A 72,089-nucleotide genomic window follows, 5' to 3' on the forward strand; every position below is an offset into this window, starting at 1 on the left:
GTTTGGCCATCAGTCTGGGGATGATAGGCCGTGCTGAGAGTAATCTTGGTCCCCATAGCCTTTTGGAAACCTTTCAAGAATTTTGATACAAATCTTGGATCTCTGTCAGACAGTATACTTGTCGGAACTCCATGTAGTCTTACTATATTGTCCATATACAGAGTGGCTAATTTATCCAAATTATAATTCATCTGCACTGGCAAGAAATGGGCAGGCTTGGTCAATCTGTCAATGATTGCCCAGATCCCATCGTGACCCTTTCTTGATTTTGGTAGCCCGACTACAAAGTCCATGGAGATGTTATCCCACTTCCACTCCGATATCTCCAATGGTTGTAACAGTCCTCCAGGCCTTTGATTTTCTGCCTTAACTTGTTGACAGGTTAAGCATTTGGAAACAAAGACATCCACGTCTTTCTTCATTCTGTTCCACCAGTAATTATATTTTATGTCCCTATACATTTTGGTACTCCTTGGATGCACCGAAAATCTTGATTTATGCGCCTCGGCCATTACCTTCTCTCGAATTCCATCGATATTCGGCACATACAATCGTCTTTTCATCCAGAGTATCCCATTATCATCTATTTGAAATTCTGGAATTTTTCCTTCTCGGATTTGTTTTATAATTTTAAGGATGGAGGTGTCTTGACTCTGCTTTAATTTGATGGTTTCCTGTAGTCCTGGTCGAGCTGATAGTGAAGATAAGCTTACTTTTCCAAAATTTCTTCGGCTCAATGCATCAGCCACCTTATTCGCCTTTCCTGGATGATAATTGATTACCTAATCATAATCCTTTAGAAATTCCATCCACCTTCGTTGCCTCATGTTTAATTCTTTCTGGGTGAAAATGTACTTGAGGATCTGGTGATCGGTAAACACCTCACATTTTACTCCATAAAGGTAGTGCCTCCAGATTTTAAGTGCAAACACAACAGCAGCTAACTCAAGGTCATGAGTGGAGTAATTCTACTCATACGGTTTCAATTGTCGTGAGGCATACGCAATTACCTGACCCTCTTGCATAAGCACACACCCTAATCCTTCCTTGGAAGCGTCACTGTACACAGTGAAATTCTTACCATCCTCGGGAAGAACTAGTATTGGTGTGGATGCGAGTTTCGTCTTCAGGGTTTCAAAACTTCCTTCACAAGCTTCATTCCAAATGAACTTCGAGTTTTTCTGAGTAAGTTTGGTGAGTGGAATGGCTATCGAAGAAAATCCTTCCACAAATTTTCTATAATAGCCAGCTAATCCAAGAATACTTCTCACCTCGGTTACAGTTTTCGGTTGAGGCCAATCCTTAATTGCCTCTAATTTCTTAGGATCTACCGACACTCCAAATTCTGAGATTATATGACCTAAGAACGCCACACTCTTTAACAAGAATTCACACTTCTTGAATTTGGCATATAGTTTCTTTTCTCGCAGCGTTTGCAACGTGGGACGCAAATGTTCCTTGTATTCTTCCTCACTTGATGAATATACCAAGATATCATCTATAAAAACGACCACGAACTTGTCGAGATATGGTTTGAATACTCGGTTCATAAAGTCCATGAATGCTGCAGGAGCATTTGTTAGACCAAATGGCATTACCGTGAATTCTTAATGTCCATATCTTTTCCTTAAAGCAGTCTTAGGTATATCCTCAGTTTTGACCTTCAATTGATGATAACCAGATCTCAGATCGAGCTTTGAGAAAACCTTGGCTCCTTTTACCTGGTCAAAAAGATCATCTATTCTCGGAAGTGGGTACTTATTCTTTATGGTTATCTTGTTCAACTCCCGGTAATCAATACATATCCTCATGCTCCCGTCCTTTTTCTTTACGAATAGCACTGGAGCTCCCCACGGGGATACACTTGGGCGAATCTGCTTCTTGTCTAATAATTCCTGGAGTTGTTCCTTTAACTCCTTTAATTCTGCTGGAGCCATTCGGTATGGTGCCTTTGAGATTGGTGCAGCACCAGTGACCAAATTGATTTCAAATTCTACTTCCATATCGGGTATCTTCCCCTGTAATTCCTCAGGGAAAACATCTGGAAATTCTTGAACAATTGGAATATCGTCTAACTTTAGGATTTCTCCCACGTTGACCTCATTGATTACTTCTAGATAAATCTCTTCACCTCCTTTCATAGCCTTCCAGGCTTGTGAGGCAGATAGTAGAGATTTTCGTTCTTTGAATTTTTCGTGGTATATGACTTTTTCTTTGTTCGAAGTCTGAAGTCTAATATCTTTCCTTTGATAGTCTACCATGGCATGGTTGTTAGCCAACCAGTCCATTCAAAGAATGATGTCAAACTCAACCATATTGAGTTGAATCAATTCCGCTTTGAAAGTTTGATTGCTGATACAAATTTTACAGTTTCGATACACTTTGTGTGATTCATTCAATTACTTTACTCGTTGGTGTTGCCACTCTTAAGGGTTCACTAAGAGTATCATGTTTAAGTTTAAGCTTTTTAGCAAATCTTTTAGACACAAATGAATGTGTGGCACCACAATCAAACAACGCATATGCAGGCATTTCATTGAGTAAAATGGTATCTGCCACCACTTCATTAGTGTTATCAGCTTCCTCTTGGGTGATTGCCTAAACCCGAGCATTAGTCTTGTTTTCATGTTGTTTGCTGGGCCCCACCCCTTTTTCCTTGTTGTCCGGACAATCCTTAATTCTATGACCCACCTTTTCGCACTTAAAACAAGCACCTGTCTTCCGATAGCATTCTCCAACATGTTTCTGTCGACATGTATCGCACCACTTTTCTTCGGTGTGGCCAGCACTGTTAAAATTTCCTCTTGGAGGTCCACTTGAATGATTAGGTTTCTTAAACTTGAGACCATTTTGAGTAGTTTGGTTGACCAACGGCCTCTTACTCCTGTTTTCTTCCTCACGGCGTTTGATATCTGTTTCTGCACTCATTGCAGCGCCCATCAAATCCGCAGAGCTGTTTGGCTTGAATACTGCCAATGCCGACTGAATTCGACTGTTGAGTCCCTTCTTGAAACGATGTATTTTTAACGTTTCATCCGACTTGATCGTTGGGACATAGGTTCCCAGATCGTTGAATCGTGAAGTGTACTCCATTACTGACATGTCTGGAGCCTGTTTGAAGCTTTCAAATTCACCCAACTTCTGTAGTCTAAATTCAGCTGGATAGTATTGTTTCAAAAACTCTCTTTTAAAAATCTGCCATGTGATCTCTTCCACTTCTGTCAAAGATGGCGACACAGTTTCCCACCATTTCCTAGCTCGGTCTTCCAAAAACGGTGTTACAACCTCCACTCTCAGTTCTTCAGGTATCTCCAGTAAATGCAATTGTGTTTCGACATTCTTGAGCCAGTTGTGACTGACTTCCGGGTCTGGGTTTCCATCGAAGGTTGGAACTCGATTCCTTCTTAGAGATTCATAATGATATTTAATTCCACGCGGTTGTGGTTCTTGAGGTGGTTGGATGGCGTTAGCTAATGGGTTCACGAATCCTTGCAACGTCGCAGTTACGATAGTGGCTATTGCCATCATATCTTCTTGGCTGAGGTTTACTCTCTGAGGTAGTGGTGGATTTTCATTTTGGTTGGCGCCACGAGGGTTACGGTTGTTTCGGGGTGGTCTGCCTGCCATATCCTATAAACATGTATTTTATTAATTTGTTTGCCACAAAGTGTAATTAAAATAATTTCATTATATTTTTGAAATTCATACAAGCCAAAGTTTCGAAACAAATGGTAAATCAAATAATTCTTAATACAATCAATGCCTAGTCTAGAGTTCTCTCTCTACTCGTCTATAACCTCTCCATCGCTACTGCCTCGTTAATTTCTTCTTCCATCAGGTTTTCTTCTAGTTGCTCTACGAGTTCTTCCATGTTGACCACTTCATATTGCAGGTGCTCAATGTAATTCTGCAGTTGTGTGTTGTGATGATCAAGGTTGTTTACTTTATCTTGTAGCTCCTGTATTGTTGATTGGCTTACTTTCTCATTGATTTCTTGATCTGCGATTTGTTCCTCCAGACGGCGTTGTGTTTTGAGAAGGCTATCGTCCCGGATTTTGAGGGTAAAAATCCTATCGTGAGCTTTGTTTAACTTTTTCTTGGTGATTTCGTGTCGACGTTCTGACTCTAGATGATAAGCGGCATAACGTCTTACGTCCTCGCGTATTTTCTTCTCTTCCTCTCTGGCCTCACGAAGATCCTCCGTCATGCATACATTATTCCCGTCTAACTGGAAATTATCTCTTTCGAGTTTCTCATTTTTTTTCTTTCAGTGTTTTAATTTCTGACTCCTTTTCCTGAAGTTGATTTTGAAGTTCATTTATAATGCGTTGAAGATCCATGTTGTTTTCCTATAAAAATAAAACCAATTTTATATATAAGATACTCATCAAAATTTTAAATATGCAATAGAAGGATAATAGAAAGTTTCAAAATAATTTGGTACACATAGTATTTTCTTAGTTACAAATTTTATTACAACCCAGATATTATAATGCTAATCTAATCGAACATCTCTTCGCCATCGCTGTCACTGGCGCTGTCATCTCCGGCCACCTCCATCTATGCTACCTCATCTTCCTCCATGTTCTCTATCACCAAATGCAGGTAATTATTCTGATCTTGAAGTCTGTACATAGTGCCATGGAGTTTCGAAATGTACCGATCCTGTCTGGCGTTGTACTCCTCCTGGAGCTGACGAGCCTGAGCAGGACGTCCTCGCTCTATTTCCACTCTATCCAATAAATCCCTGTTAAGTGCAGCTAAGCGCGTGATGCGAGAGGAATCAGTCGGCATCTGCAGTAGCTGGCTCTCTTCCAAGTCCAGATGATGAGTCAATCATTGTACATCAGTCTCCAGTATGAGTCTACTCTCAATAATCTCATGTTTCTCCAACTTTTCTCAAGCCAGTTGCGCCTTCAGGGTCGCAATTTCTCTAGTCTGATTGCCAATCGTGAGCGGGCGCATGCGAAGGGCAGCCTGAGCACGGGTACGTGGAGCAGCCATTTCCTAGGATAAAATCGAAGGCAAAGCATCAGAATCGTATAAGGGATAGAAAGGCACAAATAATAGAAATAAAGTGGTTGTGGAAAAATTTTGATACTAAGAATTGCGAAGCGATTGAAGGGATAAATTTCTGGAGTCTATTCGAAATTTAAGAATCAGATGAAAGTTGGATTTCAAGAACAGATGAAAGTTGGACTCAAATTGGAATGCACTAGGCTTTTGCCAAAATTTGGCTTCGCCAAATTTTGTGTATCAAAATCCCAGCGGGATTATGAACCCGGCGGCTCTGATACCACTTAAATGTCACGCCCCGTATCCGAAGCGTCGGTGACATCCGGCATTGTTTAACAATTATCTTGAAAACAATAAAGCCTCGTATCAAATCAAATCAGTCTTTTTCATAAATAAAGTATTGTCTTACAATGACAATGAAATAAAATACATCAAAGTTGCGAAATGCGGAAAACTAAACAAAAGGGGATAACTTGACTCTTGTTCTTGATCATCAATCACCAACCCCAGAAAGCTTCCTGCTCCTCCTCATTTATTTGCTCTTCATTTTTATCTGAAATTGTAAGGGGTGAGTGTTTTGGGAAACACTCAGCAAGTGGGGGTCGATCGATTCCAAAGATACATATAGACCTTAGTTTTTCTTAAAACGTCCTTTTAATAGGCTTTCAAAACTTAATATTCTTAACTTATCAAGACAGAAGCGAATCGAATAAATGACAGAATTTATCAGATGATTCATAGCAATTCAGAAAAAGATCAAATCAATTCAGAACAGAACAGAACAGATCGGACAGAACACTGTTACTCATCTCATTTCCATGGTCAAATTGTCCCCAATATGTTAGTCCTCTAAGGTTTGAGGCCAGAACATGGTTTTATACCCACCAATGGGGGCCAGAAAAGAACATGATTTTATATCCACCAATGGGGGCCAGACAGAACATGGTTTTATACCCACCAATGAGGGCCAGACAGAATTACAATTCTCGTCCCATTACAAATTCGAATCGTAACAGTGCAACAGAATTCAGAAGTCACAGACAGAACTTTTCAGATGTTCAGATTTCAGAGTGTTCATACAGACACAGCGGAACCAAGAAATTCGAAGCATAGAAGATAACACATAATCGATCGAAATTTTAAACGTAGTGCACAGTAATTTTCGAAAATAGTGACATAAATTAGTATGTCATGATATTTTTATACAAAGATCAAATTACAACGAAATACTTAACAAAAGCCCACTTACAGTATATCGAAGGTAGAATCGAAAATTCAAACTTTGGCACGAACTTGACTCTCGAAATTTTGACAGCACTTTGACTTAATTTTGACAAATGAGGTCTTCGATCCGGCATTACTTCGACGCAAAGTTTCAGCACTGGGCCGTACAAATTTTCCTCCTTTCTTCATTGCTTGCTTGGCCGAAAATTTGGGAGAGTGAGGAGAAGGGAAAACCGAAATTTGAGAGGTGTTGGTGTGTTCTTTCTCAACCTATTGAGTAGTATTTATAGGCAACAAAAAGAACTTCCACCTAGCCTACCTTGGTCGACCACTTGGGCTCCAAGAAAGGGTTTTAATGTGGTTCAAAATCTCATGCACTCTTTAAATGTCACCTTGATTTTCTAAAGAGTCATTTCCTGCATCATTAATATGTTCTAGCCTTTAGCTCCTTCATAAGTTAACGCAAAGGTTATTTCCTGCATATTCAATTTGTCCAAACTCTTGGCTCCACTTATAGCTCCCTTTTTGTTCTTGTTAGGACAAGCTTGGTTGAGCTTCTTCGAGCTGAAGGATCGAGTCCTTGAGCTGGGGTTTTATTCCTCCCGTGACAGTACTTCGATGGATGCAGTTACTTTCAGCTTGACTTCATTTTGAGTTGATCTCCGAGCTTTGAAGTTATTCTCTCGAGTTAAATTTACTGAAATCTAACTTAATATTCAAGTTATCTAGTTGGAACGAAAATTTTAGGGTTTAGTTTGAGTTAAACTTGAAGTTCGTATTACTTATTTGATTCACCTTGGATAGAAAAATCTCGGGTTCTCACAGCTCTTATCGCTGAGATTCGATACGGAAAGGTCCAAAGTCCGTGAATATGAATGTACCACCACCCCGATTGGAGAGTAGGTGGGTGTATGTTCTTATTCAGACCGGGATCCCTAGATTAGGACGAGTCGAGTTAGAGTCCAAGAGTCACGGAATGTGATTCAGAGTTTGCATTGATTTATGTGAGTCTAAGAGTCACTGAGTGTAATTCAGAGTCTGTGTTGATTCATGTGTCTGATTTGATACATTTTATGATTATCTGTTCACGCTTTTATACTTGTTTATAAGAAATGCATGTATACATGATTTATACTGGGAATGTAATTCTCACCGGAGTTATCCGGCTGTTGTCTTGTTTGTATGTGTGCATGACAACAGGTGGGACATGATCAGGATCAGGAAGAGGATGAGAGATGATAGTTAGTGTGGAGATCCGGTCCCAGAAGCAGAATAGGATTCAGCACTTGATGTATAACTGTTGAACCTAGTTGAGATAGAGACATGTAGTACATGATTTATACTTTTATATGACATGTATATTAGATAGAATATATTATGTTTCCACATTTATAATTAAAAAAAAAATTTAGTCCCACTTGTCCTAATTGTTATATTTGACTTTAATAATGATTAAGACATGAATTAGCGTCCGGGTCCCCACATATAAAATTATCAGTACTCAACTGATGTGTAATTTCTTAGCACAACTGATCTTCTACGAGATCGAATAATATAACAATGAGTTTTTGTGCTTTAAGCTCAAGGTATAGCTTGAAAGCTATGAATGTGTATAATAAGCGTGAGCTTTTGGAGCTTTTAAACTTGAAAGAATAAATGCAGAGTTCTTGACTATATTGCTTGATGACTTCGTAACTCTGTAACACTAAGTTGCAAAACTTGTAATCCGGTAACTCAGCTTCAGCTGATCTTCACGGCTATTTATAGGATTTTCTTTCAACGTAACAATGAATGCATTTTGAATTTTTATATCCATTGTATAGCGACGTCAACATTCTTCTGACAATCATACACTGTAGCTTTTCTGAAAGACGACGTTCCCACTACACATTGCAGTCTGCTCTTGTACAATTGTCGGTCGATAGCTATATTCCTTAACTGATGACGTGTCAAGCTGATTTATCAGTTGACATAGCCAATAGGATTAACTGATTGCTGTGTAACTGATCATTGTGCAAGGGTTATTCCTTTTGTTAATCTCAATATATTGAGAAAGTGATTCATAAATTTAGTTATTTAGGTACTAAAGAAGCTAATGTTGGATCTCGGTTTCTACACGCCCAAACGCAGCGGAAGTTTTAAAATTTTTATTTTATTTTGACAATCAAAATATATTTGATTGGGCGTTCGTGTGGTTTTCAAAATCAAAACATTCATAGGATGTTAGAATTTATGCCTTCAGTGAAAATTTCACGAGGCTCCAACTATTCCGGGGTTAGCGGAGATAGCTCTTGATAAATTCTCTACGAACTTTCTTCGAGTCTCCTTCTATCAAGTCCATGACCAGAAGATTTGTTCCTCTTTCAAATAGCACTAGAATATTTGAAAGAAGTTTTTACGTTGAGACCAAAAATTTGAGAGATGACTCAAATCTCTTTTTCTTGAAAAGTGGCCAAAATATTTTGGAGGAATTGGAGATACGTTTCTCGTGAATCACACTTGAGAAATTGTGGAGGCTAGGTTTTTTTTTTTTCAAAATTATGAGTGTTGATTAATTAACCCCAAACCTAATACACATATATATAAGCTTAGGGTCAATTAATTAAATCAAACACTTGATAGGCTTAATAAATTAATTAATCTAGTCCAACTATTTTAATTAATTAATTAATATTTTAAAATCCAATTAAGAACCTTAATAATTTGTATGTTGGTCTTGTACTCCTACAAGCTCATAATACATACACTCATTACATTTAATTTAAATCCAATATAAATTCAACATTTGAATTTAATATTTAAATTATAAATTCAACTCTTTGAATTTATTACCTCCAAAATTTAATATTTAATAAACTCAACTTTTGAGTTTAATAAATTAAATTATCAAATTTTATAAATTCAACTCCTTGAATTTATTCTCTCCAAATTTCATAAATTCAACTTCTTGAATTTACTATCTCATAAATTCAACTCCTTGAATTTATTTTTCAAAATTTAATTATCATAAATTCAACTTCTTGAATTTACTAGATCATAATATAAATTCAACTTCTTGAATTTATTCTCTCAACGGGAACAAACGATCCGGTGCTTGTGTGACCCTCAATGGTTCAGGGATACAGCTAGCCTTGGGTTCACAACTCTTTGTGATTCAGAATAACATTTATTTTTATTCGGGCTTACCCTAGTTAACCCCATTCTTTTCATCAACACCTTGATCAACAATGTCAAAACTCATTTCTGATTGCACCCATCGGATCATGGTAAGAGCGTCTAGTAGCATCGCCCCATGATCCCCTAGGTATCTTTGATAGTCCCTACAAGAACCAGTCAATTATGATTAACGTACAGTACGGTCCCTTCATCTCATATATCCCGATCGAATCTGCAACCATTCGTTCATCGAGGGTTGCATATTAATTCGATAACTATGTGACACATATAATAGTGGCATCGCGTGTACTATTTGGAAAACTTCTTATTCAACGTACATCTCATACACTGACAGAAGATTCCATGCACTATGATTACTTCAGATCACATAGGATATCCACACCCGCAGGTGAGCGGTGAATCCCCGACTACAATGCACTGGCTCCTATATGTGTCGCAAATGTACCCAACCTCGCCACCTGATGACTCTCCTGGAGCCGGTAAATGAGCCAAAGCACAGCCCTAGCATATAGAGCCTCAGTGTTGTCCCGGGTCGTAAGGACTAATGGTGTGCAATCATAACCACGGAATTATCCTTTCGATGAATGATAACCACTTTAAAAGTCCGAGGGAGGGTTGTTCGGTATATTCATCATATGACTACCCATCTGTATGTTTGGACATCTCGATGCCCTTACCAAGAAACGCAGTACACAACATCACAGATGCTAGTCTCGAGCTCAAGCGACCTTTATCCCTGTTTTAGGCGGTTGAATCGACTAGGAACGAATTTAGAATATGCAGTGTTTACAAATGAGTTTCAACATCAAATTACGATTCATTTGTATTAAAGAATAATCAAGGACTTTATCTATGCTGCTTGCATGGGTATACAGATAAAGTATAACGAAAATATTAAAAAAGGTAAATTATATTAAAATAAAGATTGTTTATTACACTTGAGTCAATAAATCCCCAGCCAATAGTTGGCTTACAGGGCATCTACTCTAACAATCTCCCACTTGCCCTAGATCCAACTACCCATAAACTTTAATCCCATTGCTTTGCGATACTTTTCAAACAATGGTCTTGGCAAGGGCTTTGTAAGTGGATCAGCAACATTATCTGTAGAGGGGACTCTTTCAACTGATATATCTCATCTTCCCACAATCTCCCGGATGATGTGGAACTTCCTCAGTATATGTTTGGCTTTTTGATGAGACCTTGGTTCCTTTGCTTGCGCAACGGCACCAGTGTTGTCGCAGTACACCGGAACTGGATCAACTCCATTAAGAAAGACGCCCAACTCTTGGACAAAATTCTTCATCCAAACTGCCTCTTTGGCTGTAGCTGATGCAGCAACATATTCAGCTTCAGTGGTGGAATCCGCAAAGGTGTCTTGCTTGGAACTCTTCCAAAAGACAGCCGCACCATTAAGCATGAATACCAAACCATATGTCGATTTTGAATCATCTATGTCACATTGGAAGATAGAATCAGTGTAGCCCTCCAATTTCAATTCTCCACCTCCATAGACCATGAACAAGTTCTTAGTTCTTCTCAAGTACTTAAGAATATCTTTCACGGCCTTCCAATGCATTGGACCAGGGTTCGCCTGATATCTGCTTGTAACACTCAGAGCGTAAGCAACATCAGGACATGTCGATATCATACCATACATGATACTACTAATGGCTGACGCATATGGAATACATGTCATTGTCTCTATCTCTTCATCAGTTTTGGGACACATGGCTTTAGATAGAGTAACACCATGACACATTGGTAAGTATACTCTTTTGGACTCTTCCATAGAGAATCGCTTCAGAACTGTATCGATATAAGTGGCTTGGGTGAGTCCCAACATCCTCTTTGATCTATCTCTATAGATTTATATTCCCAATACAAAGGATGCTTCACCCATGTCTTTCATGGAGAATTTACTTGCTAACAATACTTTAGTTGATTGCAGTAATCCTACATCATTCTCAATGAGTAGTATGTCATCAACATAAAGTATTAGGAGTGTCACTGCACTCCCACTAACTTTCTTGTACACGCATGGTTCCTTAGGATTTTTGGCAATGCCAAATTCCTTGATAGTGCTATCAAATCTGAGGTTCCAACTCCTCGACGCCTGCTCGAGACCATATATTGATCTCTGAAGTTTGCATACCTTATGCTCACTTCCCACTGTTGTGTATCCCTCAGGTTGAGACATATAAATTTCTTCTTTGATGTCTCCATTGAGGAATGCAGTCTTTACATCCATTTGTCATATATCATAGTTATACCATGCTGCTATGGCTAGCAGTATTCTAATGGACTTAAACATAGCTATCGGTGAAAAAGTTTCCTCATAGTCAATTCCTTGCCTTTGAGTATAACCTTTTGCAACCAGTCTTGCTTTAAAGGTCACTACCTTCCCATCCGCCCCAAGCTTTCTTTTGTAGATCCATTTGCATCCAATGGGAACGATTCCCTCAGGTAGATCCACTAATGTCCAGACTTGGTTTGAATACATAGAGTTCATTTCAGACTGCAAGGCTTCAAGCCATTTGGTTGAATCAGTATCAGATATTGCTTCTTTGAAGTTCGTTGGATCACATCCAACACAATGCTCATCACGGCTTTGTTCATGAAGAAGCGTATATCTTGGAAGTGGTCTAATAATCCTATCAGACCTTCTAGGAGCTTGTACGTCAACTACTGGTTCTTGGGAAATGGGTTCAACTTCTATAGTTGAGGGAGTATCTTGAATTTCTTCAAGTTCTATCATCTTGCCTTTTCTATCTAATAGAAATTCTTTTTTCAAAAAGGTGGCATTTCTTGAAACAAACACTTTTGCTTCATTAGGATGATAGAAATAATATCTAACAGAATTCTTTGGATATCCTACAAAGTAGCACAAAGTGGATCTACTATCCAACTTGTCTCCCACTGTCTGCTTCACGTAAGCAGGACATCCCCATATTCTCATGTAAGAATACTTGGGAGTTTTTCCCATCCATATCTCATATGGTGTTTTATCCACTGCTTTGGTATGAACATTATTCAAAAACATTGCCGCAGTTTCAAGCACAAAGCCCCAAAACGATGTAGGCAATTCAGTGAATCCCATCATGGATTGAACCATGTCCATCAGGGTTCGATTTCGACGTCCAGAAACACCATTCAATTGTGGTGTTGCTGGTGGAGTCCACTGTGAGAGAATCCCATTCTCTTTTAGATAACCCAAAAAATCAGCACTTAAAGTATTCTCCACCTCGATCAGATCGAAGTGCCTTAATACTTCTTTCGAGCTGATTTTCTACTTCTGATCTGAATTCTTTGAACTTTTCAAATGTTTCAGATTTGTGTTTCATCAAATAAACGTACCCATACCTCGAATGGTCATCAGTAAAGGTAATGAAGTAGGAATGCCCAAATTTTGTGCCAACACTTAACGGGCCACAAACGTCTGTGTGGATCAAATCCAGTATACCATGTGCACGTTCCACACTTCCATTGAAAGGAGGTTGTCATCTTTCCTTTTAGATGGGACTCACAAGTAGGTAGAGAATTTGTGTCTGACAAGTCAAACATGTCTTCTCCCACTAGTTTGTGAATCCTTCTTTGAGAAATATGACCTAGTCTAGAATGCCATATTTGTGCAGGTTTGGATTTTCTATTTTCCTTTTGTTTGTTGTTGTTTTCGTATGCGCTTGGACATTGTTTAATGGAATCTCCTTTAATTTTAAGTTATAGAGATCATTTGTTAATTCTCCAGTTTCAATCAAACATTCATTCTTGTATAAATTTCAAACACCTTTAGCAAAAACACAAAAATAACCATCCCTATCAAGCATAGAAATAGAAATAATGTTATTAACTAATTCAGGAACAAATAAAAACATCTCTCAAAAACAACTTAAAATTATTGTCCAAAATTAAAGTAATGTCTCCAATGGCAGTAGCAGCAACCCTTGCTCCATTTCCTAATCTTAGAAAGGTCTCACCATCTCTAAGCCTCTTGCTTCTTTCTATCACTTGCAAATCATTGCATAGATGAAAACCACATCCGGTATCCAATACCCAAGAAGAGGAATTAATAGAAACATAACTTCAATATAAAACATACCATGGCCAGAACGCTTCTGGGCAAGATACTCCGAGCAATTACGCCTCCAGTGTCCAGGCTTGTTGCAGTGGAAACAGATTTGTTCTGACTTGTCAGGCTTTGTGGGTCTCGGGGTAGGTTTCTTTTATAGCTTCTTGTTGGGCTTGTTCTTCTTTGGAGGGGCAGAACGCTTCTTGCCTTTATATGAGGCCCCCTTTTTCGTGCCGGACGAAGAACCCACTAGAAAAACAGGTTTATCCTTTTTGATTGTGGCCTCATAACTAGTAATCATATTGACCAACTCTTCAAGGGTGGCCTCAAGCTTATTCATATTAAAATTAATCACAAATCCATCGAACGAGGCAGGTAAAGACAACAAGAGAATATCAGTCGAGAGCTCACTAGGGGATAACCAAGTCGAGTCTTACCAACTTCTCGATGAGCCCAATCATCTTAACACCATGCTCATGGACCGAAGCCCCCTCTCGCAAGCGTGTAGTCATGAGTTCTTTAACAACAGCATGTATTTCTGAACGAGTTTGTACAGCAAACAATTCTTTCAGTTGCAGGTGAATGTCAGCAGCATTCGCAGCCTCCTCGAACCTCCTCTGCAGTTCATTCGACATAGAAGCCTACATGTAGCTCTTAGCTTAAATATCATGGTCCCACCATTTTTCAAGCTTAGCCAATTCAGTCGGACTGACTTTCGAAGGTGCTTCCTTCGGTGGCTTCTTATCAAGCACATACGCAATCTTTTCTGAGTTCAGAACAATCTTTAAATTTCGAAACCAGTCATGATAGTTAGGGCCAGTCAATTTGTTTTGTTCGAGAATGATTGAAAGTGGATTGCGTGACGACATTGCAAATATACCGAAAAGAAAAACAGATAACTGTTACTGACTATTTTAAAATAATTTTAAGATATAAAATATGGATTTTTATTTTATAAATTCCCTCCCACTATTTTGACATTTCCATCACCCTCTGATGAAAAAGGGCAATCATATTTCCTTAGTGGGCACGTAGAGTCCAATTAGCCAATTATAATCCCGAATAATATCAGCCAATTTTAATTTCTAAAAGATAGAATCCAATTGCATCTCTATTCAACCTCCGTGTGTTTTGCCTCACGTTTAATAAGGACCCAATAATATGACGCCGTTTATTTTCGCGTGTCAAACTGACCCATCAATATTGAATTGTAGTGGACGGGCGCCATGAGTTCTCCCAATAATATGAGCCGAAGTCATGGAAGTTCCACTCAATTTACATCATATGTCCGGTGGAAGTCACAACTTTCCGGCGTCCAGGCCTCCCCAATAATATGAGCCAGACACTGTCCGCGGGTAGCGATCAACATGCAACTATGATTGATGGAAGGCAATGAAAAATTAAACTCTTTTAATTTTTACTTTTACGGTTTGATATAAATTTTGAATCATATTCAAAATGAGGGATTTTAATTTTAAAATTGTCTCATCATTTTTAATTTTAAAAACGCGTGCCACGAGTTTGTATGTTTTCCGGATTCATGCAACTATATTATTTAATAATATACATACATGCATATTACTATATATCGCATATATCATAATATAAAATTCAACAATAAATAAATAAGGATGATCGATCGCCAACACTATTAGATCTATGTGAGCCAAACATGGATCCAGGTCCAAAACCTAGGTGAATGCAGAGATGCAGATGCAACTATTACAAAAAGCTTCCAATATTTTACATGTCTTTATCTTGTGCATCGGGTCCACCATCTTCCAGTCTTGATCTCCCACTATTTCTAATGATTACATTTAAATAGCCATGGCACATAAAGGATACATCTCATGGGGGTGGGAACGGGACATAAACCAGGCCCACTTTAAAATTATCAAATATTAACAAAACGAATAAAACAATAAAATATCCTAACATACACCAAACACATTGGTCAAGGCTTTCGATCGTCCTTCATGCAATTAATATCAAATATTAACATTAATTTAATTAAACAATTTTAATTAATTGATAAACCAAATATCTAAAAATTTTATTACTAACCAGCACAATTATTAAAGAATTTAATAAATTAAATAAACACCTTTATTTAATTTCCAATTAAATCAAAAATAATTGATTTCATGTAAAAACTCATTTTTACTATCAATAATTAAAATCATATTCTAATTATTTATTTTACAAGAAATTATTAATTTTCTAAAATTTAATTTTCCAACAGGAAAATTGAAGTAATTTTCAAAAATATCAATTTTGCCCAAAAATTTGAAAAATCAGAAAATTGTACCCTAGGCCCAAACAATTAAAGCCAATCATCCAGCACGCTTCCCCAGCCAACAGTTTACTTACGGGGTATCTACTCTAACAGCTAACACACCTTTGATGTTTCTTGCAAACTATTTGAATATTCGGGAATATCTGAGTCAGATTGAGTATACAAATGCAATTTGTATTTTGATGTATGCAATGCATTGCTGTAGATCTAACATACTTTCACAGTTTGCAAGCTTTCCAGATATACATGTAATCCTAGTTTAGAACATTGAAAATCTATTGCTAGGGTGTTGGGTTATCTCAAAAGGAATAAATATTTTGGTTTTTTCTATAATAATTTTCCGGTAGTTCTTGAAGGTTACACTAATGCAAGTTGGATAATCAGTGTAAGTGATAATAAAACAACTTCTGGATGCATATTTACTTTAGATCGAGAAGCCATCTCACGGACTTCTAAGAAAACAAATTTGTATAACTCATTCAACAATGAAATCAGAATTTATAGCATTAGCATATGCGGTAAAGAAGCCTAATGGCTCAAAAATTTATTGTTGGATATAGAGTTATGGCAAAAACCTATGCCAGCTATTTTACTGCATTGTGACAACTAGTCCAATATGTCTAAAGAATTTAGTAAAATATATAATGGAAAATCTAGACATATTGGCCTAGGCCCGATTCACTAAAGCACTTTCGATGGATATGATTAAAAATACTTCAATAGGATGGGTCTAAAACCACTTTAATGTATCACTTGTAATAGGAACCCAAACTTTCCTATTATTCCTACAGTATTAAAAGTTTAATGGGTAATAATAACAAGTTGCTGATAAGTGGCTATATATATCTCCTCCTTAATACCAAACACTAAAATCATCCTTAGTGCTATATAAATATATAATTATACATTGTGAGGACTCAGATTTTCGAAACAAATCACACAAGAAATAAATTTGGGACTTTTAGCTCGAGTTTGTCAAACTAAAAGCTCAACAATTGGACTTAAAATTTCAGTTCAAGATGTGAAAATCCAACATAATGGAGCTCGAGATATCGCAAAACCGCAAGGACCGAAGTGTAGCCACTAGGTGAAGCAAACCCCCAGCTAATGGATCCTAATTTCTAGCTCAAAGAAGCTCATCCATATTGTCATAAAATTACAATAAAATGCAGTCAATGGATTAGGAGTTGGAAATCTTTATGGTGTAAAAGATGACCATTTAGTAAATCAAAGTGACATTTGAAGTGGTTGATCAAATTAACCACCCATGGCCTAGACAATTCATACTACAAAAAAAGTGTCCACAAATCACCAAAAAATCGACCCTTTCGTGCGAGAAAGTTGCTGTTGCGCCCTTGAATTTTGGACAGCAAGTAAATATTATCTTAATGTGTTGATCTATCCAAATAATCAATTATAGTCAAACCAAGAAGTTCCCTAAGGAGTTAAGAGACAATAAATTCGAAATCAAGCCTCATTTGAGCCAACATTTTAAGGCATTATTTTGCCGTGTCTCACTTCCAAGTCTTGCTCATAATGCTGTCCAATCCACGTTCAATCTCTGCCCAAGTTCGGCCAAGATTACGTTCAAATATCAATCAAGTTCGAAACTGCACCTTTGAATTACAGTAGCTGGGGACATATGTTTTAAAGGCTTATATATGTGTTAAAATTTGATCATATATTGTATGTTTTGCTATAAATAGTTTGGTTCCCATTTGCATCTTTTGCTAAGTTCTATTCCGATCCGATTCATTCCGTCCATTTCGTTTTGATTGATCCGTCTGTTTCATCCAAATGGGATAAGTTTGTTTTATATGATTCGAATTATGACGCATCGGGAAATTCTGTGAGAGAAAAGGCCCCAGAGGGAGCTTATCCATGAGAAAAAGCCCCATAAAGAGCTTGAATGCGGGCAGGAGAAGGCCCCAGAAGGAGCCCAAGATCAAGAATAGCCCTTGATATTTATTATAATATATGTATTCAGTAAGTAATTCAGATTTTATAAGATTTTTTTCTGTTAAAATTATGTTCTATTTGAAATGATATGATCGTCTGATATGATATAAGTTCTGAATTCTGTCTGTTTCATTTTCGTCTTCTCCTTTGAAAAATGATCACTTTAAATATATGTATATGTATAACTTGTTATTCTGGAATTCGATCGGCTCCATTTGCTGAGTGTTTCCAAAAACGCTTACCCCCTTACGTCCCTCCTTAGATAATAATGAAGAACATGTGGAAGAGACGAAACAATATCAATTTCGAGGTTGGTGAAGAAATCCAGAGTTATGAAAAACAAGTCCCTGATTTCATGATTATATATTATTTGCTTCTGCATTTCATACTTTTCTTTGTATGAACAGCTTACATATTTTTCTTATTTCACATATATAAAGACAATGTGTTTTTATGAATTAGACTGGTTTTTTGGCTATTTGCTACGAGGCTTATTGTTTTCAATGAAATTGTTAAACAATGCTGGATGTCATCTACGTCTCAAAATCGGAGCGTGTCATTTAAATGGTATCAGAGTCTTCAAGTTCATAATATGATTGGGATTTTGATAGAAAAAATTTGACACAACTTGTGGCAAAATCCCAGCGTCTCCTTATCCAAATCGTTTCGACACATCAAACTTATTTTCCTTAATTTAAATTTCAAATTTCGAGCTATTTCCATTTGTGGGTATATTCGAATGACTTATATCATTGCATAAAAATCTCAACACTCGATTCCATCCACGATTCCATATTTCAATCTATGCCAAAATTGTTGAACTTTCCCATTTTAGAAAATCCCACGAAAAATTTTGTTCGATCCAAATACCTTGCTTGTCTGATAATGTAACTTTGATTCTAATCCCTTTGCATTCGATTGGTTTAGGAGATGACCGCCCCACGAACTTGTGCTCAAGATGTCCTTTGCATGTGTCAGCTTACCATTAACAATCAAACCCGAGAGATTGCAACCCTAAAGGTTCAACTCGCTAGAGAGAAACAAGAGAAACAAAAACTCATTGAAATTAAGGACCTGTTTCAAACTGATATACAACGTCTCACCCATCACCTTGATCAAGCAGAGAGCCAACTCACCTTAATCCCACGTAACTTATCTCACGTGGTACGACTAGTTTCCCTTAAGAGAGAGTTGATAGAAAAGATTGAAACTGAGAAGGACCTTGCTAATCGCTCTCGTCATCAGCACGAAGTCCTTTCTACCAAGCAAGAACGTTACATCGTCAAGCTTCATGCTATACTTTGGATAGACTACAAGAAAAAAATAACTATCTGCACCTTATCGTGGAAATCATGGAAGAAGAAGAAGAAGAAGAAGAAGAAGAAGAAGAAGCACCAATGGATGAAGTGGAAGAAGACAATGATGATGGAGAGATGATAGACTAGGTTAGACTAATATTATGCTTATAATAAAAATATACTATGAAAAGAAAGAAGTGTAACCATCTTTAAAAAAAAAAATTGTATTAACTTATATTTTTGAGAATGTGCATATCAGAGATAAGTTGAATTATATTTTTGGGAATGTGCATATCAGAGACAAGTTGAATTATATTTTTGAGAATATAATTATCAGATATAAGTTGACTTAAATTTTTGAGAATGTACCTATCTAAAATAAGCTTCCGACTTAAGATGAAATATTTGACTCGAGGATAATAAATTCTTTATGAAAATCTGAGATAAAAATTATATAAGTTTTGATATTCAGATATAGAAGTTGATTTTTTGTGTCAATAATTAACGGTATGAACACTAAATTTGGGATGTTAAGTGCTAAATTTAAATATGTAGATTTTGGAATATCGTATGAATGTAAGAAACAATAAGAAATTTATATTATTTTGGAAAAAAAATTTCATTACCTTATGTAAATAAAGTAATATATCAGATACTGGTGGGCATCGAGGAAAGTGTAGCATACATAATAAGTTATCACTCTTCTTATAGTACAAAAAAAGGTACGATTAGAGGAGAAAGGCATCCAATGAAGCTCGTTTCTTTTAGAGCTTGCTAGGCTCATAGTCTTGATTAATAAAGATTTAGTAAAAGAAGAACTATTTGAGGAATTAATTTTTTCGTACAAGGTTGAAAGAAATTTTATTAACAACTAGGTTATAATTCTCGGGACTTAAACCAATAGGCTAATAAGGAGTTATGTTCCAAGATTCTATATTGTTTTTAAGTTTTGAGATAGTGATCGTGATAATTATAAAAAAGAATAAAATAAGTATGAATATGCATATATTCGGTGTCGATTTTATTCAGCATACTGTGGTGAATTTCAACGTCATTTTGGAAATTGGTTGGCTAGACAAGAACCATGAACCAAGAATAAATCGTATTTCATGGCAAGCCAAGGAACAAAAATCCTTATTTTCTGCTTCTCAGACTTAGAAGCCTTGTGTGAGGACTCGGATTTTCGAAGCAAATCACCTCAAAAAGCCCGAGAAGTAGCTCACTAAAGAAATCCTCAGCTCAAGGAAGCTTATTAAAGAAACCCTCAGCTCAAGGAAGCACATTGAAGAAACCCTTAGCTCCTAAGCTAAAACATTCAGCTCACAAGCTAAAACCCTCAGCTCAAGGAAGCTCATTCATCCTTGGGAGAAAACCCCTAGCTTATGAACTTAATCCCTCAGCTCAAGGAAGCTCATTGATATTTTTCCTAAAAGAGACAAAAATATAGCCATAAAAAGAGCTAAAAGTTGGACATAATCAATGAGTAAGAAGTGACCATTGAGTACACCAAAGTGACCTTTGATTTTGGATAAACTTTGACCATTTGGAAGCCACTTGGACCATCATCCTTGGGCATTTGGAAGGCCATATTTCGGCTGATGTAATGGTAGGGGAAGAGTCACTTTTTCACCTATAAATACCACATGTGTTGTAGAAAACAACACACTCAAAATTCCTCTCAATTCCCTCCAAACTTTCGGCCAAGGCAAGGGAGAAAAGAAAGCTTTGTGCGGTCATTTTGAGGTACAACAAAATACGTCAAAGTGCTGCTGAAATAACCACAAACTCTTCTCCAAGAAATCGAGGAAGTGCTGCCCAAGCTTCGGCCAAGACTTCGTCCGATTAGCAAGCAAGTTCGAATCCTATCTTTCGAACCAAGGGTAAGTGGGTTTATATGTTTTAAAGTTATGTATGTTTTAAAATTCGATCATCTAATGTATATTATGTATAAGTATGAATTTATAAAATCACTAAGTTGCTTCAAGTGTTTCATTCTGTTTGTTCGTTCGTTTGTGCTCTTCCATTCCGTTCGTGTCCTTCTATCCGAATTGATCCAGTTCCGAATGATAAGTTATAAATTTGAATCTGATAATGATGCATCAGAAAAACCTGTGAGGGAAAAGGTCCTAGAGGAAGCTTGTCTATGGGAGAAGGCCCCAGAGGAAGCTCGGATGCGAGAAAAGGCCCCAAAGAGAGCCCATTTACAGGAGAAGGCCCCAAAGGGAGCCCAAGATCAAGGATAGCTTATGATCATTATAATCTGATAAGTTTTGTTATGAAATGTTCTGATTTGAAGTTCTGATTTGCTCTGTGTCTGATTTCTGTTCATCCAACTCTGAAGCTTTGATTCGTTCAATGTTTGACTTCTGTTCATTCAATTTTGATTTACTATGCTATGTAAAAAAAAGAATGTTTTAAAAGTATTATGTATCAAAAGTTTTCTGGTATGCGGTCGGCTCCACTTGCTGAGTGTTTCCCAAAACGCTCATCCCCCTTACGTCCCTCTCCAGATGAGAATGAAGAACATGTAGAAGAAAAAGAGCAGGAGCAGTTTTGGGGCTGGTAAACAATGAAAAGGAAGGAATTCAAGTTCTGGATGTTCAAGCCCATTAGTGTTCCTTTGTCTTTCTTCGTAAATGTTTGTACTTTCCGCTTCCGCAACTCTGTACTTTTCTTTCATGTAAAGACAATGAAATTTTATGAAATAGACTGGTATTTGGTTAATTTCTACGAGGCTTACTGTTGTTTGATTAACAATGCCAGATGTCACCGACTTCTCGGTCTCGGGGCTTGACATTTAAGTGATATCAGAGCCGTCAGGTTCATAATCCGGCTGGGAGTTTGATAGACAAAATTTGGCGAAGTCAAATTTTGACAAAATCCCATGTCTTTCTATCCAAGTCATTCTGATACATCATACACATCTTCGTTTTTTAAATCCTCAAATTCCAGCTGTCGCCATAGTTGGATGGCTTATTCTTCCGCATAGAATCTCGAAACTCAATCTTGTCACTGCTTTCAATCAATGCGAAACTAACACTTCTTTCCACTTGGGAAAAATCCAACGAAAAATTTTGTTCGAACCAATTATTTTACTTGTCCGATGTTGTACTTTTGATTTTTTTTCATCTCCTTGATTCTAAACCTTTTTCATTCGACTTCTATAGGAAATGACAGGAAGACCACCAAGAAACAATTGTAACCCACGAAGAGCCAATCAGGATGAAGAAAAAGACCTACTTCCGCCGCCTAGAGTTAACCTTTGTCAAGAAGACTTGATGGCAATTGCCACCATTGTGGCCGCGACGCGAAAAGGGATTCTGAACCCAAACGCCAACAATGCTATCCAACCACCACGAAAACCCCAACCATGTGGTATTAAGTCACTATGAATCCCTCCGAAGAAACCGAGTCCCCACCTATGACGGGAACCCCGACATAGAATTTGGTCACAACTGGCTCAAAAATGTAGAAAGCCAACTTCATCTGCTGGAAGTGCCCGAAGAACTCAAGGTAGAAGTGGTGATACCATTTCTTGAAGATAGAGCCGCAAATGGTGGGAGACCATCTTACCAGCCATAGATGAAAATGGACCAATTACGTAGCAAATATTCAGAAGGGAATTTTTGAAGTAGTATTATCCGGCGAAATTCCGTTTACAAAAGCTGAGTGAATTTGAAAGCTTTGTGAAAACTTCAGACATGACGGTGATTGAGTACACCTCAAAATTCAATGATCTCGGAACGTACGTTCCAACCATAATGGCAGATGAAACCCTAAAAATGCATCGTTTCAAGAAAGGGCTAAACAGTCAAATACAGTCAGCCTTAGCTGTATTCAAACCCACAAATTTTGCTGACTTAATGGGAACTGTCATGAGCGCTGAGACTGACATCAAGCGCAGAGAAGAAGAGGGTAAGCACAAACGACCCTTTTCTAGTTAGTCGTCCCAGGGAGGACAGAACTTTAAAAGATCCAACCATGCAAGTGGACCATCAAGAGGAGCTTTCACCAACCCTAACAACAGAGAAATCCGACCTTGCCCTAACTGCAACATGCGACACTTGAGGGAATGTTACAAGCAAACTGGTGCCTGTTTCACGTGTGAAAAGTTAGGTCACCAGAATGCTGACTGTTCTGAGAACAAGGACAAAGGAGTAAAAACAAACTCAGAAAACCAAAAGCTGAAGGAGGTCAAACCCAATGCTCGAGTCTTCGCGATAACGCAAGAAGAAGCTGATAACACAAATGATATGGTAGCAGGTACCCTTCTAATCAATAAAATGCCTGCTTATGTGTTGTTTGATTGTGGTGCTACCCATTCGTTTGTATCCAAAAGGTTTGCTAAGAAAATGAAACTAGAAGGAGAAACTCTTAGTGAACCATTAAGTGTTGTAACGCCTGTTAGTAAAACGATTGAAACCCATAAAGTATGTAGAAATTGCAAAATTTGTATCAGTAATCAAATCTTCAAGGCAAAACTGATCCAACTAAATATGGCCGAGTTCGACGCAATCCTAGGAATGGATTGGTTGGCTAAGAATCATGCCTTGGTGGATTTCCAGAAGAAGAGTGTCAAACTGCAGACTTCAAACCATGAGGAAATCATATACCATGGTAGATCTAAGGAGTAAAAATCTCTTCTATCGGCATCACAAACTTGGAAAGCCATGAAAAGTGATGAAGAAATTTTACAAGCAATGATCAGCGAGGTAAAGGATGAAGTTACTCTGAAGATAGAGGATATTCAACTTTTTCAGGAATTTTCGGACGTCTTCCCTGAAGAATTGCCTGGCACAATTCCCAACCGTGAAGTGGAGTTTGAGATCAACTTGATTTCCGTGGCTACACCGATCTCAAAAGCACCATACAAAATGGTCCCAGCAGAGTTAAAGGAACTCAAGGATCAACTTCAAGAGTTAATGGATAAATAGCATATCCGACCCAGTGCATCTTCGTGGGGAGCCTCTGTACAGTATGTGAAAAAAAAGACGGGAGTATGAGGTTATGTATAGACTATAGAGAGTTGAACAAGATTTCGATTAAGATTAAATATCCACTCCCGAGAATAGATGATCTTTTCGACCAATTGAAAGGAGCCAAGGTCTTTTCAAAACTCGATTTGAGATCAGGATACCATCAATTGATGGTCAAAGCGGAAGATATTCCTAAACCAGCCTTCAGGACAAGATACCACCATTACGAGTTTACAGTAATGCCCTTTGGACTGACCAATGCTCCAGCATCATTCATGGACTTCATGAATAGAGTCTTCAAGCCATACCTCGGTAGGTTCATGGTTGTATTCATAGACGAAATCCTAGTATACTCACCAAGTAAGGAGGATCATGATAAACATCTTCGTCTCACTCTACAGACACTCAGGGTAAAAGAACTACATGCCAAATTTAAGAAATGTGAATTTTGACTAACAAGCGTCGCCTTTTTGGGTCGCATAATCTCTGAGATAGGTGTTTCAGTAGACCCCAAAAAAGTAGAGGCAATTGTGGACTGGCTTCGACCAAAATTAGTAACTGAGATTCGAAGCTTTCTGGGTTTAGCTTGATATTATAGGAAACTCGTTGAAGGATTTTCTTCAATGGCCATACCCCTCACCATACTCACACAGAAGAACTCTATATTCATTTGGAACGAAGAAAGCGAGAAGAGTTTTTAGATTCTTAAAAGAAAACTTGCATCTACACCAGTGCTAGTACTTCTTGAAGATGGCAAGAACTTCACAATATATAGTGATGCATCGAAGGGAGGATTAGGATGTGTGCTTATGCAGGAAGGTCAGATAATTGCCTACGTATCAAGGCAGTTAAAACCTTATGAGCAAAATTACCCAACCCATGATCTCAAGTTAGTTGCAATTGTATTTGCGCTAAAGATCTGGAGTCATTACCTTCACGGAGTCAAATGCGAAATATTCACTGATCACCAGAGCCTCAAATGCATATTCACCCAAAAAGAATTAAACATGAGGCGAAGAAGGTGGATTGAACTCTTGAAGGATTACGACTTAACAATCAACTATCATCCAGGTAAAGCCAACAAGGTAGAAGATGTCTTGAGCCAAAGAGATATAGGAAGAGTAAATTTATCGGCTCTTTCAGCTCAACCATGCCTTCAAGAAACCATAAAGCTCAAACAAAATCACGATCCTTCCACAACAAAAATTAAGAAGAAAATTCAAGAAGAAAAAGCCCAAGAATTTCAAGCTAAGAGAAAGATGTCCTATGGATGAAAGGACGTTTTTGGGTACCGAACCTCAATGAGATTCGACGAGAAGTGATGTCTGAGGCACACAAATCAAAATTCTCAATTCATCCTGGAAGTACCAAAATGTAACGGGACTTGAAAAATAATTACTGGTGGAATTGAATGAAGAAGGATGTAGCTAATTTTGTCGCTAAATGCCAAATCTGTCAACAGGTCAAAGCTGAACATCAATGACCTGGAGGACTCCTACAACCGCTAGAGATCCCAACATGGAAGTGGGAACACATTTCCATGGACTTTGTAGTAAGATTACCAAAGTTAAAACAACAACCTGATGGGATCTGAGTTGTCATCGACCGACTAACCAAATTGGCACACTTTTTTACCTGTGCAAATGAAATACAACCTTGATAAACTAGCCACCCTGTACATGGACAACATAGAAAGATTACATGGAGTTCCAGCAAGTATACTATCCGACAGGGATCCAATAATTGGGTCCAGATTCTGGAAAAGTTTCCAAGAAGCCATGGGGACAAAAGTCACCCTCAACCTGGCCTATCACCCTCAAACAGACGGCCAAATGAAAGGATGATCCAAACCTTAGAGGATATGTTAAGAGCGTGTGCTCTAGATTTCAAAGAAAATTGGAGTGAGCATCTACCCCTAATGGAGTTCACTTACAATAACAGCTGCCACAGTAGCATAGAAATGGCCCCTTATGAAGCGCTCTACGATCGAAAATGTAGATCCCCGCTGTATTGGGATGAAATCGGGGAGAAAGCCATCACCGGACTGGAATTGGTATAGTTCACTGTTGAAAAGGTAGCCATTATCAGAGAGAAACTCAAAGCGGCACAGGATCGACAAAAGAGCTAGGCTGACTTGAAGAGAAAACCGTTGGAGTTTGAAGTCGGAGAAAAGGCTTATGTCAAGGTTTCACCTATGAAAGGAGTGGTCCGCTTCAGCGAATCGAGAAAATTGAACCCAAGATACATCGGACCCTTCGAGATTCTTGAAAGAGTTCGAACCTTAGCTTACCGACTAGCCTTGCCGCGGGACATGTCAAGACTCCACAATGTTTTCCACGTTTCGCAGCTGAGAAGATACATTCCCGACTAGAGTCATATTCTTGAGGTCGCACCTCTACTACATGACGACAACCTGAATGAAGAACTGAGATACAAAGAAGTCACTATCCGTATAGTGGACACCAAGGAACAAGTGTTACGACACCGGACCATCCCGTACGTAAAAATACAATGTTCTAACCATACTGAACGGGAATCAACATGGGAGTTAGAAGAAAAGATGTGCACCATTTATCCCTACCTTTTCGAAGAATAAGCAAGCTCAAGTTTCGAGGACGCAACTTCCAATAAGGAGGGTGGCATGTGAGGACCCGAATTTTCGAAGCAAATCACATCGAAATGCTCGGAAAGTAGATCACTAAAGAAATCCTCAGCTCAAGGAAGCTTACTAAAGAAACCTTCAGCTCAAGGAAGCTCATTGAAGAAACCCTCAGCTCACAAGCTGAAACCCTCAGCTCAAGGAAGCTCATTCATCCTTGGGAGAAAACCCCCAACTCATGAACTTAATCCCTCAGCTCAATGAAACTCATTGATGTTTGTCCTGAAAGAGACAAAATTATGGCCATAAAAGGAGCTAAAAGTTGGACATAATCAATGTGTAAGAAGTTGCCATTGAGTACACCAAAGTGACCTTTGATTTTGGATAAACTTTGACCATTTGGAAGCCACTTGGACCATCATCCTTGGGAATTTAGAAGGCCATATTTTGGCTGATGTAATGGTAGGGGAAGAGTCACTTTTTCACCTATAAATACCCCATGTTTTATAGCAAACAACACACTCAAAATTCCTCTCAATTCCCTCCAAAATTTCGACCAAGGCAAGGGAGAAAAGAAAACTTCATGCCGTGATTTTGAGCCACAACAAAATACATCAAAGTGCTGCTGAAATAACCACAAACTCTTCTCCAAGAAATCGAGGAAGTGCTGCCCAAGCTTCGGCCAAGACTTCGTCCGATTAGAAAGCAAGTTCGAATCCTATCTTTCGAACCAAGGGTAAGTTGGTTTATATGTTTTAAAGTTATGTATGTTTTAAAATTTGATCGTCTACTGTATATTATGTATAAGTATGGATTTCAAAAATCACTAAGTTTCTTCAAGTGTTTCATTCTGTTTGTTCGTTCGTTTGTGCTCTTCCGTTTCGTTTGTGTCCTTCCTTCTGAATTGATCATGCTCCGAATGATAAGTTTTAAGTTTGAATCTGATAATGATGCATCGAGAAAACCTGTGAGGGAAAAGGCCCCAGAGGGAGCCTGTCTATGGGAGAAGGCCTCAGAGGGAGCCCGGATGCGGGAAAAGGCCCCAGAGGGAGCCCATTTACAGGAGAAGGCCCCAGAGGGAGCCCAAGATCAAGGATAGCCCATGATCATTATAATCTGATCAGTTCTGTTTTGAAATGTTCTGATTCAAAGTTCTGATTTGCTCTATGTCTGATTTCTGTTCATCCAACTCGGAAGCTTTGATTCGTTCAAATTTTGACTTCTGCTCATTCAACTCTGATTTACTATGTTATGTAAAAAGAAGAATGTTTTAAAAGTATTATGTATCAAATATTTTCTGGTATGCGATCGGCCCCACTTGCTGAGTGTTTCCCAAAACGCTCACCCCCTAATGTCTCTCTCCAGATGAGAATGAAAAACATGTAAAAGAAAAAGAACAGGAGCAGTTCTGGGGCTGGTAAAGAATGAGAAGGAAGGAATTCAAGTTCTGGATGTTCAAGCCCATTAGTGTTCCTTTGTCTTTCTTCGTACATATTTGTACTCTCCGCTTCCTTAACTCTGTACTTTTCTTTCATGTGAAGACAATGGAATTTTATGAAATAGATTGATATTTGGCTAATTGCTACGAGGCTTATTGTTATTTGATTAACAATACTGGATGTCACCGACGCCTCATTCTCGAGGCGTGACACCTTGAAATATGGTAAGGAAATCTATCTAGCAATAATGAGAGTAGTAAAATAAGGAATCAAACTCAAGCTATAAAATATTCCAGTGGTGCGAGAGTTTTGAGAAGCGTTACCTAGAATTATTTTGGAACACAAAGTAGAGTTTGAAATTAAATCGATAGCTAGTGCTTCACTAATATATAAGACACCCTACCGAATGGCTTCATCTGAACTCAAAGAGCTAAAAGAGCAACTCCATGATTTGTTAAACAATAAATAAATTAGACCAATTATCTCTGCATGGAGAGCTTCGGTCTTATTTGTAACAAAGAAGGGCGAAAGTACAAGATTGTGTATCGATCTACAAAGAACTCAATATGTTCATAACCAAGAACAAATCATCTTTCAAGAATAAATGACCTTTTTGATAAGTTAAAAGGAGCTAAGATCTTTTCAAAAATCGATCTAAGGTCAGGCTACCACAACTGAAGGTTAAAGCAGAGAATATTCCTAAAACAACTTTCAAAACTAGGTACGAATACTATGAGTTCATGATAATGCCTTTTGATATGACCAATGTTCCAACAAATTCATAGACCTCATGAACAGAGTGTTCAAGAATTTCTTCGACAAGTTTGTCATAGTATTTATTGATGACATTCTTGCATATTCAACAAGCGAGGAAGACCGCAAGGAACATTTTCACCTTACTCTACAGATGCTCGAAGAAAAATAACTATACACTAAATTCAAGAAGTGTGAATTTTGGTTAAAAAGATTCACATTCTTGGGTCATATAATATCTGAAATGGGCATATAAGTGGATCACAAAAAGGTAGAGGCAATCATGTACTGGTCTTGACCGAAAACTAGAATAGAAATTCGAAGCTTTTCTGGGATTAGTCGGCTGTTATAGAAAATGTGTTGAAGGATTTTTTTCCGCTCACCGAGCTCACTTAGAAGAACCCTAAATTCAATTATACAGAAGAATGTGAGAAGAATTTTTAGATCGTGAAAAAAAAAACTCATTTCTACGCCAGTATTATCACTTCCGGAAGAAGGCAGGAATTTCATCATTTACAATTATGCATCAAAGGAGGATTGTGATGTTTTTTCATTGAAGAGGGGCGAGTAATTGCTTATGTATCGAGGTAATTAAAACCATGTGAGAAAAATTACCCAACACATGATATTGAATTAGCTGCAATTGTATTTGTTCTAAAGATCCGAAGGATCAACTTCTTTGGTGCCAAATGTGAGATATTTACTGATCACCAAAACCTCAAATACCTTTCACAAAAATAAATTAAACATGAGGCATAAACGGTGGATCAAACTAATGAAAGAGTATGTTCAAACAATAAACTACCATCCAGGTAAAGATAACAAGATAGGTGATGCGCTAAGCCAAAAGGACATAGGAAAAGTAATCCTAGCCTCACTGTCAGTGCAATCATGCCTGTAAGAATTAGTGAAATTGAATCAAGACCAAGATCTCTCCTTGAAAAAAATTTAGGAACAAATCAAAGAAGGGAAAGCTCAAGAATTATAGACTGATGAAAAGGGAATTCCGTGGATGAAATGACGTTTATGAAATTGAAAATTATTTAACAATATGTGATGTCTGAAGCATACAAGTCATAAATTTTGGAAACCTTGGTAGTACCAAGATGTGCCGAGATTTAAAAAAAATTATGGTGGAATAAAATGAGGAAAGATTTGGCTGTTAGGTGCCAAATTTTTCGAAAGGTCAAAGAAAACCAAAAGCCTAGATGACCTTTTAAACCATTAGAAATACCGAAGTAGAGACGATAGCATATTTCCATGACCTTGTGGTAGTATTACAAAAAAAATAATAAGACAAAATCATAATGAAATTTGGATAATGGATGTGATACTTTTCTCCCACATCTTAAAAATTAAAGATTTAAAATGAGTTTATAATGGCTTACAATAGACTTCTATAGCAACTTGGGTTAATAATTTTCGTAAAACGAGGACGATACGAAATAGTTGCTATAGGACCCATTGTGCAGTCACGCAGGCGCGACTCGGGCACGGGCTCGGGCTCGAGGTGTGACAGAATGGTATCAGATCCAGTCACCGTGTAGAGCCCAAAATGAGTACACATAAATTCCATGCATTTATTTAATTGTTAAATTATTTATTCAAATTTAAATGGATTTTTTTAGCGATGCATGATTTATTCAAATGCATTATTTTAAATTATTTATGTTTATTTGATGCACGTTAAATTGTTTCTCGAGTTTCATGTTTCAGGCGATTATTCGATGCGGGATAGAGGAAAAGAGACCGATGACGATTTTGGCAATTTTAAAACGTGGTATTTTATTTTAAGTTAAGGATGAGGCATTTTAAATAATTTATTTAGTTTTTGGTATTTTAAAGCCTAATTTAATTATTTAGTGATTTTAAGATTTTTTTAAAACAAAACTTTTAAGATTTATCAATTGTATATTTTAAATTTTTAAAGTGAGTTAGCATTTTTATTAGCCTTTAAACTAGCATTTTTAGTAACAACTTAATTAGTATTTTATTAGCACCCCTAATTGTGTGATTAAACATTTTTATCCCCAATTAATCTCACAAACTCACGCACACACCCACATTTACACACACTTATACACGTTAGTTACACACACGACACTCCATTCCATTTCATATTATTTTTTAGAGAAGTAAACCTAGGGTGCTTCTAGCAAGAGCAGCTGCCCCTCCCCTTCAGTTTTCCAGAACTTTTTCGTTGAGTTTTCTTCAAGAAAATCGTGCCACGTTCGTCCCGGATCAACCTCGCATCTTTCCCCGCTTCAGAGTCGTCGGTTAGGTAAATTTAAATATCAAAAGGCATGTATATTATCTCATTTTCGCATCGATCTCTTAATATTAATAATTTTGATGTTTATTGTATGATAACCATGTGTATGTTATGTAGAAGTTTGAGCAAATATGGTTGGATCACTTTTGAAACTGTTTTTGGATCTCAAAACACGAATTTGCTGTATTTTTAATTTCTTCGATTTTTCAGTCGGTTTTCTGGAAATACTTTCAACATATGAAACGTAGAAATTTTTGATACCTTCGATTTGATATAAAATTTGAAACATTTAGATAAGAAATGAGTGAGTTATGGTTGTTTTTGTGGGACTGCTCAAACTGCGTTTTCTGAAAAATGTGTTCTTGGAGTTTTATTGTTGCAAGCTTCGATGGGGATCGACAGGTGATCGCTGCTGCATTTAGGATATTAATAATGATGTTGAAATGGTGATTGGTGTTTCGTTTCGTGTCGTTAGGCACTGGAGTTGGTTAGTAGTCGTAAAAAAAAATGGTTTGTTGTCAAATGTCGTATCCATAGACTTGGGTTGTGTTGTTTATGATGTGTAGTTGCTTTGGGACGTTGTATAGGCTCGAGTCAGTGCCATAGCATCCTAGGACGGATCTCGAGGTGTCGGTTCTCGGTCGATATGATCAAGTTAGGAGGAATAAGCCATTAGTATAAGAATTACCGTTGGTTTACGTTTACAGTGGGTACACGGACCCGTAGCCAGACCCTGACACGGGGTCCGTGTCCTTGTTTCCTTCGAAGTGTCAACATACAGAGCCTACACAGACCATTAGACGGACCCAGGCACGGGGTCCGTGTCCTTACTTCTTTTTTGGTATACTTTTACAGAACCTACACGAACCCGTAGCCGGACCTGGGCACGGGGTCCGTGTACTCCAGTTTTGGGTAAAATCATATTGATTGCTTTGGGGTTTTACGTCATGGTTTAATACGATGATTAAACGAGGTCAAGTCCCGAGTGATCTAGAATGTCATAAGCTATTTATTTAATTCGATGGCGAGCACGAATACCTACGTCTAAGCTATGAAAGATAAGTGGTTGAACTCATGTTAGTATGAGCAGCAGTGGCCCCAAGCGAAATCCAACTAATCCCTCAACGCCAAGTAAGTATGTTCGACGTGCCAAAGAAAATACTTTCAAGTTTTTGAGGTATGCTAAATGTCTTGTGACCAAATTATGTATGGGATTGGAAAGCGGTAAAACATGACCAGAGACCAATCCACCCCGGTAAAGCATGACCGGGTTTAGATCAGGATTGAAAAACGGTAAAGCATGACCAGGGACCAATCTACCCGTTAAAGCATGAACGGGGATCTCATGTATGTGGCTGTAGATCTTCCCTATCAGCCCAGTACTGTGGTTTAGTCTGATCAGACGCATTTATGTATGAGTCAATTGCTTTGAAACATGCCTCTACGCAAAATTATGTCATGTATGTTCAAGTATGTATGTTGCAAGCATGTTTAAGAAAAGTTTCACGTTTATGTCACGTCTATGGTATGTATATATGTTCAAGCTTTTATATGCATGTTCAAGTTTAAAGTATGTACGCTCTATTTTAAAAGTTGCATGTGGTTTTATTACGTATTACTTGTTATATCAAGTTTATTCATGTTGAGTCTTTAGACTCACTAGACTTGATCGATGCAGGTGAGGATGAATTTGAGGAGACGATAGGTGGGGACCAGTGAGCCGGCTCGGACTGAGCGGGAGGCTAAACCCGAGGACCGCCCATGTTTTAAGTTTTTATGCCATGTTTCAACTACTCTGATTTCACGTTTTGTTTGCGATGTTTAAACAAGTATTGTTCTTTAGCAAATTTTATTGGTGATATCTTTTAATGCGAATATTTTTGGATGAACAATTGATTTATGAACGAAAATTGAAAGTTTATTTTGTATTTAAGAAAAATTTTATTTTTCCGCAAATTTTAAAGTAGTTAAAAATACGGTACGTTACACACCGGCATGGAACACCGGGAAATAAGTGCTATGTAGGACAAAGTGCTACGTGCATGAGAGCCACCTCTTGATCCTGCGGGGCAAAGTGTTACATGACTGTAGTCACCTCTAGATTCTCGACAATGGTGGATCGAGGGGTCAGGGCACGACGAGGACGTCGCGTTCTGAAGGAAGAGTAATTGTGATACCCTTGTCCCACGTCTTAAAAAATAAATATTTAAAATGAGTTTATAATGAGCTTATAATGGACTTCTATAGCAACTTGGGTTAATCATTTTCGCAAAGAAAGGACGAATACGAAATATTTGATATAGAGGCCACTGTGCAGTCACGCAGGCGCAGGCCTGGGCTCGGGCTCGGGGCGTGACAATGGATAAATTAACAAATCTGCACATGTCCTACATATTCATATGAATTATAATTTGGACACGATGACCACCCTATATATGGACAATATAGTAAGACTACACAGTGTTCCGGTAATAATTTTTTCCAATAGGGACCCAAGGTTCTTTCCGATTTTGGAAACGTTTTAAGAAGCCATGGGTACCAAGATCACTCTCGGCATGAGTTGTCAATCCCAAACTAAGAAGAAAAATACAGACTCTTGAAGATATTATTAGGCATGTGCCATAGGCTTCAGAGAAATTGAATTAAACACCCCCTTGATTAAATTTGTCGATAACAATAATTATCATAGAAGTATTGAAATAGCTCCTTAAAAGGCCATGTATGGATGAAAGTGTAGGTCACTCTATATTGGGATGAAGTTGGAGGGGAAGCTGTCATGGTAACTGAACTGTTCAATAACTGTTATAAAATAGTTATAACCTAGGATAAACTCAAGGTAACACAAGATTGACAAAAGAGTTGGGCTGACTTGAAAAGAAGACGGTTAGATTTTGAAGAAAGGAAAAAGCCTATGTGAAAGTCTCACCTACGAAGGGAGTAGCCTGATTTAACAAATTCAGAAAGTTGAATTCAAGATACGTCGGATCCTTTGAAATTCTAGGAAAAGTCGGAACCTTAGCTTATAAAATATCTTACAGACATGTTAAGAGTCCATAACGTCTTCCACATTTCACAGCCAAGAAGATACATCCTTGACCTGAATCACATTCTTGAAGTCACACCATTGCTAATAGAATGGAACCTGAATGAGGAACTAAAATACGAAGAAGTGCCTATCCATTTAATGGACACCAAAAATGAGGTACTCAGACACGAAACCATTCCATATGTCAAACTATAATGGTAAAATCGTACTGAGCGAGAATCAATATGGGATTATAAGAGAAGATGTGCACCCAGTGCCTCTACATCAAGCAAACTCAAGTTTCGAGAATGAAACTTCCAATAAGGAGGGTGGGATGTGAGGACTCGGATTTTCAAAGAAAATCACGCAAGAAATAAATTCAAAACTTTTAGGTCAAGTTTGTCAAAAATCTCAACAATTGGAGTTAAAATTTCAGTTCAAGATTGCAGAATCTTGCATAATATAGCTCGAGACATCGTAAAACCACAAGGACAAAGGTGTAGTAACTTGGTGACTCAGACCCTAGCTCATGGATACTAATATCTAGCTCAAAGAAGTTCATCCATATTGTCCTAAAATGACAATAAAAACTCTGATCTCCTATCAAAATAATTCCCAATTCGCCCTTTGCAACCAAGGGATGAGCTAGGAGTTGGACATCTTTATGGTGTAAAAGATGACCTTTTAGTAAACCAAAGTGACATTTGAAGTAGTTGAGCAAATTGACCATCATGGATGTTATTTGGGCTCCAAGATTTCGGCCATATGGACCTTGATATTCCATTTTCAGCTTATAAATAACACCCATGGCCTAGACAATTCATACTCCAAAAAAAAAGCCTCCACAATCTCACCAAAAATTCGGCCTTTTCGTGCGAGAAAATTGTTGTTGTGCCCTTAAATTTTGGGCAGCAAGTAGTCATTATCTTAAGGTGTTAATCTGTCCAAATAATAAATTATAGTCAAGCCAAGAAGTTCCCAAAGGAGTTAAGCAGCAATAAAAGTGAAATCGAGCCTAATTCGAATCGTCATAATTTCCCCTCCTCAAGCAAGTAACTGCGAGATCACGAGCTTCCATTCAAGTTTCTACAATGTCTAGCCAACATGTTAAGCATTATTTTTCTTTTGTATCAAGTCCAAGTCTTGCTCGTAATGCTGTCCAATTCACGTTCAAGCTCTACACAGGTTTGGTCAAGGTTACGTTCAAGTATGGATCAAATTTGAAACCACACCTTTGAATTACAGTAAATGGGATTATATATATTTTACAGGCTTATGTAAGAGTTAAAATTTGATCGTATACTCTATGTTTTGCTATAAATCGTTTTCTTAAAATTTGCATCTTTTGCTAAATTCTGTTCCGATCCGACTCATTCTGTGGAGCCCTTAACTCCTAATCGTTATTACAATGTAATTTGATTAAGATAAATTATTACAGCGGAAAATGAATAAAATTTTTCTTTACAATGAGCCCAAAATGTGTCAACTATAATTATAATACTAAAAGTAGTATATAATAAAGTCTCGTCTAAACACATCACATCATAAAATAAGCCCACACATGACTTAAATCAACTACATACAAATAACTCATATCCTCGGGACATGCCTCGGTATATAGATACATATATACACTAGGATAGACCACTCAACCTCAACATAGATGTGACTACCTCCAGAAATACCATCTCCGGTCTCCTGATAACCTGGAGTACCGACCTCAATCAAGTATAAGGTAATATCAGTATGATAGAGTCAGCAAAACGCTATCAAATCTCAAATCTCAATCAATCAATCATAGGGACCACATATGACTATGTTTTGAAGGGCCAAATAATGTCAAACATAGTATAATACTCACAAACCCCAGAATCAAAATCCAATGATATAAAGGTATCCGAGGATCAAGCTCAACGTGCATGTCATGTATCGATGTATGAATAAAATGATGTGTGTTAACAAAATATTTATTTTAGACATCGATTTACCAACATGAATGTCATGTATGCCACATCAACGCAACAAATAAGGCATATAGACACATAATTTAAGTCAAATCAATCAAACATATATCATATGACACAGATACCTGTCATATATTACTCGGTCGCAACATAGCTTAATTCTTCGTTTACCTTAATTCTTCGTTTCCAGTTCAATGTAGCTTTAGGATTTCAGTATAAAAAATTTATCTACATAATCAAAATATTTATCTCAATCAATTAATTTATTCAAATGCAATACTAATAGCGTATTTGAATGTATCAAGTCGTTCAACGCTATTTTGTTTAACATTTTCATTATTAGGATAATTATATAGCATTATAAATCCTAATAATTCATAATTATACAATCATTATTATACATTCATTCATTTACAATCAAAATTCAAGTTTCAAAAATATTTTGAAACTTTGAAAATTCATATAAAATTGAAATTATAACATAATTCAATTCCGACTTTGAAAGTTAGTTTCTCGTCGGTTATTCTATCGCATATATTGATATCAAATTCAAACACATGCTATTCCAGCGATTCAATAAATAAAATTTCTGAATCTAGAAGAAAATTACCTCAAAAGAACTCTCTCAACACGAGGATTCCGAATATATAATTTTTTTTGAGTTTCGACAGTGTTTTGAGGTAGAATCGAACGATAGAACTTAAATTCCAATTTTTCTTTCAAAAGTTCAAAGGAAATGAGGAGAAATTTATCGGTAAACGCATTCTTATCAACATTAAATGTTGTGCAGCCAAGGTGTGTGCGCTGGGGCGCAAAAGAAGTGGCGCAGTAGCGTTCCTAGTTCAGCCCAGAACGTGTTATTCATAGTCGCGCGCGCTGGTGCGTGGGTTTTTGCGCGGTTGCGCGCCTTGTTCTGTATGAAACGCTATTTAAGTTTCGAATTAGCAAAAGTGGTTGACATGATAGTTGTAGATCTATATTTTTGATTTCCTTTGCCACTAACCTCACTCAATTTGGATATCGGACGCAAGGGTTATGCTCATTCTACCAAAATATGTCAGAGCAAGAACTTCAATGCACACGATACACTTCGGTATGATTTTACCCCTATTTCCAAATGGATTTGGACAAAACTCAAAACATGAAAGTTTTAGTAATATGTATTAGCTTTCTAATGAAATTTGTTTCATTTCATTTGAACTAATACTCATATAATCATGCTAAAAACCGTAACATGTGTCACTTATCTATTGCGGTTCAGCATATCTTTCAAACACAAATCAATTATTACTACAATCTTTCATTATCAAAACATATTTTCTCAATTTCATTGTCAATTATATACTTCATATACTTAATAATAAGACAATTTCATGAATTATCGAGAATCAAAATATGATTTACGATAATACGATACGAGTTCCTTACATTTCTCCCCCGCTTAAAAGATTTCGTCCTCGAAATATTAAGTATCTATATATACATAACATTGGAAATCATATAATACTTCACCAATTATAGTACATATCAAAATTAAAATGAGTAAATGGATCATCATACATTGAATACAATGGAACAGACGGAATAGAATCAAACAAGTACGGATATGACTCTCGCATCTTGCTTTCCAATTCCCACGTTGACTCTTCCACATCATGTCGTGTCCATTGTACTCGAACAAGTGGAATTGATTTGTTATGCTATATTTTTTTCCTTCCGATCCATAATGCAAACAGGTTGTTCAATATAGGAAAGAGAAGGATCGAGCTCAACCTCATCAGGTCGAAGCACATGTGATGGATCTGGTTCATACTTTCTCAACATAGAAACATCAAACACATCGTGAATGGCAGATAAAGCTGATGGCAATGCCAACCGATAAGCAAGATCCCCAACTCGATTAAAGATCTCGTATGGACCAACATATCGAGGAGATAATTTTCCTCGCATGCCAAATTGAACAGTGTCTTTGAAAGGAGATATTTTCAAAAACACTTTATCACCTTTTCGGAATTTGAAGGGTCGTCTTCGTTTGTTAGCATAAATCGTTTGGTGATCCTGAGCCGCTTTCATTCGCCGTCGAATCAATTCAACCTTGTCATTCATTTCCTGTATCATTTCAGGTACAATCATTTTTCTTTCCCCAATTTCATCCAAAAATAACGGTGACCTACATCGTCTCTCATATAAGGCTTCAAACGGTGCCATGTCCATACTAGTTTGAAAGCTATTATTATAAGAGAATTCTACCAATGATAAGGCATCTTGCCATCCAATTTTAAAATCCATAACAATAGCACGTAACATGTCTTCTAACGTTTGAATTGTACGCTCAGTTTGTCCATCAGTTTAAGGATGATAAGCAGTACTCATAGCCTAATGCGTACCCATAGCTTCTTGGAAACTACCCCAGAATTTAAAGGCAAATCTGGGATCATGATCTGATACAATCGATACTGACACACCGTGCAGTCTCACAATATTCTCGATGTATAAAAGGGTAATTTTCTTATAAGGATAAGTCCGCTCATACGGAATGAAATGCGAAGATTTCGAAATCCAGTTGATAATAACCCAGATAGCGTCACAGCCCTTGGGAGAATGAGGTAAATGAGTCACAAAGTCCATAGCAATATGTTCTCAATTCTATTTTGGAATTTCGAGACTGTGGAGTAATCTTCCCGGTTTCATTCTCTCGGCTTTCACTTGTTGACAGACTAGGCATTTCGAAATAAATTCAGCAATGTCCTTCTTCAAACGTCTCCACCAGAATTGAGATCTTAATGTCAAATACATTTTTCGGCCTCCAGGATGTATGTTGTATTTGCTACAATATACTTCACGAAGAAGGACATATTTCAAATCAAAATTATCAGGGACTACCAGCCGACCATTAAGTCGTAAAGAACCATCAAAAGCAATCTGAAAACCAGAATAATATCCTGCAGATACAAGTTCTTTAGACTTTTGAATCTGAGCATCGCTTTGTTGGTGATTTCGTATTTTAGATATCAAATTATGCTCAATTTGCAATGCGGAGACAATGACAGAATTCCAATTCGAGTGAAAAGTCCAACCAGAAGTTCATATATCCTCGTTTACTTTGGCGACATTAACAGAGGCCAAAACAGAGCCATGAACTTTACGACTAAGGTCATCTGCAGTAACGTTCACCAATCCAAGGTGATGCTGAATCTCACAATCAAAATCCTTCAGGAGATCCATCCACTTGCGTTGCCTCATATTTAAATCAGATTGAGAAAAGAGATATTTCAGACTCTTATAATCTGAATAAATAACAAACTTTTTTCCGTATAAATAATGGCGCCAAATCTTCAGAGCGAACACAATGGCGGCCAATTCCAGGTCATGAATAGGGTTACGAGTTTCATGAGATTTTAATTGACGAGACGCATAAGCAACCACCTTGTCATGTTGTATCAGAACACAGACCAAACCTTACCAAATGCATTTGTACACACTACAAATCCTCCGGTACCTGAGGAAATACTAAGCACATGTGTTGTGATCAATCTCGTCTTCAATTCAAGAAAACTAGCTTCACATTCATCCGACGAAATGAATTTCTAATTCTTCTATGTTAGTTGACTAATAGGTTTAGCTATTTTCGAAAATTCTTCAATAAAACGACGATAATAACCAGCTAAACCCATGAAGCTACGGATTTCAAGGACATTCGTAGGTCTCGGCCAATTCAATACATTTTCAACCTTAGCAGGATCAACAAATATGCTATGTCTCAAAATGACGTGGCTCAAAAATACTACTTTGTCCATCTAGAATTCACATTTGGACAATTTAGCATATGACTGGCCATTGCAAAGAGTTTGAAGTATCAGTCTCAAATGATCAGCATGCTCTTTTTTCGATTTCGAATATACAAGAATATCATCGATAAAGACGATAACGAATCGGTCAAGAAAATCTCGAAAGACACGATTCATTAGATCCATAAAGATAGTAGGAGCATTAGCGAGACCGAAAGGCATAACCAAAAACTCATAGTGGCCATACCTGGTACGGAAAGCAGTTTTAGGCACATCTTCTTCTCAAACTCGCACTTGATTATAACAAGAACGAATATCAATCTTAGAGTATACAGAAATACCCTGAAGCTGATCAAATAAATCATCAATACGAGGAAGTGGATACTTATTTTTCACAATAGCCCGATTCAGTTGCCTATAATCAATACACATTCGCATAGTACCATCTTTCTTTCGAACAAATAAAACTGGAGCTCCTCAAGGTGATACACTCGGTCGAATATATCATTTTTCGAGAAGATCCTACAATTGTTCTTTCAATTCTTTTAATTCCAGAGGTGCCATGTGATAAGGAGCTTTAGAAATAAGCGTAGTTCAAGGCACAAGATCAATACTAAATTCGACTTCTCGTTGAGAAGGAAAATCAGGAATCTCATCGGAAAATAAATATGGGAACTCTTTAGCAACATGAATATCAGATAAAGAAGTTCTTTTTTAGAGACATCAACAGCATAGATAAGATAACTCTCATCCCCGCTAAACAAAAGCCGGGACATTTCTAGAGAGGATACAAAATGAATTTTAGCTTGAGAACCCTTGCCATAAAAATTCCACTTGGGTCCATTAACAGGTCGAAATCGAACCACCCCATTAAAAGAATCAACAGTAGCTCGATTGGTTGTCAGGGTGTTCATGCTAGCAATACAATCAAAGTCGTGCATTGGAAGGACAATTAGGTTCAGAAATATCATATTATCCTCATATATCAATACACAATTATGTACAACTTGTTCAAGAAGAATAATATTTCCTGCTGGCGTGGCTATCGATAAATTGTCATACAATGGAGTACACATAATATCATGAGATGCATCAAATGCATGAGATATGAATGTGTGAGATGCTTATGTATCAAATAAAACACGTGCACGGTAATCGCAAAGCATGCAGATACCTGCAATAACACAACCAGGAGGTGCCAGCCCCTGTCAAACATCCGGATAAACTCTGCCACAAACAAGTGCCCCTGTCGGAGACTCATAAACTCCCTCGTCGGACGTCCCCTGATCTCTGCTGGAAAGTACTTGCCATAGAATACCTCCTTGAACTGATCCCGTGTGAGAGTAGACAAGTTCAACCCGTGCGTTGCTCCTTCCCACCAGAGAGATGCATTGTCTCTCAGCATATATGCGGTGCATCTAACCCGATCCATGTCTCTCATGTCTAGATACTAGAAGTGCAACTCTAGAGAGATCAGATCCACCACTCTGCTAAAAATGGATCAGTAGTACCCCTGAACTCGTTCGGGTTGAGCCGACGAAACTGTTCATAGACGTCCGCCTGGGGCCTCGGAGCCTGCTGTGCCTGCTCCATAAGTCTAGCAATACCCTCAAGGACTCGGGTAGCTGCGTCTCCTGGCGGTGGTGGTAGGAGAAGGCCTCTATAGCCTCCAGAAGTATCATCCTGACGATCAGTGCTGGGAGCGTGTCTGGGAAGCATGATATCTGAATACAGTCTAAATTTTAAACGTAACTCATCATGCAATTTAATCTAGTTTTCAAAATATATAATCCTTAAATCGTGAAAACAGCTAAACAAGTACCGTAAATCGCTAAAAAAGAAAACATGTATCATGTAAACATGCTGGTGATAGCATTAAACATTTTAACTTACAGACTTGAGGCTTGAAGACTGAGCTGCAGAAGCTGACAGTGGCACAATCCTATACAAGACCCTTGCTCTGATACCAACTAAAACGTCTACTAAATTTTTTTAAAAAAACTAAATCTCGATTATAAACATTTTATGCATGTATTTGATAACAACTGAAAATTTACACATTTTAAAAAAAAAGTACTCAACTATCAATAAAAAGGTTGCAGTAAAAAAATATGACAAAACGTCAAAAATGCAAAACCCCTGCCAACCATCAACATATAAAAACGACAGAGTATGAAAATATCCAAAATATCTCCCAACTCGTAAACATGATGTGAGGAAAAGTAAGGTCCTCGGGTTAGTGTGCGCACATCCATCCCCGTCTACTCAGACTTCGGCGCCTCCAGTCTCCTCATCGATATGCACACCTACATCATTCAAGCCTAGTGAGTCTAAATACTCAACACACCATAAATGATATAACGAGTACATATACATAACATGCAACAATGAAAAGTACTGTAATCAACATACATTTCAAGATCTTAAAAGCGTAAACGTAATAAAACATAACGTGTCAAAACATGTCTCAACATATCATCATATACATGTTCCTTTTCTTTATTTGAATTCAGTTCATTAGTGTTACTTTCGTATCAGCTCTATTTGATTCATCTATCTACGTATAACCGTGGTACCAGGTGACGGGGACATAAGCGACAATATTACCCATCCACTGAGCCTTGTCCTTACACGTTATCATATTCGTAGTAGTCAAAACCAACTCCCATCTTTCAAAACATGTCATCATATTCATCACTTATAAAAATCATGCATATACGTAAATTTTTCTTAAAATCAAGCATGCAACATATTTTTCATAATTACATAAAAAGTCATGTTCATGATATCGTATACATTTAAAAACGTGAAATTTTGTGATCAGTGAAAGATTTTTTTATTCCTTCATTCTTTGTACGAATCTGTACATTGAAAGAGTTGTCAATAAAAGATTATTTTATCTACAATGAGTTTAGTTGATCAGTTCATATTTTTTAAGTTTTTTCAAACACCAAAATGGGAGAAATTGTTGGAAACTGAATTTCGAAAGTTTGACAAACTAAGCATTTAATAGATTGAACTAACTGATCAAGAAGACTGATAGTAACTGATCTAATATATGAAAACTATCGGTCATCTTTAACTAAATATTAATGCGAAGATAATCGAAGGCAACTGAACCAGCTGACTGAACTACGCAGACAACTAACTGATCAGTTGCTACATCAATTGAGAGCTTATCAGTGATGGCCTATCAGCTGATCTTTCAGCTGTACATGTCATCAGTGAAAAGGACGTAGCTCAACCACCGACAGATTGTAGAAAGAACAGCAGGAACGCCTCATTTCAGAAATACTACAGTGTACGACTGTCAGATAAACGTTGACGTGGCAAACAACGGATAGAAAGTTTCAAATCGCATTCAATATTACCGTTGGATGCAAAGCCTATAAATAGCATAGAAAGAGCAGTGAGAAAAGATTAGAACATCGAACATTTTGAATCCAATCTCTGATCTCTCAACTCTCGAACAACTAAGCTGTTACTCTGCTGAAATCTTTGCTCATGCTTATTATGTACATTCATAGCATTTAAGGCTATACTTCGAGCTTACAAACATAAACTGATATTGTTGTAATCAGTCGTGCTATGTTATTTCAGTCCAGCTGAGTACTGTAAATCATTTTGTAACTAAGAATTTCAGTTTGACATTGTTAAGTTCAAGACTGAAGTGGGTCTTTATAACTGTTTGTATTGATAAAAAATTTTTAGTGAATATCCTATCTTCGTGATAGAAATGGTGAAGTAGGAGTGTTTGAAATCTCCGAACATCCATAAAATCTTGTGTTCTTATTTCAGTTTTATTTTATCTATTAGTCAGTTTATTTCCGCACTATTTTCTGTTAACTGATTGATATCGACTGACAAGATTCCCTAGTTTCAGTTTATCATCAAACTGACTCAGTATTCGAAAAAGCTGTGAAAATTATGAGTGTTTATTCAACCCCCTTCTAAACACTCTTTCACCCCCTAACTGATCCTATCGGTTACCTTGTAGAACATATAGGCCATTCTTCTTAAATCTCTTCATGACAGCTATTGCTCCAAACAGTCATTCTTATGTATAACATATATATTATTCTTGGAGCCTATAAATACATTATCTTGAAGATCAAATACAAGTTTAAGAATGAGATTCAAAGCATGAGAACTCTACATGAAGAAATTAGCTAGAATGAGAGCAAGTCAAGTATGAGGATACATTTGATATATACATAGACTGTAATGGATTAAGTTCTCCCACACAATTACTCACACATATACATGAGAATTGAGCTTCAAATTTTAGATGAGTGAGTCTTCACACAATGACATTAAAATTGTGAGGTTACGACATACAATCGAGAGTACGGTATCATTGTTGAATCATTTTATGTATTCTTCAAATAGCAAAAATATTGCATTCCAAATATTTGATAAAATGCTTCAATCAAAATGTATTTTACTCATTCAACTCGCATATCTTTTAAATACTTCACAAAATATTTAATATGTTTCTGCGAAAGATTATTTTGGGTGTCTTTCGTTTGGTTTGAAAACCAAACTCGATTTAATTAATCGATATTTAATATTTCAAGAATCGAACTATTACAAGTCCCTAATCGATACTATCAATCGTGTTGTACGCATGTTCAACATCCTCATTGCAGTCGTGCGTGGATCTTGTAATCTTTGTGTTAACACTAAATAACTTCATCATAACTAAACAACAAAGAAAAATAAATAAAACAATCACCTTCAAATGACAAGGCAAAATCGGTCCGTTCTCATCCAAAAACCCAAATGAATATCCAATTCAGGCGGCCGGAAGAAAAGGAAATATACGTTGCTAAATATTTAAACTAAAAATAACGACCAAATTAATTTAAAAAAATTAAATTATCGGTCCGTAGAGATAGCTAGGATATTTTAAGAAAATTGGAAAGTGATGTTTTAGCTACCAAAATTATACTTTTTCCCAAACACTCTTTTTGAACCATTCAAACTCGAATTTTTTTAATTGGAATAAAATATTAAACACAAAAACTCAATTTTGTGAGACAGATATCATATCCGATCTGATTCAAGAACAATAATTTTTTTATTTTAAAATTATTATTTTTCATTTTAAATATGGATCAAATCGACTCGTTTTACGATATAGATACATGAAACTATTCAATATTAAAATGTGTTGATCTATGTTGACGAATAGCGAAGACACCTTCCGGTCTTGTTTTTTTTCAAACAAATAATATCATATGATATGATTTATTTATTGATCTGCCACGTTCAGACGGTAATTATTTGTGCGATGAATTCAAAGATAATATATAAAAAAAAAAAACCCACCTAATACCTATATAATAATGATAACTGAGGCCAAAAAAAAAAAAAAAAAACAAGTGTGACCCTTGAATCAGAGTTCTCGAGTATTCTGGCTATGGGAACGAGTGGCGTAAAGCTTGTAGGAATCCTGCCAAGCCCATTTGTTAATAGGGTTGTCTTGGCTTTGAAGATCAAATCCGTTGAATATGAGCTTGTTGAAGTTAACCCACATGAAAAAAGTGGGATTCTGGTTGAAGCCAATCCTGTCCAAAAGAAGATCCCGATTCTTATCCATGGCGATAAGCCCGTCTGTGAATCACTTATCATTGTGCGGTATATAGATGAGGTCTGGAACGAAGGCCCGTCTATTCTCCCTTCCGATTCATATGATCGTGCGATGGCCCTTTTCTGGGCAGATTATATCGATGGGAAGGTATGTGTTATACCACAGTACTTTATTCTTACAAAGATATGATTTCTTTTATTATCAATTATTGAAGTGATGGTTATATGTTTTAGATTGAATTTGATGGAAACTTAAGCTTGGTTTGAACTCAAAAAAGAAAAGATTTGTTAAAAATGACTTTTGACGACATAAAAGATTAAAAAAAACTAAATGACGAACCTAAATTACCGAATTTGCAATTTTTCTTGGTGATTCTCATCATATATTTTGCTATTTTGGTATTTTATTTTGTCAAATTTTAATATCAATTTGCTATTTTTTTGACAGTTTTATTTATTTTCTTAGTGTGATGTTTGATGAAAAATAACTAAAATTAACAAAAATCAGAAAATATGTTATTAATATTATAATCTGATAAGATAGTCCAAATTTTTGCTGAAATTTATGTGGAGCTATATATATATATGTATATCAAATTCTTCCCCAACAAGCAAATTAACATCAACAAAAAGAAGGATTAAATCTTATAAAATTAGACTACAAATCAATATCTGACCTATATCTGTTCACAAAATTAAAATTCACATTTCTTTCAGTGGTATGAATCATTCAAGAAACTCCGGGGATCAGAAGGAGAAGCGAGAAAAGTGGTTCTGGATGAAATATCCGAGGGATTAGTGTTGTTGGAGAAAGCTTTCGTGGATTGCAGCAAAGGGAAACCCTTCTTCGGAGGAGAAAACGTGGGATATCTCGATATCGTATTGGGGAGTATCGTGGGATGGATCAAGGTTTCAGAAACTTTGATTGGAGTTCAAATATTTGACGAGAAGAAGATGCCACTTTTGGTGGGATGGGTCGATAAGATGTATTCGGACAGTTCTGTTAAGGATGTCATGCTGAATCCTCAGACGTTGTTGGAGTTCTACAAGAAACTGCAGGCCACAAATCCAGAGGCTGCTGCTGCTAAGGAGTGAAAAGGCGGCCTGTGCATGATTTTCATGGATTCATGTTCTTCATCTTGTTATCATAATTTTCCTATTGCATGTTTCAAGTGGGAATAATTAAGTTGGCATCTTTTTGTTTTTAATAATATGCACCAATAAGTGGATCTTAATTTGTTTTCATCTTTGATCATTTTTCGTCGGAGTGAAAAAAAAAAAAAAAAAAAGGTTTATTTTTATTGATAACACAGGCCGGATCAACACAACGATCAAAAAGGTAGAATAAAAGTGGGAAAAAAACAAATTTTTAGATTGAAACCAAATCTTGTTGAATTAGGATAAAAGATCGAAAACAAACCAACTTATATATATGAGTAGGTTTTTTGTGAGTTGGTTTCACGAATCTTTATCTGTGACATGGTCAATCCTACCGATATTCATAATAAAAAATAATATTCTTAGCATAAAAAGTAATATTTTTTCATGGATGACACAAATAAAAGATCTGTCTCACAAAATACGACACATGAAACCGTCTCACACAAGTTTTTGTCCTTATATACAATGAATTTGGTAGTTTTCCCTCTTATGTGTGTTGGTACGTACCCAAATTGGTTCTGAAAATTAGAAGAATATATGGATATGCCTGGATTTGTCTCTTCATAATCATTATTTTTATTAAACGTTGTCCACTTTCTAAAATTACCTAATTAATATAGTATTTTCTAATCCAATAATTTAAAATTAAATTTAAAAATACCCCACTCACCATAAAATAACGCTTATCTCACCATAAAATTAAATAAAAATATATATAAATATCTGAAGATTTTTTTGTTGGAATATTCAACTTCATAGTTGAGACTTGCTTTTCTCTATATTGGCATATTCTATGTCATAATATAATATGTATAGCTTGGGGATCAAGATTGATACTTATTGAATTACACGATACATGAGACATATTTTATGTTACATTGGGTTAAATACAATTACATTGATCTTAGTAGTTTGTGTAGCGTCTACTACTTTTGAAAGTGCGGAAATATTTTTTTTTAAAAAAAATAAGCTCGCATTTATAAATTTAAATTTAAAATAATCATATTTATTTGACCATAAAAATAACGCGGTTTAAAATAACCAAACTCATCCAAAATCTTACGTAAACATAAACGAATAAAAATCTTAAAATCATCATCGTATAAAAACCTTCATTTCCTTTCAATTTCATAAATCGTAATGCGGAAAACATGCGGTCCTCGGGTCATGTCGCCGCACCAGGACTGCCTACTCAGAGTTCGGCACCTCCAGTCTCCTCAACATTTAGCTCACCTGCATCACACACGCCTAGTGAGTCTAAAGACTCAGCACACCTGTACCAGGAATAACAAGTACATATACATAGCACACAACAGTGAAAAATGTCATACTCAACATATCTTTCATGAACTTAAAAAGCTTAATGCCAACATATCTTCCGTGAACTTTAAAATATGAACATCAACGTGTCATATAAAAGCATATCGTGTCAAATCATGTCATCTCATATCATCATATACGTGTCAAAACAGCTCATCGTGTCATCAAAAACTTAAACATTTTCTTTTAATTGAATTCAGTTCATTAGTTGTGACTTTCGTATCAGCTCTATAATATCAGCTCTATCGATGGATCCATCTATAAAACCGTGATACCCGGCGACGGGGGACATCAGCGACATCATTACCCGCCCACTGAGCCCGGGCCTCAGCTCATCATATCTCATGTCATCGTATACATATACATCGTCAGTCACAACTAAATCACATCCTTCAAAAATATCATCATTTTCATTAGTACTTAATAAAAACATGCATATGCGTAACTTTTCCTTTAAACCAAGCATACAACGTATTTATCATAATTGCGTAAAATCGTAAAAATGATGCATAAACATTTAAAATATCATATATTTGTACTCAGGGCGCTGCTAGGACCAAAATCTCACCTCGAGTGCAAAATGACCATTTTGCCCCTAGAAACCCAAAAATTATCGGTTCAACGCTGGACCTCTAAAATTGACCTGAAGCTTACCAAACTCCTTAAAACATCCCAAAACATATTTAAAATCATTATTAGACGTAAACTCGAGCCCAATACCAAACTTAATCGATTCGTTTTAAAACTTGAACCGGGGTCACGATTTTAACCCGAATCGACTCGAAACTTAACCGAAATTTTCCCAACTTTTTATCATATCTTAAAAACACAATAATGCTCCTAAACCTATTCACCAGACCCAAAATTTCACATATGATAATTCCAGAAACTTAACAAATTCTCGGTCTTCCCTTATTTGGCACCCTCGTGCACTCCCTTTCCCAAAAGCTCACGCCACTAGCCTAACCCAAAGCACCAGCCATATACCAGCCTACCATGGACCTTGACCAGACCCTAAGAAACCTATTAGAACCACACCACTAGCCCCAAGCACACCGCTGGCTGCTAAGAACCGAAACTCATCAAAAGACTCCTACCGCGTCTAACTCTCCTACCCCGTGCTCGATCGGCTTCGTGGCTCGTTCCAGCACTGGTCGAGCCTTTCCAGGCCGTGGTTCAGACCCCTCAGGGTCTGGTCCATGGCTGGTATGGCCCCTGCAACGCTGGTCCCCCACCACTCCACCGATCTACCCTCTACGAACTCCAAAACCTCAAAAACGTGAACCACTCTTCCTCAACGCCGTGTGGTCTCGTTTCCAGCCTACATTTTCTCTTCTTCTCAGTGCTCACAGACCTCAACCAGGGACGGAGCCACCCCAAAGGCTGGGGTGGGCTCCAGCCCAGGCTAGATTTTTGGGCCTATTAAAAAATATGGATTGAATTTTTTCAAAAAAAAATTTTAGCCTTGTGTTTTGAATTTATTAAAAATTTTAGCCCATAGCCCATTCCCAAAACTCACCCGACCCATAAACCTAATACTTAACTTCAGCATCCTCGTGTAGTCGTGTACGTGCGTGTACACTTACTTAACTTTCATCCTCGCGCGATCTCATCCTTCACTTCGCCCTTCATTCAACTCAGTCTTAAATTATCGATTCATTCAGCCCAGTCTTAAATTATTTCCTGGCTACGTCCCTGACCTCAACGCACCACATGACAGTCCCCTTGCACAAACAGAAGCAAAAACCGTGAGTCAACAATAAAGAATGCATGTATATGTAAACAAAAAGCCGAAAATCTTCCCTGTGCATGGCTGAATCGGGACTTACGCACACATAAAATCACCACAGCATGTATATGACATATATGATGCAGAAATAAGGGTACGGGGCGTGCCTGATGATGTTTCTTACGCAAGAAGATGAAGAAATGAGCAACGGGAAGCGCCCGAGAAATTCCCACGCAAGAATAAGCTATGGCCGATGGGTTGTTGCTTTGGAGATGCTGAAACCGAAAAGAAATAATGGTAGAGGGGAAGGTGTCGGTTGGATTAAAGAATAGTAGATGTAGGGTCACCACTAGTACAATAATTAAATGGTTAAAAATTTAACTAAATGCACTTTATTTGGTAATTAAAGTTTACAAAAATATTTAAGTCCAACAAGTTTAAAAATAGGCCAATTAAATCCAAATACACTTTCGAAAAATATTTCGTGTTGGAAAGATTTTGAAAATAATAACCGAACCATTAAAAAATCCTCCGATTTGATAAAATTAGCGTAACGTTAAAAATTAAAATCATGCAGGTAAAATACCCAAAAATTCCCATTTTTTAAAAATGAACTTAAAAACGCTTTAAATTAATTTATAAAAAATAAATCGTGTAATAAAATAATTTTCTGAAAATTCTCCGGTCTCCGATCCTCGTTCGAACGTGAAATGCACCTAGAAACCCTAATGCGTGAACTTTTAAAATTTCATGAATTAAATCCTATCAGGCATGAATTATGCATAAAAATAATTAAACACAAATTAATAAAATAAACATGCATTTTATGCTTTAAAAGAATTTAATAAAATATCAAAAATATTTAATAATTTGCATGCATGTGGTTCACGTGGACCTTCAGATTTTCGGGACGTTACAGTTTGAGTAGGTCTCTTGTGAGACGGTCTCACGAATCTTTATCTGTGAAACGGGTCAACCCTATCAATATTCATAATAAAAAGTAATACTCTAAGCATAAAAAGTAATACTTTTTAATGGATGACCCAAATAAGAGATATATACGTCTCACAAAATATGATCCGTGAGACTGTCTCACACAAGTTTTTGCCCAAATGTTTTGTATGCACATGATGCTTAGTTTATAGTCCTTCTACTCCGTCATGTTCTAACTAAGGGTTAATTTCTAGTATTAGAACTGATTATCGATGATTAAAACTAAACTTGTTGCAAATGTTAGAAATGAAAATAATGCTATGAAAATATTGATATACAATTACTCTCAATCGTTTGGGAAAAGTCTCAATTCAGTCTTAGATATTTGGTTCATTTTCCGGTTTGGTGCCAAATATTTCAGTGTTCCTGGTTTAGTCTTAAACGTTAACCAATTTTGATCGAGTTGGTTCTTCCATCAATTTAATTGTAAGGTTCAAAATTAAGACGACGTAATCCAACTACATGCGAATCTAGGAAATATGAAAAAGAGTTAATTAATTGATTTTAATTGATAAACTGATTATGTGACACGTTAATGTAATGTTTAGTAGTTTTTCTACTTACATGCATTAAAATGTATTTTTAAGGATTATTCGAGTTGCGATCGAAGAACGGAGACCGAGAGCTAAAAAATGAAAAATGAAAAATGAAAAATGTTTTTATTAAATAATTGTTTTTAATTATTTAAAATATGAGTGATGCTTTTTCATATTTTTGAAAATAAGGAGTTTTGAGGTGCCGGGACATAAATTTATTTGTGTCGTTTTTCAACCAAAATACGAAGGTTTTGGCAACCCGACTAATAAATTCACAAAATTATTTAAACAAAGAAATTTTTTATATTTTAATTAAACACTAATGGGCCTAATTTACCTTCTTAATGGGCCAAGGCTTGATTAGTATCCTAATTAAACTATATAATATACACAACCCTCCCCATTAACCCTACAACCCCACGTCCCCTTCCCCCACAACCCACACGAAAATTTTCATCAGAAAACACACGCACACACGCAAGGAAGAGAAAGATTCGGCTTTTTGAAGGAAAATTCAGCCTAGAAGTCTATATCACTATTCTTTGCATTGTCGCTTCGTTTTCGTGTTTAAAATACGCAAAGGCACGCCATGTTCTTTCCCTCAAACATCTATCACACCATAGTATTAATTTAAAAATGTTTTTACATGAAAAAAAGTGCATCATGTTATATTTTCGTATAGACATCGTATGTGATTTCTAAAGCTTGTATTTTCATCCAAAACCATGTTTATTATGTTGTTAAAGAGACTGCCATGATTAGGATATGATCAAGGATGATTTACCACAAGTTTTAGAGCCATAAAAAGTACCAAAAACGGTGCACATCATGAACTAACAAAGCTGGAACCAAAAACTGTCGGGTTGTGATCTTAGGGGCTCGGCTTTTGGGTTTGGTGACTTGGCTTGGTCTTGGCTTGGGACCAGGGCTAGCCAGGGTCGTGGTTGAGTCGAGGGAAGAGTCCTAGACACTCTAGGACTCGTACACCAGGGGATGGGAGGAGTCCTAGCACCTGAGCGCCCAAGGGAAAACGCGCAGGGCTGCGCGGGGTGGTGCAAGGTTGATGGCGCGGCCTGGGGGCTTAGGCCTGGGCTAGGGTGCTCTTTGGTGTCCTAGGTGAGTGCGCGGGAGGCTGGTTCAAGGGCAGGGTCGAGGGCTAGGTCCTAGGCTTGAGTTCAAGGAGTCCATGTCAAGTAGGTCTCTCGGCCGAGTGCATGATCTGGTGTCGTTTTCGAGCTGGGGGGTCTAGTCTATTGGTTCCTTGGGTCCATGAGGGTTCTAGGAGGGGTTGGCTTGGGGTTAGACCAGCATGGTTCGAGCATGACTCGACAATTATAGGAGATGGCTCGAGGGGAAGGCTAGACGTGACTTAGGGTTTCTTCTTGGTTAAAATAAATCGAAACACGGTTCATGGGGAACGAGTCGTGGTTCTCGAGGGCTAAAATAATATAAAAAATCTAAGTTTTGAATTTAGGAATTTTATATTAAAGTTTGAAATTTTTCGGGATTAAAACACCTTCAAAAGACTATTTCTGAATTAATTTAAAAGCCCAGTATTTAAGCTAAATAAAATTTTGAGAAATTTAATTTAAGCTTAAATAATTATTTGGGATGTGTTAGAGTCAATAAAATTAAGAAAAAGTCAAAAACGTGAAATTTTACGTCTGGGGGTAAAACGGTAATTTAGACCCAAAAATTATTAAATGTCATGGCAGTGCTCTGATTGCTGTTTTGCATGTTAATATGATTATTTTAAATGTTCATGGATATTTATATGTTAAAATGTTATTTTTAAAACATTTATAGATTTTATGATTTAATATGAACATTTAAAAGATATGTTGCATGCTTAGTTTAAAAGAAAAACGTTATATGCATGTTTAAATTTTATAAAGTGATGATAATACGAAACGTTGAAGGATGTGAAGTAATTGTGACTAATACGATGATATGTTGGAGATATCGTGAGGGTGACGGTCCCAGTGGGAGCCCGACGATCGTATTTCCATGGATACGAATATGTATACGATGATATGTTAATACGTAAGGCCAAAGATCAGTTGACCGGTGAGAGTGTTACTGATGTCCCTGCCGCCCAGTACTGTGGTTACATATAGATGGATCTATCGCCCAACACGTAGATGAATACGAAAGTCACAATTAACGATCTGAATTCAACGAAAGGAAAAAGAAAACGTATATGCTGATGATAATATGTATATGTATATGTTGAGGATAATATGAAAATGTTTATGTTTTGAAGTTTATGCATGACATGAAAATGTTATTTTTACGTAAAAGTATTTTCACTGTTGCTTGAGGTTTTATACGTATTATTTGTTATCAAAAATATGATGTGTTGAGTTTTAGACTCACTAGGTGTGATTGATGCAGGTGAGTATGATAATAATGTTGAGGGAGGCTTGGATGTCTGATTTGACTGGACTGGAGGTGCACATGGCCCGAGGACCAGCGCTTCTATATTTTCCGCACTTATGATTTTACGTTTATGATTTACGTTAAAGATTTTTAAGACTATTTATTTATGCTTTTTGAGTGCGTTTTGAGAGGATGATACTTTTAGCAAAATTTAAAAAGGTTATTTTTAGGTTTAGTTAAACGTTTGACGATTTCATGTTTTGATATATTTCCTTTGATTTTCAAATGTTAGTTGGTTGTTTTATTTTAAAAATTGTGAAAAAATATTTTACATGTATATGTTGGGTTCGGCCGAAATAAGTTAGGTTTTTTTAAAAAAATTTTGTACTTTTTAAGCAAAACGAATAGCAGACATTTCATTAATGGTTATAAATAAGGTAGACATGACATTTGATAGGGAAAGTCCTGGTTCAATTCTAGATATTAGGCCCATTTCTCAGTTTGGTCCCAAATATTTTGGATTTCCTGGTTTTTTCATAAATGTTTACACATTTTTTCCGAGTTGTTCATTCCGTCAATTCAATTGTTATAACTAATGGTAAACATAAAAATTGACAGTCACGTCCCAAAAATCCTCAAAATCCAAATCAGATGCCCTAATTTCTAGTCCAATTCGAGCACTGACGAATTTTTTTCTTTCTCGCTACCATCACACTCAGAAATTTGGCTCCATTTTGAGAATGAATTGACGTTGTTGCAAACAACTAATCTCTAAAATGTAACTCAAGCTTCCTCTCTCGCGTGAACCTTCTTTATTTTAGTGGTAAATTAAACACATCATATTTTGAATTATTTTCAATTGTTTCATTTTAGGGTCAAACATAGAGAAAAAACATATGTAGTTTACATTGGATGCAAACTTGGTGTTTATGAGTATTTAGACAAAGCAAATATTCAAGTAACAAATTAAGTGGCGCTTCTCGTAGTTCTTACCCGAGCAGGACGAAGCAATAAGAGCTTTTGACTTGTATATAGAGAATTTAGCCACCAAAAGTTGTTTCCTCTACGTCAACTCCATGTTTATTGTTAGTTTTAACCATTAAATTGAGTGAAGCACCAACTCGATCAAAATTTGTAAATGTTTAGGACCAAACCAGAAACGTCGAAATACTTGGGACCAACCCGGGAAAAGGCCAAACATTTAAGACTGAACCGAGTCTTTCTCTCGTTAAATTTAATCATTAAATTAATGATAGGATCAACTCTAGAAAAACTTTGAAATGTTTAGGACTACAAAGGGTATGCCAAAACATTTGGGACTGAACTGAAAAAGGAGTCAAACATATGTGTGAACAGAATCTTTCCCCAAATATTTACACGATATAGAAAAATTAACTTTTCATTCCTACAATCAAATTACACAATCATATTTCAAAATGTTAATGTATATTAAAAATAATAAATTTTGTTGTTATTTGCACTCTATTTTATGGTATATACACTTTACTTAATGTGTAAAATTTATTCACAAAGAGAGTGTAAATAACAAAAATGACGTGTAACGATATCCATAATAAATACTAGCGGATCGTGGTATACGATATGCGTGTGTTCCGTAGAAAAATTAGAGAATGGAGTAATATTTAAAATTTTAAATAAAAGTTAATAATTTTTTAAAAATTGGGAGGATAGAAGATAAAATAAAATTTTTAAAAAAAATGCGATTTATAAAGTTGGATGATTAAAAGATGTTTCAAAAATTATAAAAAAGTTTCACCACCTTTGTAGAGCCCAAATTCCGTACACGTAAAACACATGCATGTATTTAATCATTAAATCATTTATTTTATTTTAAAATGATTTTTTTTAGCAATGCATGATTTATTTCATTGCATTAATTTAAATTATTTATGTTTATGTGATGCACGTTAATTGTTTTCTTGAGTTTTATGTTTCAGGCGATTATTCGATGCGGGATCGAGGAAAAGAGACAGGCGAAGATTTTGACAATTTTAAAAGTTGTATTTTATTTTAAGTTAAGAATGTGATATTTTAAATGATTTATTAAGTTTTAGCATTTTTAAAGCCTAATTTATTCATTAGGTGATTTTTATGATTTTAAACTTTTAAAGATTTTCATTTGTATATTTTAAATTTTATTGTGGCATAGTTAGTAAAGTTAATAGCATTTTATTAGCATTTTAACTAGCATTTAAATAGCAATTTAATTATCATTTTTTAAATTAGCATGTTAATTAGGTGATTAGGCAATTATTATTCTCCCTAATTACTAAACTCAGGCACACACCCATTTTTACAGATACCACACACATACACGCATATACACATTAACACACTTTTGCACCCTTCATCTTCTTCATTTCATTTCAATTATTTGAGAACAAAAAAACCTAGGGTTCCTTGAGTTCAGAACAGCCGCCCCCTCCCTCTCCATTTGCCAGCAATTTTCGTGAGTTTTCTTCAAGAAAATCATGTCAAGTTCGTCCCGGATCAACCCTCGCACCGTTTCCGCTTCGGTATCGTCGGTTCGGTAATTTTAATATCAAAAGGCATGTATATTCTGCTTTTCCTGCATTGATCTAGTCATATTATGTGTTGTGATGTTTTTATGCGTAAAAATCCATGTGTGATGTACAAAGTTTGAGCAGAAAATTGTTGATCGATTTTTGCAACGTTTTAGATCTCAGAAATTCGTTTTTTACTGTATATTCGAGTACTGCGATTTTTTCGGTCGAGTTTCTGGAAAAACTTTCAACATATAAAATGTATAACTTTTTGATACCTTTGATTTGATATAAAATTTGAAATATTTAGTTATGAATTGAGTGAGTTATGATCGTTTTTGTGGGACTGCTCAAACTGCGTTTATCTAAAAAATGTGTTATTGATGAATTCTTGAATTTTTATTATTGCAGACTTCGTTAGGAATCGACGGGTGTTCGCTGATGCGTTTAAGTATGTCAAGAATGATGTTGGGATGATGGTTGATGTTTCATTTCTTGTCTTTAAGAAATTAGTTGAATTATGAGTCGTAGGAATCGGTTTGGTGTCAAATGTCGTGTCCACGGATTGGAATGCACTGTTTGTCCCCATGGGGGTGGGGAAGGGAGAGCCCCAATTAGCGCGATTGAAATTCCTGGGGAATCGGTTCGTGTTCCGCTTCAAAAAAGTCGTCTTTAGGATTTGTTTCGGGGTTCTATGTTATGGTTTAATACGATGATTAAACGAGGTCAAGTCCAGAGTGATTTAGGATGTCATAAACTTTTTATTTACTTCGGTAGTGAGCACGATTACCTGCGTCTAAGCTATGAAAGATAAGTGTTTGAATTTATGTTAGCATGTGCAGCAGTGGCCCCAAGCGAGATCCAACGAATCCCTCAACGCCAAGTAAGTATGTTCGACGTGCAAAGGAAAACATGTTTATATTTTTGAGGTATGATAAATGTCTTGTGACCAAATTATGAACGGGTTTGGAAGTCGGTAAACGTGGCCGAGAACCTCTCCACCCCGGTAAAACATGATCGAGTTTAGATCAGGATTGGAAAGCAGTAAAGCATGACCAGGGACCAATCCACTCGTTAAAACATGAACGGGGATCTCATGTATGTGACAATGGATTTTTCCTGTCAGCCCAGTACTGTGATTTAGTCTAATCAAACACATTTATGTATGGGTCACTTACTTTGAAACATATCTCTACACAAAATGATGTTATGTATGCTCAAGTATGCATGATGCAAGTATGTTTAAGAAAAGTTTTATGATGATGGCACGTCTACGCTTATGCTTGAACGTATGTTTATGTTGTTACGTTCAAGTTTCAAGTATGTAAGTCCTACTTTAAATATGCAAGTGGTTTTATTATGTAGTACTTGCTATCTCCAGTTTATACATGTTGAGTCTTTAGACTCACTAGACTTGATCGATGCAGGTCAGGATGAATTTGAGGCGACGAGAGGTGGGGACCAATGAGCTGGCTTAGACTGAGCAGGAGGCTAAACCCGAGGACCGCCCATGTTTTGAAGAAATTATGCAATGTTTCAAAAACTTTGATTTCACGTTATTGTTTGCTATATTTAAACAAGTTTTTTAGCAAACTTTATTTGTGATATTTTCATTGCATATATTTTGAATGATCAATTTATTGTTATCGCAAATTGAAGGTTTCTATTTAATTAAGAAAATTTTTATTTTGGAACAAATTTTAAAGTATTTAAAAGTACGTTACATTACAGTTGGTATTAGAGCGGTGTTCTTGTAAAAGGTTATGCCTACTGCCAGTTGCGAGAAGCTCACGAAGTCACACCTCAAGTTTGTAAGTTTTAAGGTTTTAAATTATTTAATGTAGTAAGCATCAAGTCATGTTTTAAGCATGTGCATATTTAAATTCAAATTACGTGCATCTTATGTTATGATATTATGTTCATGTATGTTGGGTTTAAGTGTTGGGTAAATGTTGGAACAGTGTGCCTCCCAGACGTAGGATTGTGCGTGAAGCAGGCGATGAGAATAGGGAAGCCCATGATGGGGAGAGGGTCACTCTTCCTCGTCCACCCCCAGATATGCAAGCTCAGATGCTTGCAGGGATGACTCAGTTCTTCGTGCAATTTGCGAAAAACCAAGCTGCAGTGGACACAGGGGCGAGGCCCGGGCTAGAGGCAGTTTATGAGAGGTTCAAGAGGATGGACCCAAAGGAGTTCTCGGGGACTACTGACCTGATGATAGAGGAAGGATGGATTAAGTCCATCGAGGTGATCTTTGCGTTTATGGAGCTGAAGGATGCTGACAAGGTCAGGTCTACCACATTTCTACTGACAGGGGATGCCAGACTGTGGTGGGAGAGCGCATCGGTGTCAGTGAACTTGTGAACACTGACTTGGGATGGCTTTAAGGAGGTTTTCTACTCCAAGTACTTCATTGAAGAAGTACGCTCCCGCCTGACCAGGGAGTTCATTACGCTGCGTCAGGGAGACAGCAGCGTAGCTGAGTTCGTGAGGAAGTTCGAGATGGGGTGTCACTTTGTACCCCTAATTGCGAATGATGCCCGGGAAAAGTTGAGGCATTATATGGATGGGTTGCGGCCGATCTTGCGTCGCGACGTTCGAGTTGCTGGTCCGACTGCTTATGCAGTTACTGTATCGAGAGCTTTGGCAGCAGAGCAGGACCAGAGGGACATTGAGGTCGATAGGCAGGGCAAGAGGTCCTATCAGGCACCTTGTCTTGAGGAATTTGTAAGTCATTAAGAAACTTAGGATTAAGTGGATATGAGTACTGGAATTAGGTTATCTAAGACTACTTGGGTTGTGTAAGTTTTAATTTCAAGTTTACGAAAGAGTTGTTCATACGGGGATATTGGGTGAAATAAAAACAAAAGAGAATTAATTGTATTTAACATAGGTTACCAATGGACGAATATTAAGATTTTTATCGATTAAGAAATCTAAAATCTTTATATAAGAATTCTAGAATTCTATGGGTTATAAGTTAAGTTGATTTATTAGAGTTAGTCCATCATTAACAGAGGGAAACTTATTAAGTTTTATATGTTAGAATGAATTAAGTATTGAGGATACATCAAAGTGTGACATTCGTTCCAATGAGGAAGTTCCAAGTATCTTAGGCCTCAACTATAATGTAATTGAGAAGGAAATAGTTTAAGCATGTGTTTGATGCTAAGAATGTTTTATTATTTAAGCAGAAGATCGATATTGTATATTTTGGGGTTTTATGGATTAATGTTACTCGAAATTTAAGATTAGCAACAATTTTATATTTAAGATGTACTTGTAAATAGCTAAGTTACGTAAGTTTGGTGTCGTAAGGTAAGGATTCGATTCAAGGATCGTATGTCAATATTATTATGGGGCTAAGATAAAGTTTAACTTTTGCGTGTAGTACCAAAGATAGAAGTTGATCAGTAACTTTTGGTGCTAAGATTTCTTAGGTTGAACTGCATAAATTCTAATGTAATAGATCGATGAACATTACGGGTATAGTATAAGAAAAGTAAGATACGATAAGTTTGAACCTCCATTTCTAATATTGGGAATAGCGAGAAAAGTAAGAATTCGAGGTCATAGTAAAGTAAAACTAAGACAGCTTTCAGAACCAGGTGCGGGCACTACGAGTTCTTAGTAATGCCGTTTGGATTGACGAATGCTCCAGCAATTTTATGGATTTGATGAATCGAGTATTCCAGCCCTACTTAGATCAGTTCGTCATAGTGTTCATTGACGACATTCTCATCTACTCGAAGAGCCATGAGAAGCACAGTCAGTATTTGGGTACATTTTTGCAGGTCTTGCAGAGTCGAGAGTTGTTTGCAAAATTTAGTAAGTGTGAATTTTGGTTGGAGAAGGTAGTATTTTTTGGGTCATATAATATCTAATAGTGGTATCGAGGTGGATCCAACTAAGATAGCAGCAATTAAAGAATGTGTTGAACCGAAAAATGCTTCAGAGATCCGTAGTTTCTTAGGTCTAGCGGGCTACTACAGGAAATTTATTCAGGGATTTTTTTCAATAGCAGTACCACTCACTTCATTGACTAAGAAGAATGCTAAATTTTTATGGAGTGGAGAATGCCAGAAGAGCTTTGATACTCTGAAGCAAGCTCTTATTTCAGCACCAGTGTTAGCCATGCCAGCAGGTCAAGGCGATTTTGTGCTATACACCGATGCTTCTAAGCTTGGTTTAGGCGCGGTTTTGATGCAACATGGTCGGGTTATAGCTTATGCCTCCAGATAGTTGAAGGTGCATGAGAAAAACTACCAGACGCATGATCTCGAGTTAGCAGCCGTTGTCTTTGCGTTAAAGATATGGAGACATTGTTTGTACGGCGAGAAGTGCCAGATATTTACCGATCACAAGAGTCTCAAGTATTTCTTCACACAGAAAGAACTGAATATGAGACAAAGACGGTGGTTGGAGTTGGTAAAAGACTACGATTGCCAGATTAGCTACCATCCAGGAAAAGCTAATGTTGTGGCAGATGCCTTGAGCCGAAAAGTTACAGTCATAGCACAGTTGTCAGTGCAAAGATTTAGAGATTTGGGTTAGAGGTTTATCCTAAGGGCAGAGCTCCTAAACTGTCTAATCTGACAGTCCAATCTTCTTTGATAGACCGAATCCGTAGAGGTCAGACTTCGGATGAGCGGTTACAGAAATGGAAACTGAAGGATGAAGCCAAGGGCACTGTACTCTACTCAGTGTCAGATGGTATTGTGAGATACAGAGGTAGAATGTGGGTGCCTAGTGTTGATTCGATCAGAGAGGATATTCTGATAGAGACACATTCATCTCCGTATTCCATTCATCCAGGAGGTACCAAGATGTACAAAGATTTGCAGATTATGTATTGGTGGCCAGGTATTAAGAGAGACATCCGTCGATTTGTGTCTGAATGTCTCACTTGTCAACAAGTGAAAGCTGAGCATCAAAGACCAACAGGAATGCTTAAGCCACTACCTATTCCCGAGTGGAAATGGGAGAATATCACCATGGACTTTGTTATTGGTTTGCCGATGTAAGTCAAAGGATCCAATGCATTTGGGTTATAGTGGATCGACTTACCAAGTCGGCACACTTCTTGCCAGTGAAGACGACTTTCTCCATGATGCAGTATGCAGAACACTATATCAGGGAGATAGTTCGATTGCATGGGATCCCAGTTTCTGTTGTGTCCGACAGAGACCCGAGGTTTACATCGTCCTTTTGGAAGAGTTTACAAGCAGCCATGGGGACGAAGCTCCTATTCAGTACAGCATTCACCCGCAGAAAAATGGCCAATCTGAACGAGTGATTCAGATTTTGGAGGATTTATTGCGAGCCTGTATGATTGATTTCCATGGGACTTGGGAATCGAAGCTACCTCTAGTGGAGTTTACCTACAACAATAGCTTCCAATCATCCATAGGTATGGCTCCCTATGAGGCATTGTATGGGAGGAAGTGGAGGTCGCCGATTCATTGGGATGAAGTAGGTGAGAGGTCATATATTTGTCTAGAGATTGTTCAGCAGACTGCAGATGTGGTGGTCAAGATCCGAGAAAGGATAAAGACCATCCAGAGTCGTCAAAAGAGTTATGGTGACAAGAGGAGAAGGGGTCTAGAGTTTGCCGTAGGTGATCACGTTTTCGTAAAGATAGCACCTATGAAGGGTGTTATGATGTTTGGGAAGAGAGGCAAGTTTAGTTCGAGATTTATTGGACCGTTCGAGATTCTTGACAGGGTTGGGACATTAGCTTATCGCGTTTCCCTACCTCCGAATCTGGATGGTGTACACAATGTGTTCCACGTCTCGATGTTAAAGAAGTACCTACATAATCCTTCGCATGTTTTGAGCTATGAGCCGTTGCAGCTTTCTCTAGATCTGTCGTATGATGAAAGACCTGTCCAAATCATAGATAGACAGGAGCAGAGACTTCGGAACAAGGTAACTAAGCTGGTCAAAGTCCGGTGGCTGAACCAAGCAGTGGAGGAGGCCACTTGGGAGACCGAAGCAGATATGAGAAGTCGCTATCCAGAACTGTTTGGTAAGATTTAATTTCGATGACGAAAATTATTTAAGTGGGGGAGGAACTGTAGAGCCCAAATTTCGTACACGTAAAACTCATGCATGTATTTAATTGTTAAATCATTTATTTAATTTTAAAATGATTTTTTTTAGCAATGTATGATTTATTTCATTGCATTATTTTAAATTATTTATGTTTATGTGATGCATGTTAATTGTTTTCTTGAGTTTCATGTTTCAGGCGATTATTCGTTGCGGGATCGAGGAAAAGAGACCGGCGACGATTTTTACAATTTTAAAATGTGGTATTTTATTTTAAGTTAAGAATGAGGCATTTTAAATGATTTATTAAGTTTTAGCATTTTTAAAGCCTAATTTATTTATTAGGTGATTTTTATGATTTTAAACTATTAAAGATTTTCAATTGTGTATTTTAAATTTTATTGTGGAATAGTTAGTAAAGTTAATAGCGTTTTATTAACATTTTAACTAGCATTTTAAGTAGCAATTTAATTAGCATTTTTTAATTAGCATGTTAATTAGGTGCTTAGGCAATTATTATTCTCTNATTTGCCAGCAATTTTCGTGAGTTTTCTTCAAGAAAATCATGTCAAGTTCGTCCCGGATCAACCCTCGCACCGTTTCCGCTTCGGTATCGTCGGTTCGGTAATTTTAATATCAAAAGGCATGTATATTCTGCTTTTCCTGCATTGATCTAGTCATATTATGTGTTGTGATGTTTTTATGCGTAAAAATCCATGTGTGATGTACAAAGTTTGAGCAGAAAATTGTTGATCGATTTTTGCAACGTTTTAGATCTCAGAAATTCGTTTTTTACTGTATTTTCGAGTACTGCAATTTTTTTGGTCGAGTTTCTGAAAAAACTTACAACATATAAAATGTAGAAATTTTTGATACCTTCGATTTGATATAAAATTTGAAATATTTGGTTAAGAATTGAGTGAGTTATGATTGTTTTTGTGTGACTGCTCAAACTGTGTTTTTCTGAAAAATGTGTTATTGATGAATTCTTGAAGTTTTATTATTGCAGGCTTCGTTGGAAATCGACTAGAGTTCGCTGCTGCGTTTAAGTATGTCAAGAATGATGTTGGGATGATGGTTGATGTTTCATTTCTTGTCTTTAAGAAATTAGTTGAATTATGAGTCGTAGGAATCGGTTCGGTGTCAAATGTCGTGTCCACGGATTGGAATGCACCGTTTGGGATGCATAGTTGTTTAGGCATGTTTGTTGGAGTTTGAATCAGTGTCATAGCATCTTAGGATGGGTCTTGAGGTATTGGTTCATGGTCCTTGGGAGAGTTAAGGGAATTAAGTCAAAAGTGTAGTGAATTTCCGTTGGTTCGCGATTACAGTAGGGACATGGACCTGTTCCCGGACCCTGACACGGGGTCCGTGCCTTAGTCGTTTTCAGTAAGGTGAGTTCAGAGCCTACACGGACCCGGACTCGGAGAGGTGCACAGGGTCCGTGTCCTATCTATTTGAGGAATAATATAGGATTTGTTTCGATCAATGTTATGGTTTAGTACGATGATTGAAGGATCGAGTGTGCTAGTGCCTTCGAAGGCATTTCAAACACTACATTCTCCAATAAGCTGCAATAGCTCGTGTTCTAAGAATATTAACACCGATGAATTAAATCGAGTTGGGTTTAAAACCAAGCGGAAGAAACTCGAAGTAATCTTTCGTGAAGAATGCTGATATATTAGAAAACATTTTAACTTATGTAAACTGACAAACCGAAGGAAGACAGATTAATTTTTGCATCTTTCAGTTCAGTTATGGTGACAACTGAACTGACGGATACTCCAACTGATCGAAACAGTTTGAAAGCAATAGTTAATCAGATAAATACACAAGATATGTTTATGGATGTTCGGAGACTTCAACTGCTCCTGCGTCACCCCTTCTACCTCCACGGGTAGGTTCCACTAAAAGACTTTGATTTATACAACTCTTTATACAAACCTACTCAGCTAGGACTTACACAATCGCCTACACAAAATGATATTATGTATGCTCAAGTATGTATGATGCAAATATGTTTAAGAAAAGTTTTATGATGATGGCACGTTTACGCTTATGCTACTACGTTCATGTTTCAAGTTTGTTTATGTTGTTACGTTCAAGTTTCAAGTATGTAAGTCCTATTTTAAATATGCATTTGGTTTTATTATGTAGTACTTGCTATCTACAATTTATACATGTTGAGTCTTTAGACTCACTAGAATTGATCGATGCAGGTGAGACCGTGAGAATGACTTTTGATGAGACGAGGGGTGGGGACCAATGAGCTGGCTTGGACTGAGCAGGAGGCTAAACCCGATGACCACCCATGTTTTTAAGAAATTATGCAATGTTTCAAATACTCTGATTTCACGTTATTGTTTACGATATTTAAACAAGTGTTTTTAGCAAACTTTATTTGTGATATTTTCATTGCATATATTTTGAATGATCAGTTTATTGTTATCGCAAATTGAAGGTTTCTATTTAATTAAGAAAATTTTTACTTTTCCGCAAATTTTAAAGTAGTTAAAAGTATGGTACATTACAACCTTACTAAAGTTAGTTAGTAAAGAGAATTTAACTTTAATAAATAGTATATATATCAAATAAAAATTTGTATTCCTTCAAAAAAAGGAAAATATACAATTGTATTAGTATAATTCATATCTGATATGCGTTTTATTTCTCTAACTAATTTGTAAAATATTTCATGTTTTTATTATATGATTATACATGTGTGTGCATACACATTGTATTTTCTGCTACATTTTTGTATTATTATCAGCTTAATTAAAATTTTTTAAAGGAAAAATTTGCGAGGCTTGGGCCAATCTCACTAGCCCAACAAAGCCCAATTACTATTCAACCATCTTGTTTTTTTTTTGTTTTTTTATTGTATATAAATACTCTCGTAAGATGGTCTCACCGATCTATTTTGTAAAATCGATATTCTATTTAAATCACTCATAAAAATATTATTTTTATGCTAAAAATATTATTTTTATTGTAAATATGAGTAGGGTTTACCCGTGATTCGAATAAAGATACATGAGACCGTCTCACAAGAGACCTACTCTTTATTTTAATCCAAGGTATCCAAGCTTTGTTTTATTAATCCCCTATAGTTCAGGCGACATTTCCCCATTATAGCCTCTCAAGTGAGTTGAGAATCGAGATGCGGTCATAATTTATACATACTAATGGAAGATATCCCTAGGAGTTATATCCACGGGATGGGAGAGAAAAGCCATATTTTAGATGGATCCCATAACAAAATAGGTGGTGTCCCAACTCATTTAGCATACTTCGAAAAACATATTCGTTGTTTAGCATAGTTAATTCCGTTTAAATTCCACAAGAAGACCAAATATGTATGAGGCTTATAAATTGTACAAACCTCGGCACAAAAATACATTTGGTTGGGTGTAATAATTGTCTTTACTTTATATAGCGATCGAACCGTGGTGCTTGAGCTACTGTGCTGTTTAAAAGATTTGAGTTGCTCCATTACCATCAGCTATAGCTTTTGGTAAAGCGGAAAGCGCTCGGTCTTACATTTGGTATCAAAGCCAAGGTCACGGCTTCGATTCCCATTGATTACAAGGAGTGCTATTATTGGGAGGGAGATTGTTGGGTGCAATAATTGTCTCTACTTGATATAGCAATAGAACCGTGGTGTTTGAGTTGTTGTGCAGTTTAAAAGATTTAAGTTTTGCACCATTACCATCAGCTATAACTTTTAGTAAAACGATAAGCAATCGATCCTACACATTTTGATTAAAATTATAATATCAATTTTTTTTTCTTTTAAGACTCCGAAAGATTGAAGTTATTTGAAATTTGAGGAATATATACGGTCGGCCACTCGTAATTTCCTAGATGGCACAAAGTCTTTGAAGAATCCATTCCTACTATGAACAAAATGCATCTGCTTAATTAATTCAATTTTATATAATTATATAATGTTTTTGTCTTCTTCACGATTATTAAGTAAGAGACGGCAACATAAAAAATTGTATTATTCAATAATTATCATATTATTATAATTGATTTAAATTATGAATATGATAAACAAAAAAAATAAACTAGAATTATACATACAAATTAAAGCATTCGCTATTATTTATCAAATGATTTTATAAGAAAATGTAACTTACCAAATATCTTTTCCCTTCATCCAATTTGTGAGGGCTTCACTCTTAATCTTTATTAACGTGCAATTGATTAGAGTTAATTAATATAGCGAAAACTAGTTTAAAATTTTCTATTTAAAAGAAAAACGAGTAGTTGTTTCCCATTAACTACGTTAATATAACAAATTATCTTATGGTGCACTTGGGAAATGAATTTGGAAATGAATAGATTTTGATTAATTTTATTGTTTAGAGTAAAATAATATATTAAATTTTAAATACACATTACTTATTTATACATTAGTAATCTAAGGTGGAATGTATTTCGAATGACATCATTATTGGGTGAACTTGAAATTCATCGTTTTTGACATGAAACTTTATATAAATATATAATAGTGAGTGTGATGTTTACGGTCTTACTAATCTAAGGCAAAAACTTGTGTGAGACGGTCTCACGGGTCGTATTTTGTGAGACAGATCTCTTATTTGGGTCATCCATGAAAAAGTATTACTTTTTATGTTAAGGGTATTACTTTATTGTGAATATCGGTATGGTTGACCCGTCTCACAGATAAAGATTCGTGAGACCGTCTCACAAGAGACCTACTCCTAATCTAAACAACAAAAATATATTTGAAATCCATGAATTGGAAATTTGTCAATCCAATCGAAACCTTAAGTCTACATAATTGATTTGTTATTAAATAATAGTTAATTCAAATAATCAAAAAATTCAATAATTAAAAATGTAAAATGAAATAATGTCTCAAAAGTTCAATATATATTATTTATTAGCATGTTCGGATTTTTAGAGAAAACAAAGAATCGATATAAATTGACCGACTTATAAAAAAAATATTGTATTTAATTTACAACATAAATAATCAAAATATTTTGAATTAGTCCAATCTATTAATATTATTTTCAAAATTTTATGTCCTACTAAAAATTTGAGATGTTTACCATAATATATTTTATTACATAATAAAGTTAGACTTCTATCTATTATTAATATTTTTTTATATAACAATGGAACTTGTCAATATTATTTTTCTATGCATATTAAATAAACATCCGAGCTAGCTCAATAATATACGAACCACGCTAGTCAGGTTCAACAAGCTGTCCTTAAAAAGTGTTGGTAAAAATAATCAAACTTATAATTATATTTTAAACGTTTATCTACTCAACTAAGTCTAACACACTTTATATTATTATTATTAATAATATTTATGTGCAAGAAGATGCACATGCTGATGTGGCAAAGAAATGACTCACTTCACCACTCTATCCACATTCTTGACAATTACTTATTGTATAAACTCTATTTGAATATATACATACATATAATACATACATATAAACTGTTACGTGCATATATTACTTTTGTTAAATTTTGAGATTGTTAAAAAATTTCGAGAAGAAAAAATATATATTAACTTCTCGAATTTTTAAATCTTAAACACATGTACGTGTTTTCAACCAAAAAAAATATATATATATATAGAAAGTTGATTAAAAAAAACAGAGACAAAAATTTATGTGAGATGGTCTCACGGATCTTATTTTGTGAGACATATATCTTATTTGGGTTATCTATGAAAAAGTATTACTTTTTATTGTGAATATCAATAGGGTTAACCGTCTCAAAGATAAATATTCGTGAGACCGTCTCACAAAAGACCTACTCAAAAACATAAAATTGATAATCACGAAGTATTGACGTATTGTAAACTTTAATATTTTATTGAATTACTTTTATAATAAAATATATGCCAAAACTATAAACCCATACGTGTCATTTGGACTTGGAGTAAATTACGTCCAGTGGATAATTGGAGAAACGCCTATACTATGAAAGGGAAAGAAAGTAGCATTTTCAAGCTTCCAACTATGTACTAGAAATCTCACTCACCGAAACCCATAATTTAATTTCTCCCAACACAGAGAGATGGAAGATGAAATGAAATTAGACATGTGGGGTTACGAAGTAAGAACTTGTTCAGATGCTTGTATGTCGGCCATCAATTCATACTATCATCAGGTAAAAATTATTGGTAAATGTTAGTGTAGTTTCTTTTTGTTTCGTGAAAGATGTTTTCTTGATGTTAATTGTTTTCTAGTTCTTTGATTACTTGAGGGTTATTTTATATACGTTGTTTACTGTGTAGTTCTTTGATTTCTTGAAAGATATTTTCTTGTTCTTATTTTTTTGTTTAGTTTTTTTGTTTCTTGAATGACGGTTTCTAGATGTTATTTGTGGTGTAGCTCTTTGATTCCTCGAAAGGCCTTTTTTGAAATGTTATTTGTTGTGTGGTTCTTTGATTGCTTGATAGATTTCTGTCCATTTTGCGGTTTTTGAAATGGACGAGTTCTTGAATTTGCGTTTTTTCATAGGTTCTTGGTTATGGGAGAAAAAGGTCTGTGATATTGGATGCTCCGAGAAGCGATCCACTATGTGTCCTTGGAAACATTTTGGCAGCTCATTTTCTCTGCTCCGCTGATTCATCTCGTGCTCCGCCGTTCATTGATGCAGCAAAGTCCTGTCTCGTATATATCTTGTCGATTCAATATTATTAATGGGTTTGGTTTTGGGTTCTCATAATTCATCTTTTCTTACTTTCTGGTGCCAATTATTTTCTTTTATCTTCTTAATAATGGATGGTTTTTTGAATTTGGACAGAATCATGCTAGTTCGTATGAGAAGGCCGTGTTTGATGTTGTGCTGTATTTAATTTCTCCGAATAGAGACGATGATCTCGCTGTGGAGTTGCATTCCAAGGTTACTACTAAATCTTGATTACTATGTTTCCCTTTTCTTGATATAGTTTATATCTTGTTCATTGAGATTTTTTCAATTTATCGTATCGGTATGGTGGGGTTATTATTGAAGTTTTCAGACTGCTTTGGATGGTGAAATTAAAAAATATAAATATCTTACATAGTCCGTAATCATGATTTAAGGTTCTTTCTATTGGCTTTGTTACAGCACTTACAAGATTTCCCAAGAGATCTTGTATCGCTTAAGAGAGCTCAAATTATATGCTTTTATATGGGTCGACCGGATCTATCTCTTAAACTTGTAGAACAGGTACTTATTGAAGTTATGGTTGAACAAATATCGTATGTGACTTCATTTCCAGTCAAGATTTTGTCAGACAACTGTTTCAGAAACAGATCAATTAAAGATGAAATCAGACGACCTAATTTGTAAAACTAATTGTTGTAACAGGTCCTGCCAATTAATGGGAATGAGAATTATATATATGGCATGCTTGCCTTTCCTTTATTAGAGCTTGGCAGAATGGAAGATGCAGACGAAGCTGGAAAGAAGGGATATGAGATCAATAAGGATGACCCTTGGTCACAACATGCTGTAAGTTTGCCTGGGTTCATCTTCTTTTATTCAATTTATAGCAATAAATTTGAATCGCATCATCACTTATCCATTTTCACCTTTTTTTAAAAAAAATATTTAATATAGAATGATTTTTTCATTTTAACATGAGATTTGAATTTTCATTGGATACATTATTTAATCATTGTCGTTGAAAATTCTTTTGGCTTTCTTAATGCACCAGTTTTTCATATATTTTAGTTCAACTTGAAGCATCATTAACTTGTATATGGAATGTGAGATTCCTACATTGATAAAAGTTACTTGTAGCAAGAAGCAATTATTGCTTGATTGTCCGATAAAAGCTTTGTACTTCTATGGACTCTCACAGGATCATGGTATTTTCTTTATGCAGCTTTGCCATGTTTACCAGTTTGATTGTCGATTCAAGGAAGCAGTGGAATTCATGGAAGAATGTGCAAGATCATGGAATTCTTTATCGTCTTTTATGTTTGTAGATATTCACAAAAATCATATCATAATTTTCTTCTTACCTTTTCCATTCAGATTTTAAAGATGCATTTTTATTAGGTTGACACACAACTGGTGGCATGTTGCTCTATGCTACTTAGAAAGTCAGGCTCCTATGACTAAAGTACGAGATGTTTATGATCATTGTATCTTGAAAGAACTGGAAAGAAGTGATGCTGTGCCTGCAGAGGTGTACCTTATGCTTTTCTTTTATAGCAATTTAGTTTTTCGTCATTTACAATATATAGTTGGGTCTATTCATGCAGGTCTACTTAAACGCTGTTGGTCTGTTATACAATTGGGTCTATTCTTGCAGGTCTACTTAAACGCTGTTGGTCTGTTACTGCGTGTATATGTCCGTGGTGAGCTTGATGCTTTTGGTGACCGGCTATGGGTTTTAGCTAGTAATCTAACAAACCAAGTGAGTGGCCACTCGTCATCATCTTCTTATCTCTCTCACTCTCTTATTTAAAAAAACGCACAAATTAGTTTGTTTTCCATTGGAGGAAAAAATAGTAGGCATCGATGGAAGAGAAGGGTGAAACAAAGAGGCTTATACACTGAACTTGTTTGATCTGTCTATCTTTATTTTTTGAAAGTTGATATTTCATGTTTGTATTTGAGATTTCTTTATATTAGTATGTCAGATGTGGTACTCTAATAGTCTGACTATTCGAACATGAACCACACACTTTAGGCATTTTGGTTTCTGGAGTGGCACCTTGATATCTTGATAGTGTGGGCTTTATCATTTACTGGAGAATTCAACAAAGCTGAAGATCTTCTCAAGGGCTCGAAAACGAGGTGCGGAGATCTTATTCTTCTCTCCCATGGGTTTTGTTGCACACAAATCTAGTATCTGATCTGATATGTATTTCTTTATGTAGAGTTTCTATGATGAGCGAGAAGAAACGACAATTAATGCTGAGGGGACACTTGGTTCGTTTCCTTTCTTTTCTTTTTCCTTGCATTTGAAGTGTGCCCAATTCTGCGACGCCCTGAGAATTGCACTCAGTGGTTGTTTCTTGCTAATTATCTATATTCAATCCGGCATTTTGATTCTTCATTAGATGTCAGTAGAATGGACACGATGAACGATTGTTTAGACATATTGAGCGAGCTTTGAACTTTAAATACTCGTCTTATATGGGGAATAGCCAGTGAACAATTTACTTTAGAGTTTTGATAATATAAACACACCATTTTAGCTTGCAGAATGTCTCTTTAAGTACGGGAAAGGAGACTATGAGCAGGCACTGGAATTCCTTGGACATGAATTCGATGCTGTTAACTTTAAGGTACCATGACAAAGGCACCCGAGTTTTTATTTTTCGCCGTATTTAATGTATCCTGGTCGGGAAAATGTCCATATATCGTTGTTGTGCTAGATAATCGGGGCATCTGATGAACAGCTTGATGTATTCACTGAAGTATATATCAGTTTGCTTCTTAACACAGGGAAACCCAAAAAAGGTACGAATTGAGAGCTTGACTGCTCAAGTTGAATAAAATAAATCAAAGGTTTGGACTTAAATTAGTTGTTGTATCATGTAGTTGAAAACAGTGTGAGCACTAACAGCTCGACATTCACGGTTAAAAGATACTCGAGCTCGACTCTATTAACTGGCCTGGTCAAATCCAGGCAGAAAATGTTTAAAGTATGTAAATTTTCCTACAAAATATTTCTATTTTGTATCAAAAAACTAAAAGTAGTTAAAAATTTATATTTTGCGCACCTAAAAATACTTCTTCAATTTTTGTCATCTGATTATGAACTCCTGGTTACGCCCCTGCTCTCTGCGTCGGATTAGTTTACTAAACTCATTACTTATGTACCTTGTAGCAATCCAAGGTATTGAAAAGCAATTGAAGAAGCGGGAAGGTGCGCCATTCTTGTGGTGTCTCCTGGTACGTATCGTCTTTGATGTTTTCGCAGTATTTGTTCCTATAAACACAATC

At 36.4% G+C, this 72,089-nt stretch overlaps 3 protein-coding genes and 1 long non-coding RNA gene across 6 annotated transcripts in view; 3 read left to right on the forward strand and 1 right to left on the reverse strand.

Moving 5' to 3' along the window:
- The first annotated feature begins 23,094 nt into the window (after positions 1-23,094).
- Positions 23,095-23,673, forward strand: LOC140974952 (uncharacterized). The gene has a single exon (XM_073438443.1). The coding sequence runs from the start codon at positions 23,095-23,097 to the stop codon at positions 23,671-23,673; it is 579 nt and encodes a 192-aa protein (XP_073294544.1).
- A 21,553-nt stretch (positions 23,674-45,226) lies between these two features.
- Positions 45,227-46,692, forward strand: LOC140975356 (glutathione S-transferase U17-like). The gene is made up of 2 exons (XM_073439024.1): positions 45,227-45,595; positions 46,165-46,692. The coding sequence occupies exons 1-2, from the start codon at positions 45,278-45,280 to the stop codon at positions 46,540-46,542; spliced, it is 696 nt and encodes a 231-aa protein (XP_073295125.1). The 5' UTR covers positions 45,227-45,277; the 3' UTR covers positions 46,543-46,692.
- A 963-nt stretch (positions 46,693-47,655) lies between these two features.
- LOC140974736 (uncharacterized) lies at positions 47,656-49,804 on the reverse strand. The gene is made up of 2 exons (XR_012174863.1): positions 49,629-49,804; positions 47,656-49,282 (listed from the first exon to the last, which is right to left on the reverse strand). It is a non-coding gene; the product is annotated as an uncharacterized lncRNA (long non-coding RNA).
- Positions 49,805-68,078: 18,274 nt separating this feature from the next.
- The window catches only part of LOC140975360 (uncharacterized), a 4,248-nt gene continuing 237 nt past the window's right edge, over positions 68,079-72,089 (forward strand). Inside the window, exons 1-13 of one of the 3 annotated variants that reach the window (XM_073439029.1) lie at positions 68,079-68,306; positions 68,660-68,812; positions 68,946-69,044; positions 69,252-69,353; positions 69,495-69,638; positions 70,015-70,109; positions 70,191-70,320; positions 70,447-70,551; positions 70,828-70,934; positions 71,018-71,069; positions 71,339-71,428; positions 71,519-71,603; positions 71,974-72,038. In XM_073439029.1, coding sequence (XP_073295130.1) covers positions 68,214-68,306; positions 68,660-68,812; positions 68,946-69,044; positions 69,252-69,353; positions 69,495-69,638; positions 70,015-70,109; positions 70,191-70,320; positions 70,447-70,551; positions 70,828-70,934; positions 71,018-71,069; positions 71,339-71,428; positions 71,519-71,603; positions 71,974-72,038 — 1,320 coding nt within the window. In that variant the 5' untranslated portion in view covers positions 68,079-68,213. Of the gene's footprint in view, positions 68,307-68,659; positions 68,813-68,945; positions 69,045-69,251; positions 69,354-69,494; positions 69,639-70,014; positions 70,110-70,190; positions 70,552-70,827; positions 70,935-71,017; positions 71,070-71,338; positions 71,429-71,518; positions 71,604-71,973; positions 72,039-72,089 lie in introns of those variants that run through there. The other 2 variants (XM_073439028.1, XM_073439030.1) reach the window with 2 other exon arrangements.

The sequence above is a fragment of the Primulina huaijiensis genome, chromosome 4, assembly GCF_012295235.1.
Source record: "Primulina huaijiensis isolate GDHJ02 chromosome 4, ASM1229523v2, whole genome shotgun sequence".
Lineage (NCBI taxonomy): Eukaryota > Viridiplantae > Streptophyta > Magnoliopsida > Lamiales > Gesneriaceae > Primulina > Primulina huaijiensis.

Excerpts from the sequence above, each read along its gene's own strand:
- LOC140975356 (XM_073439024.1), top strand. The coding sequence starts at position 45,278 with ATGGGAACGAGTGGCGTAAAGCTTGTAGGAATCCTGCCAAGCCCATTT. Across the intron at positions 45,596-46,164 it reads CAGATTATATCGATGGGAAG|TGGTATGAATCATTCAAGAA; the intron begins GTATGTGTTATA and ends CATTTCTTTCAG.
- LOC140974952 (XM_073438443.1), top strand. The coding sequence starts at position 23,095 with ATGCGACACTTGAGGGAATGTTACAAGCAAACTGGTGCCTGTTTCACG.